This window comes from Scaptodrosophila lebanonensis, unplaced genomic scaffold, assembly GCF_003285725.1.
Source record: "Scaptodrosophila lebanonensis strain 11010-0011.00,11010-0021.00 unplaced genomic scaffold, SlebRS2 tig00001412-arrow-pilon, whole genome shotgun sequence".
In the NCBI taxonomy this organism is placed as follows: domain Eukaryota; kingdom Metazoa; phylum Arthropoda; class Insecta; order Diptera; family Drosophilidae; genus Scaptodrosophila; species Scaptodrosophila lebanonensis.
In genome coordinates, this window is record NW_022060739.1 from 8,114,539 (window position 1) to 8,175,486 (window position 60,948).

General features: G+C 39.5%; 1 protein-coding gene across 1 annotated transcript; it reads left to right on the top strand.

Moving 5' to 3' along the window:
* The first annotated feature begins 27,235 nt into the window (after positions 1–27,235).
* Positions 27,236–60,692, top strand: LOC115631305 (transcription factor hamlet). The gene is made up of 8 exons (XM_030528020.1): positions 27,236–27,330; positions 31,482–32,074; positions 38,485–38,619; positions 38,721–38,877; positions 46,551–46,659; positions 51,152–51,308; positions 57,072–58,001; positions 58,696–60,692. The coding sequence occupies exons 1-8, from the start codon at positions 27,303–27,305 to the stop codon at positions 60,013–60,015; spliced, it is 3,429 nt and encodes a 1,142-aa protein (XP_030383880.1). The 5' UTR covers positions 27,236–27,302; the 3' UTR covers positions 60,016–60,692.
* The last annotated feature ends 256 nt before the right edge of the window (positions 60,693–60,948 follow it).

The following is a 60,948-nucleotide window of genomic DNA, read 5'->3' on the forward strand; positions in this document are numbered from 1 at the left end:
CATCATCAAGAACAGCTCTCTGGGTATAGGAATACATGCTATCTAGACACGTGAAATGAGTTATCAACTGAACTCAACTCAACTCAACGTGTGGAAATCGATAGTTGAACTGTGGTCTCACCCGCATTTGTTCTGAAAACACTTTAAAATCTAATTTGATAATTAATGAGGGCCTTGAAGGAGTCAAAAATTATACATTCAGTTTTTTCATTTATCAACTTGGGAGTTGCTTTGGAAGTTCAGTTAACTATATATGAAAGCCAGTTGCCACATCTACATAAGTTATTGAAGCTCTTAAAGGGGAAACAAAACATTACATAAACTTAATTATGAGCAATTTTTAAGTGTCTGAAGTTTGAAGAAGTAAACAAAAAATTTAAATCAATATTGTTGAACTGTGGTCTCACCCACATTTGGTCTGAAAACATTTAAAATTGAGGCCTTGGAGAAGCCAGAAGTTTTACATTCAGTTTTTGAATTGACCGACTTGGGAGTTGCCTCGAAATTTCAGTTAACTACTTATATATGAAAGCTAGAAAATTTACTGAACTTGTCAGTCGCGGCATCTACATAAGTTATTAAAGCTCGTAAAGAGGAAACCAATCACTAGTTTAACCTAAACTATAAATTGTTTCAAAATTTCAGCTGACTATGTATTAAATTTCTAGAAGAGCGCGTTCAGTTCAGACGCCTACATAAGTTAATGAGAAGAAAGTTTGGGGATGTGAAACAAATTTGGAGCGTAGCGGAGATGGAAAAAGACGGGCTGCTGGAATCCCCCGCAAAAGCCTATAATCCCCTAAACAACACAAATATGTTCGCCCATATAATTATGTAAAAGGTATATAGTATTATTACATTCAACTTTTATTTTGCACTTTTCTATATTGCCGTGCTTAGTGAACCTATTCGCAACTCCATTTGCTTTTTGTTTTAGGTAAGATATTTGTTTTCTTTATATTTTGCATATTTTCCAAACTTTAGGCAACAAATTTGCAGAAACGAAATCATTCTAAGCGGTCGCCTTCGCAAATTTTTGTGATTCAATTTAAATAAAGAGCTTCATGATAGGAAAGAAGACGACCGTTTTTAACCATTTTCGTTAAACTGATAAAGATGAATGAATGTAGTATTTTTTCGTTTCAGAAGACAAAAGCGGAGCAACTCCTGGTGTGGATACATGGCGGTGGTTTGGTTTTATGTAGAAATTTTGACTAAATTGGAACAACTGTGCGACTGATATCTTTCGGAACTGATTCATCAGCATATTTTCAGACAAAATGCTTTCGACCACTGTGCTGGCTCAGCGAAAGGCTTAGTGAAAAAAATGTTCATGACTAAAACTGATTTCCATGACGCAGATCAGAAGTATTTTTGTTGTTTCTTTATTTTGTGTGTGCATTGCCTTTAACCATTTTTTTTGTTGCACGCCTTGACCACAACTGTCGTCTCGTTGTTGCTTCACTTTATCGTTTCTTAGCCATTGACGTTGTTGTTATTGTTGTTGTTGTTGTTGCTGTGATTTTTGCTCGCTATTGTCACCGCCAGTCCAATTACCGCACAGATGCTTTCTTGATTGTTTATGTACGAGTATATATGTATATACATATGTGCATGTGTATGGCCATGTATATATGTGTATGTGAGTGCCCCCAGTTCTGCTTTCAACTGCGCTCTATGGGTCATAACTTTTCAGTTAATGAAGACATAAAACTCAGCTCTGGGGCTGCCTGCTACGGCAGCTGGGTAATAAAAAAGTACTCGCACACACACACACACACGCACACACCCAAACACACAAACACACACATCAATACATACTTGTACGAAAAACACAAGTTAGGGAGCCTGCGGCCGGCCAGGCAAGTGGTCTGGGTTTTTGTTTGTTATGCTTTTGAGCGCTTTGTTTATTATTATTTTTTTGGGGGTACAAGAAAGTTGCAGTTGAGTTGAAGATACATTTTATGTATCTGTCAGAATGATAAAGAGGGGCGCGCGCATGCGGCACATAATGAGGTGAGGGGGAGTTGGGAGGGACGCGCTATATACTAGAGCGCCATTTTGCTGCTATCAGCGCACATCAATGGACCAACGACGACAACGACAGTGGCGACATTTTGGCGCACATTACGTATACGCCGCGTTGGTCAAAGCGAAAGAGCAGCACCAGCAAGTGGCAAGCGAGATAGCAACACAGAGATAGGAAGAGAGAGAGCGGTAGCGACTGCACAATGAGCAGCAGAGCAAAGCGTCGACACTGGCAGCAGCAGCAGCAGCGACGATACAGAAGATATGATAACAGCAGCGACTGCGAAGTCGGCGTTGTCGCTGTCTATGCCACGCCTTCGCCCAAAAAAGCCGACGCAGAGTATGGCACAAATTTTGGCCGACGGTAAAATACATATATTCAGATTTAGTTGCAACATTTGATTAACTTGCGTCGACATTGCGGCTAACCTTAGTCAAGGACTGGCGAACTACCAAGGACACCAAACTACGTATGACGCCATCGCCATCGCTATGGTCCTCCCTCCTACCCATCACCCTTAGCCGTCGTCTGCGGCATTGCAACAATTGGCGTTGCTTGGCCTCTTAACACACTTCATTAATCAAATGCCACAGGCTGCACATAGTTTGAGGGCGCCGCAACAAAAAAAATATGCAACAAGCCACAGTCGCATTTAAAAGAAAAACAGGTAGAAAAACAGGTAAGAAAAAGAATTAAATCAAGTCTCAGATGCTACAATTCGCCTCGTCATAGCATATGCGGCGAATTTAAAACGCAATATCTGGCACAGTGCGCGCGCTCTCTCTCTCCCTCTCACTTAAACGGGGAGAGAGTGCGGCTAAGCTCCACCTACTGAGTCAAAGCGCAGACGCACAAAGCACACCTTTACACAGACAGACAGCAACACACACACACACACACACAGACGCATTGGGAGACGCAAACTTCGCTGTCTGGCAGCAGCATTCACAGCAGTCGCTTTCATTTGTGGCTGGCAGGCAGTTCTGACCCGCCAACGATGACAAACGAATGACGCTCTGTTGTTGTAGTTGCTGCTGTTGCGGTTGTTGTTGGAGCACCGTGTGGAGAGATAATGCGATGAGATAAGAGACGACAGCAACAGAGCAGCGATGGCTACACGCCATCATGCCCGCCAGTCAGAAACGCTCGTTCGTTCGTATACTACGAATATGCATGTATATAGCGACAAAGAGGTGTGCGTGCCTGTGTGTGAGAGAGTAGCTGTGTGTGTGTGTGTGTGTGCGAGTGTGAGTAACGCAGATGAAACCGTCTGTGGGGAGCATCAGCATTGCTGACTGTCAGCCGACGGTTTTGTGCGCCGACTAGATACTGAACGAGGTAGTACCTTCATCTGCTTAAAAGGGAAATTTCTCCCGAGTACGAGTTCCTTAAAACACATTCTTTAGAAACAGCTCTAAGAAAACTTAATCGGTTTAATTGCTGCAGTGTTTCTGAGCAGCTTCTTAAAGCTTTAAATCGTTTTATGTGAAATGTTCTAAATATCCATTAAAGGTATGGTCTTATATGCAAAAAATTTGAATAAAAATTGAATTGTAAGTTCATTAAGTGTTATGTTAATATGCCCTTAGTTCTGCTACGCTTTGTACTTTAGTTCTTAAGTTCTTAAATTATTTAGCATTACAAAATCTATTAGCTAGATAGTATGTGCATGTCCATAGCATATATCTCATATCTCTTTGTTTTTGGTTAGAAGTTGGAACTTTTGACATCGATACTCACCTACTGAAATAATATTAACTATTACTATCAAATAATATTCACTTTAGTTTTATGCTATTAAAGTCTTGTAATTACTATGCCTTTTTTGTACATTGATGTTTTTCATTTTATTTTCTTTATTTTACAAAAATTACACAAGACACACATTTAAAAAAAAACCATAAAGGCTTAAAATTATAGTCAAATCTCAATAATTACTACTATAAGTAGTAAATTTATGGCATTCAAATAATAGCTACTAGTTTTCGTCATAGCAGCCTGAAGAATATTGAGAACTAGTGCCTGCAATGGTTTAATTTTCGTTTCATTAAAAATTAGAAGAACTATTCACATAAAGTCCCTATTCTCATTACTTGCTGTCTCTATTTCATTTAGTTTTTCTTTTACTGCATTCTAGCTGGGAGTCTACTCAATTTCCCCACAATTTATGATTACCTCATCTTGGAAATTGCATCTTCAGACACATACATACACATGTGTATGTATAGTATATGTTCGACTGTGTGCTCATAGCAATAATTTTCTGATTATTAAATATACGCAAAATTATATTTCTTCTATAGCTGCTGGCGTTGCCCTCGATTTGCTGCCTACAAGTATTTGCGACTTTTTCTGTCTGCTATGCAGAAAGAAAGAAAGAAAGAAAAAAAAAATTAATGAGTATTTCTTTTACTTGGGGCTCTTGGGGAAAAGGCCTTCAGCTAACTGCTGGAACGTAATGTGGCATATTTCTCTCTCTCTGCGTATGTGTGTGTGTGGTTCTTAATTAAGAAAAGCGTTTCTGGCATCAATTGAGGTTAATATGGCTTAGTTAGTTTTGGAGTAGCTTAATGTGTGTCGATTTGCCAGAGGAAGTAAAGGCTACTAGTGTGTGGAGGCCATGTTGGAGTTTCCAGGCATTTTGGATATGTGGGGTTGACAGAGGAGAATAGGCAGTGTGTTATTACATACAAGATATACAAGTAGATTAATGACTTTTATTGATAATTATTTTTGGATTCCTTTTTTTTTCAAACGTTACGGAAAAAACGTAATGAAGGAGTTTTCTAAAGCGTTGTAATGTAAGTCTTATTGTGGAAGTCAAGTATCAAGGTCTGCATTTTGAAGAGTAGCTGTTTAGAGCTAAGATAAATTTCCTTTGTGTTTGACCTAATAATATAAATACCAAGTTTGGACACTCTAGTTGTTGTACATGCTGAGATCCTTGCGCTCATACAATCGAACAGATAGGCGGCTGTAGCTTTATCTACTGGTTTTGTAATACTGATCGAAAATCTATATACACTTTGTGGGGTCTTCTATGCGTCCTGATGTTAAATTTTTTACTTTACACATGAACCTGCATTGAACCTTTTAGATTATAGAGGATAAGAGCTTTGATGTCATTGACGATGAAATTCATTTCTAATGGTTGCTATCTGAACAATATAAATAGATGATCTAGCGAAATATATCTCAATAATAAGCTATTTATTTACAAAAAAAAATTCTGAATAATTACTATATGCAGAACACGATTTACTGATTAGAAATAAATCTTCAATTATTCAATCTTCTTCTTCTAATTACATATTTATGTGGATTGGTAAGTTTTATTTATTCAAATGTCAGGTCTTGTGATCTATCTATAATATTGCTTATGGTGTCTCCACGATTTCCTGGCATACTCTTAAGCTATTCACATTTATCTATAAGATGTGCAAATAACTTGGTGTATACATTGTAAGATAAGATCAGAAATGATCTGCTTGTTTTATTAGAATCCGCTTAACGGGTCTCATTATTCTAAATATTTATAAAATATCTGCCCCAAATACAAGACTATTGTTGTTCTTAGGAATGCAATCGGCACTTGCCATTCGGATTTTCTTGTTTGATTGTTGTTTTATTTCTGGCCATCAACTTTGTTTGATGTTTTACATTGCATGCCTAATTTTGGCAATTATGCAATGATATGGCAGAAATAAATATTAAACGAGTGCCATTAACCTTGAAATGGGCAAATCCCATGCCACGATCTCCGCGCAAAATAAATTCACAACAAATTCATAGAATATTTAGTGTTTAGTGTGCAGAAGATCAAGTGCATCTATAAATAGAGCAATGGACTGCAAACCATACCCCGATTGGGGCAAATGAAAATGGCCGCTGAACTACAAAGAACTCTCGCATATAGAAATGTATTTACCTTTTAATACTTATATAAAATATTGCTTGGATTTTATTTTTTCCGTATTACGTACACCGCTTAGATAAACAATAATAAAAATTTCAATTATCAACAATGCAGAACACATTTGGATGCCATTCGGGCAATTATACGTTTCATAAAGCTGCCCGAAACTGCCAGAGTGGCAGTGGCAGCGTCAGCGCCAACTCTTCACATATTTTACGACATGGCAAAACAAATGTTCTTTTCACTTGGCTGACTTACTTTTATTATGAGTTTCACCCGCAGTGTGTGTACTCGTCTATAAGGCAAAAAAATAAAGCAATGCACTGGAATTGGAACGAAAAGTATGGCACTAGATGGGGGGCAGCAGTCTGCGTATCAGGTGGGTGGTGTTTGGTGGGTAGTGTTTGGTGGGTAGTGTTTGTTGGGAGGTGTTCGGTGGTAGGGTGCTCGACCGGCCGGCGCTAGCATGAATAATTAATGCAAGCTAAATATTGATTGTACTTGAAAAGCACAGCGTTGCAGGGATTATGCAGCCCTAGACGAGGGGTTGCGTCTCCAAAGTTGGTCAGCGACAGCGACTGACAGGCAATGTGCACAGACGACAAATGGAAAACCCAAGCAGTTAACAACCCTGGAGAGTTGCTGTTGCCTTTGGCCGCCCATTGGTCAAAATAATGGACAGAGGCCAGTAGGATTGATGGCTTGATGGGGTGAGAAGATCGTTTGGCTGTTGAGCTTTTATGATTGCTGCATAGATAGATGGTGTTGATAAGGCTGGCGCTTTAAAGTGCCGCCCGAAACAGTATATGTTGACTCAGACATATATAGAATCTGTCAAAAAATATGGGGGCTATATATGAGTGTTACCCGCTTTGAAAAATCTTCAAAATTACCCTGCAGATGATGATAATTTGCCCGCATTGCTAATATTCGAAACTAGCACTTGTTCATCAGAAATGTGTAACAAATTAATACTCTATATGTCAGGCAATACAGTTTTAAAAGCTATGTTCATCTAGGGACTTTGTCAGTTCCTAGGGAATTGGAAATTTCCGGCTTCGATTCTACTTATAACTTTGCGTTTGATTTGCTGCTCGTCTGTTGCGTCATTTAAAGCAAAATACAAGTATCAATATCCCTTGGGCTATATAAAACTCTGTTTATATTCGCGCTTTAATCAAGCGCTATGAAACGTGCTAAGTATTTGTGAGTTTCCATTGAAATGAGGCTTTTGACTGTACTCGTATTGGTATTATTCTGCTAAGAAACGTTTTCGATGGCGTTTTTATTATCCCCTTCTCTCTGTATACTATGTCTATATGTTTGAGAGCAACGATTACAGAACTTTTAAAACTGAAGAAATTTTCTAATTTTTTCAAAGTTCTTCTAATAATATGTAGATAGGCCTATGATTCTTAATAATTCATAAATTATTTAGATTTTTAACAGTATTGATAGGATAGAAAGACTATTCTTTTATATCTGTACTATATCTGTCTGTCTTTATGCTTGAGAGCAACGATTACAGAACTTTTAAAACTGAAGAAATTTTCTAATTTTTCAATGCCCAAGTTTCTTAAAGTTCTTATAATAATAATTAATTATTTTTTTATATTGTTTAACTGTTTTGATAGCTTTTTTCTATCCTTTTATATCTGTACTATGTCTGTCTGTCTTTATGTTTGAGAGCAACGATTACGGAGCTTTATAACTTGAGAAATTTTCTAATTTTTTCAATACCCAAGTTTCTTAAAGTTCTTCTAATACTATTTGAATAACCCAATACTTTAATACTTATTCAGATTTTTTAACAGTTTTGATAGCTTTTTCTGAAAGCATTATTTCCTGGTTATTGTAACTAAATCACCATTCGCTATATATTCTAGGTAAGCACATTCCGAGAGTCACAATTGTAGATCGGTTTTATAATAAATAGTTGTCTAGTACTAATAAGCAACAGTTGTGAGAAAAGTTTCTTATAAAGTACAGTTTAGCTTCAGCCTTTATTTTGTATACTTTTTCTTCAGGCAATTCTTTATTATTATTATTCTTTTTATTATCATTTTGTAGATGAGCTCTTAACTTGGGAATATCCTTGCACTTTTGCAACTACATATCTAGCACTAATGAGCAACAGTTCGTTTAGGCATCCGGCCGCCCCTTTCCTAAACATTTCTCTTTCATTTTCGCCCATTGGACGAACGGACGGACAGTCTATTGGGTGGGCAGGCTCTTAAAACTTCCTGACCATGTCTCAAGGGGTGTGAGAGTATTCGTATTCGGATTCGATGTGTTTGTGTGTCCGAGTTGCGTGACTTCATTTGCATGAATTACGTTGCGTTTTTGTGCCTCACAAGAACTATGCGCACTAGAAAACTGAAAGCCAGACTAGGCCGCTGTCGTTGCCACTATTTAGTGTCCTTTAGCACCCATACACCTACAAGCAGGCCACATTCATTCACACACACACACACACACCTACACGTGCCAGCCTTAAAATTGCGGCCACTATAAGATGTGGTGGTTGGGTTGGATTGGGTTTGATGTGGCGTGGTGTGGTGTGGTTTGGGTTTGGGGTTGGGTTTGTGGTTCTGTTGGTTCTGCTGCCTGTGCTGCTGGCTGTGTTTGGGAGCCTTCGGGCGCGCGCCATAATTGCCGCGAGTAGTCAGTCGCATTTGCGCCCGTGCGCCGTTTTTTGCTGCCGGCTAAAAGTTTGAAAATAAAAAAGAAAGAAAATAGTCGAGAAAAATGAACAACTACTACATAGACGAAATAGTCTCGTCAGTTTAGTCGTTGGCGTCCCTGCCGTCAGCGTCCTCGTCAGTCGCGTCTGAGGAGCTTCGATAGCAGGTAGTGCAGGTAGTTGTTGGCAGGTGTGCGGCCGAGAGTGCCTTAAACTTTTTATTCGCGCCGTAGTCGTCGTCGTCAGCGTCGTCAGCGTCGTCGTCGTTGCTGTTGTTCTTGTTGTTGTTTTAGACTGCCAGCCTACACTGGAGGGCTTGAGCCTTTAGTACTCTGAGTAGTGAACAACTTTATTTGCCAGACTGCCGTCGGGTTGGTTAAGCATTCGACTCGACGTCGATCGAATTGTAATTGTTGTTGTTGTTGCTTCTGCTACTGCTGCTGCCGCTGCTGCAGAGACTGCAAGTGCTTTATTTAGTTTTATCCGATATTTTTCTCAATTCCATATACACACCACAATAACTTGCGCGCGCGTCTACTTCGAGTCGACTTCAAATGGACAAATGTTTTGTGACGCGTGTGCGACAGAAAAAAAAGTGAAATAATAATAGCAAAAAATTTGAAAAACCTTTGCAAAGATTTTCAACTTTAGCCGCCTGCTTGTTAGTTGTTGGCTTGTTGGCTGGTTGGCACATTTAAAAGCTTCGTTTTTCCGTGAGTTCTGCGTATGCAAATTAAATTGCGCCTCCACATACATACTACAAGTATGTGTAGATGTGTGTGAGTGTGTGTGTTGGTGTTTGTGTTTTGATTTAAAAAGAGGTTTCTAATTGATTGTGGCAGCCACATATAGCCACATCTATACACACAGAAACAACCACAATCACCAAGGAATGTCAATGTCAATGGCATTGGCCTGCACCTGGAACTTGTAAAGGCTTTGTGGATTCTTTTGGGACTGCTTTGTGTGTTCTTAGAGTGCTTATAATGGATTTAAGCTGTGGCTAAGTCTACATTAATGACGTCACTACTAGAAATTATCATGCGATCCAAAGCAATTTCTAGAAAACTCAACCAAGGTAAGCAATACAAATGGTTGGGGCTTTCAATTAGATGTAAAAGAGTAGAGTAGAATAGAATAAAGAATAGAGATATAAAAAAAAATTAGTGTAGCATAAAGAATAAACTAGTTTATGAGTATAGCAAATAAATGTTATGTATTTAATAAGATATTATTAAAATACGTTTTTTATTTCACATTATTTTTTGAAATTGTTTTTTGATTTTTCTTTTATTATTTTCAAAGAAAGCCGAGAAAAAAAAACTATCAAAAAATAAATATTTTGGTGGAACTCTTATTAACTCATTGACAAAACTGATTAAAAAATTAACTTAATACAAAATAAAATTAACAAATAAATAAATGAATTAGTAAATAAATTCTCTTTAGCAAGCTTGTCTACATACAGTGGTGGTAATGGGTTAACAATTTGCACCTTAACTGCTCCAAGTGTTAGTTTGTGACTTTTCATCGGCTTAGAACACATCTAGTTACTTATATGATTTATCACAATATACCATTGTAACGTACATATGTCTGCAGTTGAAGATCTTCGAGTTATTTTAGATTCCAATTTTCACATCTCCACTAACGTCAGCAAAGCTAAGAAGAATTCAATGGCCCCTATACCACTAAGCTACTTTACAATTCCTAGTACGATCTGTGCTGGAATGCTGATTATATAAATTTCAGCTTATATAAATTTCAGTAGACTTCTCCCTTTTAATATGCCATCGATCCTTCCCAGTTGGACAGTGCTTGGTGTTCTGTTCCTTCACAAAATTATTGCCGGAGATATTGATTACTTTGTTTTTGTTTTTTTTTAGGTCGTATTGCCTTTAAGGTCAGCAAGAATCACTCTAGTGATTACGCCCTGCATAATCCGTTTAGTTCTTGCTTCAAACACATTGGTAAATAGACTGTAAAATATGTTTGGTTCACGATTTCCAAAAATATACTTTATCGGATTGTAACATATGTTTAATAACAAACTAATATTAAAAACGTTTTACCTTTAGTTCTAGAATTTATTATCGTCTTAGAATTTCAGTGATTTGCAAATCTTACAAACATTCATAGCCCTACTACGGGTGCCTATGAGTGTTGAAAACTCTCTAGCTCCAGCCTACATTCCACAGCTTTTAGTAAATTTTGGACACACTTGTTGCGCCAATTGTTTCAGCTAACTATGAATAAATCTCAGGCTACCCAAATCTTTTCCACTGCTGATTAGCATCGCACTCAAAAGCCCACTATATACTAGTAGTGTATGGCAGGTTCTGCTCCACATATGCTTCAATTGATTGGCTACGTTGTTAGAAACTGGCAAAGTTTTCCTATTCCGCTGAAAATGAGTTACGTTGTATTTATTTGTTGTTGTGGTTGCTCTGATAAAATGGCTTGTGCGTTCACATGGCTTTTGATGATAATGGCCAGTTTCAAAGTCGTGAGAGAAGTGACTTATTTATGTGTTTTAAGCTCGGACGGTCGCTATCGGCATCCGAACATCCGAAAGTCGTTAAGCAATTATTCACCCGTCTGCTGAAACGAAACCATTGACATTGAAAGCATTTCAAATACTGATAAAATGATGTCGAAACAGGCAGATAATTAATTGTCGCTGTAATTACACATATACATACATATTGTGGATATCAGTGTGACAAATGGGGAAACGAGCATTGGCCAGAGAAATCCGTATGCAGGGAATGGCGATTTCAAGAGCATTGGGGTCACCAGATCTTTTGTTGGCATACTTTGGCCATAAAAATGGCAGCTGTGTATTGGAAAAGATGAAAACTAATAGTTCAGGTGCAATGAAAAATAGCTTCAAGCAACAAAGTGCAGTCTGAATAATCTGAGAGTATAAGTTTAGTGAGATTTTAATACTCTATTGATATGTCCACTATCATAATCCGCAAGAGACGGCAAAGCGCAATGCATTTTCTACTTATTTTCTAGCCCTGTACCTTATCAATGGGAAAATGTGCATAGCAGGAACAATCGTTTCCTGGATGCTTTTCATATCTCTTTGTCGCCGCCTTTCCGTAGTCTTCTCAGAAATATTCAATGACGTAAGCCTGTGATATAAAAACTATATGTTCATGCGCTTCGATAGCGGATGGCCTTATTGCATTAATATAGTCGGCATAATGCTTATGTTTAACAGTTTTTTTTTCAGTTCTGATTGGAATACAGATTACTGCCCATACACCAACGGGATCTTAATTCCCAGGGCACTTGATAGGGTTCAATTGGAAGAAATTCTGTCGTCGCACGAAATTTCAGAATTATAAAATAAAATAAACAACAAAGTGTGGGCTCAACTTTTAAATACCCACAACCACAAACATTTTTCTAAATATTTGCTAAAAAATTAGTTCCTTCTAGGGTTTAGGAGAATCAGAATACAAAGTTTGGTTATTCTATCTCTCATACTTTCTGCGATTCTTGCGAATATATGGATGAACAGACGGATATAGCTATGTCGATTCGCCTAGTCTTGCTGATCAGGGATATACACATAATTCCGTTTTTAAACGATGTTGATTTAACACGGTTTGAAAATGAAAAATTGGTTGCACGACTTTATTCCATTTAGCACGATTCAAAATAACATATCAGATCAGATCAATGGTTTTTTCTGGAACCAATCTACCGTGTTAAAACAGAATTAGGTGTACTTATATACTTAGCTAGTATACCCTTTTAGCTTTTGGCTACTGGGCATAAAAGCCAGAGTGGCTGCAATAAAAATGTGAATAGAATTTCAAATATTGCAAAAGTCTGCGGGTGGCATATCAATACTTGGAAAACATTAGAAGAGATTGCGAATAACATATATACTATACTTATATACATATATTTGTATGAACATTTATGTGAAATACTCTGTGAAGTACTCTGTTTTCTGTGTAGTTTTTAAGAGTCTATTCATTCATCTATTCATCAAAGCCTATGGTCCTTGAATCTCCAGCCGAAACGATCATATATTTCACGAAGTTCTCTCTCTAGGATGCTGACAATTTTTTTTAGAACCTTTGGACCGCCGATTAGTCATTTATTCCTGGAAGCTTTTTTACTGGAATGGATGTTTCCTTCGTTTTCGAAAGGCAGGAAGTCCGACAAAATCAAGAAACATTTTTTTCTTCTATCTGCATTCTGGGTAACCAATTAGGTGCCTGATTCAAGAATCTTAACAGACTACCGTATACTATGTACAACATATGTGAGAATCAAATGAATGATTAGTAATAATAATAACTAATAATTTAGAAAAGCTTAGTACACACAAGAAAAATAGATCAGGAAAATGTGAAAGCATTGATGACAATATTTGATGACCAATATTTGTCTAATTGTTTTTTGGTCTTATTTTGATTTACACGCAGTGTAATATAACTGTTCTTTAATTGTTTTTTTTTTTTTAAGTATTTATTCAAAACAAAATCGCCGGAAGAACAGAGCCCGTTGCTTTAGTATTTAGAATTGCTTAACCGAAGAAACAAACCAATATTAAAGTTTATAATAATATTGGAGCCCCTTTTCCCCTCTTGGAGGTCGAACTTTCTTGTCAGTGCTCACATAAACTAAGCAATAAAACTTCTTTCCAAAATTTGGACTTCTAGCTTTTGCCTTTCGAGCTGTGCGTTGCTCACCAATTAGTCAGTCAGTTAGGACCAATTGTTTTATATACTTGTAAGAGATAGGCAGTGTCTGTTTGCCGAATATTTCTTCCTAATCTAATTCTCCGAGTAAGTTGGCTGATTCCTCAACATTTAAGCGCATTTAACTTTCGACTTCATTTATTTTTAACTGAAACGATGGGTGTCAACAATGTGGGCACCTAAAAATAGGTAATTGAAGTCATAACCGCAGAGCATAATGTGTGGGTAAATATCTTAATAAAAACTAAAAATGTGCAGGTTCAAGAACACACTGCTGGTGTGCAGTGCGAAGTCGGCGCGTGTCTGAGCAACCCGCACACCTCTTTAGAAATAAATAAAATAAAAGCATAGTCTATCAACAAGCTATCGCTACAAAGTCTTTTATGGACTGTGAATCGATTGAATTAGCAGCTATTAAAATATTTTCAAAAGTAGTGGGAGGGGGGCATAGAATGAAAGAAAAACAACTGCTATCATATCATTCAATTGGGCAAGCAAATGTTTTATATTTTTGGGATCATAAAACACATTATTTTTGTGGACGATAGTGTGGATGACTGTGCAACAGGTTGCATGGTGCAGAGAGTTCCTCAATAGGGCCATTTCTCAACTCAAGAACACATCAAAGCGTCATAAATACATCAAAACAATAAAAGTGTCGCAAGTTCAAAGATATACGACTTCAATGTAGATAATGAAGACGCAGACCCAGTGACAAAGGTGACAATGGGTCTAATGATAAACGCCAGATAAGCCACATACTACATGCTATACTCGTATACCCGTTGCAACTATGCTCCAATTGTAGATGCTCTATAAAATGAGATTAGGGAGAGCTTGAAAGTTCCTTTCCTCCATGCCTCCATGCACTTGAGTTTTGTTTTATGATTAGGCCGGCCAGGCAATAATTGGGTTAGCCATACAACGAGACGTACATGTATGTATTTACTGATGATATCATCTAACGCAAGCTTCCAATAATAATCAGTTTATAGAACACACTATCTTGCTAGTTGCCCCATCGCTGGCAGTGCCAAATGAAATATCATCATTCGACATCGCACATGATATTTTTATGGATTTATTGCCACCCGAATTATTCTTCCAATTTCGACAATTTATTATCGAATAGGTTTATGATTAAGTTCGAATCGATTCGATTCTATTTTTTGTTCACGTTTACTGTCCAAAACTAAGACTTCGATCGCTGGCAAGCAGATAAAAGACGGTTTCAGTTGATAGAAGAAAAGATAGCTAGCTGGCCGCCTAGACTTCGGGCATACTAAATGCGAGCACGAGTATGTAGTATATACTATATAGTACTTGTTTTATAAAGGGTCATAAAAAGTTAAACAAGCACCTTAATTTGCGGCTGGCCTTAATCGATGGGTTCCTGTCATTCATTCGTTCACCGAGTGCGCCAAAATAAGGTTCGCGGTCTGCTCAGTGCGTCGGTCAGAGTCAAGATTTGTAAAGTAAAGCCCGTAAGTGTGCTCGATTCTCGATTGTTTATCTAGCGACCTACTGGGGTTGCCTTGTTTACATCGAGTATTACGTCAAGGCGATCACCGTATATAGTATATAGTGTCTGTGTTTACTTGCGTACAGATAATTCTCTGTAGTATAGTTTTTATTTTACGTTTTACAATCGGGCTCGTTTATTTTTGTTCGAACTTCCACTGAAATGTTTGTTTATTAGCGGGCTTTCCATTATCGGCGTAACTGTCAGTATCTTGTCACTGTGCATAATTACATATAGCTCTGGGATCCATAATTATTTATAATGTCCAAGCATTATATTGTTGTTACTAATATGCTTCTGCGGCACAAATCATTAGAGTATTGTATTCCCGTTTATTTTGGGGGAGAATCGAAGTCGAATATTTGGCAAGGTCTTATATGGCAGCCTCGAGAGGTAGTATAAAGATAAGATTGTCCACATACTTTCGAAAGTACAGTGAAAGTTAAACAAAGTGCTAAAGACTTTGAAACACCCTATATGTGAGTTAGATAAGAGCTAATAATCCAATACTCGTTGCTTATTAAAGAAATACCAAAATAATGAATGTAGTTTTAAAGATAGATAAATAGAGAGTGAGAGATAGATAGATAGATAGATAGATAGATAGATAGATAGATAGATAGATAGATAGATAGATAGATAGCTCGATGTCTAGATTAGATCGCTGATAGTAGATCGCTAGCTAGATCGTAGATGTAGATCGATCGCTCAGCTAGCTAATAGTCGCTAGATCGATCGATGGACGCTCGCTCGCTCGCTCGCTGACTGCTCGCTCGCTGCTCGCTAGGTCGTCGCTGTCGCTGATCGTCGTGCTCGCCGTCGCTAGCTGCTCGCTGCTCGCTCGCTGCTCGTCTTGTCGCTCTCTGGCCGCTGCTCGCGTATGATAGATAGATAGATAGATAGATAGATAGATAGATAGATAGATAGATAGATAGATAGATAGATAGATAGATAGATAGATAGATAGATAGATAGATAGATACATAGATAGATAGATAGATAGATAGATAGATAGATAGATAGATAGATAGATAGATAGATAGTTAGATATATGGAAAGATAGATAGATAGAGATAGATAGATAGATAGATAGATAGATAGATAGATAGATAGATAGATAGATAGATAGATAGATAGATAGATAGCTCGCTCGCTCGCTCGCTCGCTCGCTCGCTCGCTCGCTGCCCTCGCTCGCTCGCTCGCTCGCTCGCTCGCTCGCTCGCTCGCTCGCTCGCTCGCTGCTCGCTCGCTCCTCGCTCGTCGCTCGCTCGCTCGCTCGCTCGCTCGCTCGCTCGCTCGCTCGCTCGCTCGACTCGCTCGCTCGCTCCTCCTCGCTCAGCCTCCCTCGCTCGCTCGCTCGCTCGCTCGCTCGCTCGCTCCGCTCGCTCGCTCGCTCTCTCGCTCGCTCGCTCGCTCGCTCGCTCGCTCGCTCGCTCGCTCGCTCGCTCGCTCGCTCGCTCGCTCGCTCGCTACGCTCGCTCGCGATCGCTCGCTCGCTCGCTCTATCGCTGGCCCGCTCGCTCGCTCGCTCCGCTCGCTCGCTAGCTCCTCGCTCGCTCGCTCGCTCGCTCGCATCGCTCGCTCGCTCGCTCCTCGCTCGCTCGCTCGCTCGCTCGCTCGCTCGCTCGCTCGCTCGCTCGCTACGCTGCTCGCTCGCTCGCTCGCTCGCTCGCTCGCTCGCTCGCTCGCTCGCTCGCTCGCTCGCTCGCTCGCTCGCTCGCTCGCTCGCTCGCTCGCTCGCTCTCTGGCCCGCTCGCTCGCTCGCTCGCTCGCTCGCTCGCTCGCTCGCTCGCTCGCTCGCTCGCTCGCTCGCTCGCTCGCTCGCTCGCTCGCTCGCTCGCTCGCTCGCTCGCTCGCTCGCTCGCTCGCTCGCTCGCTCGCTCGCTCGCTCGCTCGCTCGCTCGCTCGCTCGCTCGCTCGCTCGCTCGCTCGCTCGCTCGCTCGCTCGCTCGCTCGCTCGCTGGCCCGCTCGCTCGCTCGCTCGCTCGCTCGCTCGCTCGCTCGCTCGCTCGCTCGCTCGCTCGCTCGCTCGCTCGCTCGCTCGCTCCCTCGCTCGCTCGCTCGCTCGCTCGCTCGCTCGCTCGCTCGCTCGCTCGCTCGCTCGCTCGCTCGCTCGCTCGCTCGCTCGCTCGCTCGCTCGCTCGCTCGCTCGCTCGCTCGCTCGCTCGCTCGCTCGCTCGCTCGCTCGCTCGCTCGCTCTCTGGCCCGCTCGCTCGCTCGCTCGCTCGCTCGCTCGCTCGCTCGCTCGCTCGCTCGCTCGCTCGCTCGCTCGCTCGCTCGCTCGCTCGCTCGCTCGCTCGCTCGCTCGCTCGCTCGCTCGCTCGCTCGCTCGCTCGCTCGCTCGCTCGCTTCGCCTCGCTCGCTCGCTCGCTCGCTCGCTCGCTCGCTCGCTCGCTCGCTCGCTCGCTCGCTCGCTCGGTCGGTCGCTTGACACTTCTATCGGTAGGGCAGACAAGTAGAGAGACAGTGAAAAAGTAGAGAGGGAGAGAGATAGAGAAAGAGAGGGGGAGAGATACTGTAGCTCCATTTGTTTAACTGATCAAACTTATAGAACATTAGATCTCTTTGTCCATAGTTATTACCTCATTGAACTAATTATAATCTCCTGAGCCGAAGCCACAACATTAATAATGGGTTTTTATTTAAAAATGCTTACAAATTATCAACGGATTTTAGTGAAGGGGTTAGCTACTGGTAGTCAACAAGGTAACTAAAAGTTGACCGAATTAGGGATTTTCTCTATCAAAAAACGATGGAGCTAAATCGTTTATTCTGATTTAAAAAAGCATATTTTAATGTATGTATTGTTCTAGATTTTTTATGTTTAAAAAAAAAATACGTTCAAGTTCAGTTTTAATTAACGACGAAGGTTTCCTGAAATGATAAACCACTGATAGATGGCGAGGTAACTAAGTAAGTCATTGCCAAGATATAGGGCTCATAGAATCATTCAAAACTATGACTATGTTCCAAAATCGAATGCAAATCAAAGCTATTGTTTTTTTCAACTCTGCCAAATCGATGGCCATTTAGCTTCTGTAACTTTTTTCACAGTGTAAGCTGTTGTCAGGCTCATGTTTGTTTTTCTACTTAATTGTATTTATTTACAATTAGAAAATAGATAGTACTTCGCTCCAGATATCAAATACAGAACGCACAAGCCTGAGCTAAAGCTAAAGTAACAAAGTACATCGCACACTTCTACGAGTACACATATACACATATATATAGTATATATGTATTATGTATATGAGATCGAGGAGAATTAGCTTGGCGCTTGGCGATTGGCGACGTGCCGATAGAAGCGACTCTAGAGCGGCCCTAGCTTTTAAATCTTACCGTTGGGACAGGCGCACAATAATAATTGTTGATATCAAGGCACTTGAACTGCGTTGTTTCGTTTGGAGGCCTCAGTTTGAGTCGTTTTTTCGTTTTTGTATTTATTGTTGTTTTTTGTCACACTTATGAGTCTTGCATTTGGTGGTCTGATATTTCTAAAATGTAGTTCGGGTTTTTTTCTTTTTTATGTGGGTGCCTTCTTGGCGATGCTTTCAATTGTCGCCGACCGGCCTAAGGTTTAGTTGTCTCAGATCGGGCAACGGAAGAGCAACTGAAAGAGTGATAAATGGCAGAAAAATAGAATCACAAAATAGTGAAAAAGAAAATAAAAGTAGAGCACAGTTTCTCACGGTAATTAAAAACGAAGCAGTAAGAATTTTGCAAAAAAAAAATATAAGAAACGGAGATGCAAAGATAAAAGAAAATTACGTAGTAAAAAAAAGGGTTACACGTGAGTGACATTTTCAATTATTTTTGCAACAAATTTTCGAAGCAAAGTCGCAAAAATCGACAGAAAAAATAATCAAAATCAAGACACCTTTGAGGGTTAACCTCAAGAATGCAGCATGCAGTTCAATTAGCAGGCCAGCAACGGCAGATGATGCCGAAAGTGAAATGAAATTAAATGAGTGTATCCTCAATCCGGATGAAGGTAGAGACAACAAATGTCTGGCGCTTCCGGTGCACATTGCAAATTGCATTTCGGTATAAAGTGCGCGTAGTTTTGATTGAAGGCGCGTGCTCGCCGAGTTGCAGCTTTCCAGCCGGTTTTTTGATAGTAACCCAATACTCTGAGGTTCACGCCCCGCACTGACATCACCAGCCATCGAGGACTGCAGCGTGCATATCTCTGTCTCTAACTGAAATTTCAAACTTAACGGTCCACACTACAAGGCATTTGACCTCGTTATAATTATAGGAGGGCATGCATTGTGACCCTTCAGACTCAGACTGAGACTTCGACTACTTCAGCTTGACTTGAGTTGCGCTGCGACGCGTCATTCAAATGCGAACTCTACAAGTCGTACTCTTTTGGGGGTAAAAAGGACGACTTCCGCTCCGAACAATAGGCGAATGCTTTGCGCCTGCGCGCAGGGGCAGGCAGCATGTCAATAAGACAAAACTGTTCAGAGACGAAAGTACAATTGAAGTCGTAAGGTTTTTACAAGATCAGCAGCGGCAGATACATACAGCATATAGACGGCGCACTTGAATTGAAATATTCATGCCAAACAATGAGCAGGACGATGACGTAGCAGACGATCAGAAGGTTTTTTGAATTCTTCGAGCGGCGGAACTTTGGCAGCCCAGGCTACGTCTGTGCTCGCATGTAGGTTCGTTAAAGTCACTTTAACAGGCACACAACAAAAGCTAGTCGCTCTGCCTTATTTGCCGTACCCCATTGTCCTTGTGCGAGTCAAGGCAGCGCAGACAGTTAAAGTCAAAGATCAGCCATCCAGCAGAGTTAATTATAGACGACAGCGCATGCGCAAGAGCAGAGCGAGAACAGAGAACAGAGGCAGACGAATCAGTAGCTCTGCCATTGCTGAGGTCGTTGTTTTCAAGTTCAGTCCAAGAACAAGGAGAAGAGGAAGAATAAAAACGCCTCAGGTCATATACACATACCTATCCGATTGAGTGAGTGCAGCTTGAGAATTGGCGCGCAACTTCGAGCAATTGAGAAATCGCAGTACATACTCGTACAAGAAACAGTCAAACAACAAAGGGCATAGTTTAACTAAGAGGGGTCAATATTGATACCATTATGGTTTAGAAATTGTAGCGACATTGAGAAACAAGCGGACAATAGAGGTGTTGGATATGAAATTAATTTGAATTCAGCAAAGTGAGTAAATAGCTGAAAACCCCAGATATTTAAAACATAATGCCAAGTGGAACGAAAAAAAATGGAGTACAACTAAGCTGAAAGCGACTCAAAATTCAATTAATTTATTTAGAAAACACCAACACAGAACTTTAGTATTATGTTTAAGGGGAGTATAGAGTTTTAGTTTTTAGATAAATTCCTTTGAACTGTTTCGCTGCACTTTAAACTCTGTCTTCAGTAGTTGATAGGCAAAGAGTGAAGATGACTTCGAAAGTTAAACTAAGAAAGAAATACAGTAGAGGTGTTGGATATGAAATTAATTTGAATTCAGCAAAGTGAGTAAATAGCTGAAAACATAATGTCTAGTGGAACGAAAATGGTAACTAAGCTAAAAGTGAAACAAAATGTTATTAGTTTATTTAGAAAACACTAAGACACAACTTTAATATTATGTTGAAAGGGAGAATTTTAGAATTTAGAATTTTAGTTTCTAAATAAATTCCTTTGAACTGAACTTGCTGAAAGCTCAGCTTTAAACTTTGTCTTCATTAGTTGATAGGCATAGAGTGTAGAGGATTGCGAAAGTTAAACTAAGAGAGTGTCAATATTTACACCATCATGGCTTAGAAATTTTAGCCAATTTGAGAAACAAGTAGGCAGTAGAGGTGTCTGATTGAGAAATAATTTGAATTCAGAATAACTTACTAGCTAAGAAACCAGACATTTAAAACATAACGGCAAGTGTAAAGAAAATAATGAATTGGAAGCTGATGTGAAAGCAAAACAAAATTAATTAATTTAATTTGAAAACTCTAAGACACAAAATTTAATATTTAATATTAATATTTTAGTATTAGACTCAAGAGAGTATAGGGTTTTGGAAAACCCTTTTTGGAGTGTTTTTTAGGCTTTTTTGTTACCCTTAAGACTTTGTATTTATTACTTGATAGGTATTGATATTATTTGGACTCGTTTAGCATCATTAAAATATATTTTTGAAAGTAGTATGTTTTTTGTCTCTTGAAATTCTTTATTCAGCTCTGCATTTTCAAATTATTGTTAAAGTTCACAAAGCTATTAAACTGGCATAGTCACTTATAGCTTAACTCTTAAGACTGAAGCTAAAACGGGTCCAAAATAAAACAGAGTCTACCAGAGCCGAAAATCAATTAAGATTTGAAATACCATATCTGGAACATAGACACTAAACTAGTTGATGGCCCTTAAAAGATTATATTGCAGAACACTTTAGATGGCGGTTATTGTATAGAGAAAGTATTTTAGTTTGAGTTTCGTTTTCAGCTTTCGTATAAACTTTAGTTTTCTTTTTTTAAATATATTTAATTCTAGTATTTTTAAAAAGTTGGCTATTATCGCCAAGAACTTAATCTTCATTAAATCGGTGATAGAAAAAAGTATTGGACTCTGCCATCTGTTTCTTAAAAGCTTAGCTGTTCCAGACACGAATTGAATTAAAGTACATTAAAGAACAATAATATAAGTCAATTATTTTATTCAGCTTGTCTGTCCATTAGTTCCCCGAAACCAAGAGTGTCGCTTTTTAATCATACAAGTACTTTGACTTTGAAACTTTTGTGTGCAATCGCAAAAACTAAGTAATTAATAGACTATTTAAATTATTGGACCAATCGTTAACTATTTGTTGCTTATTATTAATGCTAAAGGCAAGCTAGCTATATTTAAGAACATTTTTAAATATATAAAATATTCTTTATTCAAAATTTAAGAGTATTAACTAAGCACAGCCTTCCTTTTCATCACATTCCTTTGCAGCTAATGATAGTAGAGTTTCGTAGTTAAACAATCACTTAATATTTATGGCTTCAAATAGTGAGTTAAAGGCGTTTCCATTCGGCGCTGTTGGCTCTTCCCTGCAACTATGACCTTCGAGGCGTGTTAGCTAATGAATTATGCGTGTATCCTTTACATAATGCAGTCAACTATTCAAATTGCAAGCAAACCAGAGCGAAATGCAAATAAAAGCCATCCTTTCTATCTATTGAGGAGAAATTATGTGACAAGGGCGCAATGTGTGCCGATTATGTTGTTTTAATTTAACGCTATTAGCAGCCCTTTTCCACACTCCGCACGCACACACAACCCTCGCCAGGAGCAACCCTTAGCGCCCTCATTCCCTCGTACCCATTAGTAATACTCATTCCCTTGCCCAAAACCCTCACCCAAATGATGACATTAACCCGCTGCGACCGCGACTCGTCCGCGTCGACGTGCGCCCAATTGACTGCTGTTTGACAAACGCAAATAGATATGTCTGACACTTTTTCGAATTCATATTTTACGACCTGGTTTTATCATACAAATTGTTGGTGTTGTTGTTGTTGTTGTCGACGATGTCGCTCATACATGTATGTAGAATTATTAGGGGGCTTTTCTTTAAGTGGCGTATTCCTCATGCAAATAAATAACAAGTTCATGAATTTATGACCCACAGACAAAGTGAATTTTCAATTTCGTGTGTGAATCGCCAGACAACGAGTATCGCTATCTGATCTTTTTTGTTTATACTCGTAATACTATTTTGATGCATGAGGCCGTAACATGCATTTGGTTTGTTGTTATTGTTGTTACTGTCTCTGAAAGTTATGTAGTTTGAGTAATTCTTTTATTTATAGGCTTCTCAGTTGCAGAATTTAACAATTTAAACTGTTTCAGAAACAATTTCAATTGAATTTAAAAACAATGTATATCTAAATAAATTGCAACTTCAGCAAAGAATTTGGGATCAGAAAGAGTTGTTCTTTTTATTCCCTTTCCAAAGCTACAGAATTTCAAATAACTTAAAGAAAGGTTATTTTCGAAAAGGTTTTTTTTTTGTGGCAGAAAACTTTGATTTATTTTTAAAGAGTTCTTATTGATTTTAATTATTTTAATTATAATGACATACTTAATACATACATACAGATTCAAATTCACAATTATAATGACACACTTGTGAACTTGAAATCTGCCTGCAAACTATTAACATATCTAACCAGTTCTAAAGTTCCTATAAAACTAAAAAAAAACGTAATAAAAAAGTAATATTCATAGAATATTTTTGAACCAAATCCATAAACATAAACATTATTTACTTATTTATATTTATTTCTATACTGAAATCAAACATTATTTACTTATTTATAGTTATTTCTATATTGAAAGAAATTAGTAATGTACGCTATAAATGTGCTGTCGATCTGTTTATCCTACTGTTAAAAGAGCTTTTCCTTAAGAGTTAAATGTAAATCTTTTGATAGTTAAATGCAAATAGAAATAAATGCTTCAAATCCAAAATAAACATGTTTCAAAAACTGATTTAGTTAAGCCGCTGTTTTGATAAAAACATTAATAAGAGTTTACTAAACAACCAATTATTCAAGATCCTTCTATTGGTTAGTAGATTCCCTATTGGTTTAAACAGGATTTTATTTCTCCGTCAAAATATAAAGACAATCGGATGGAGAGAAGCTGAGGAGTCAAAAAAAGAACAAAACTTCTTCTAATATGATTCTGAAACCAAGCCCCATGTGTCGAACACAGGAACCACAACCCAAAAAAAGTTATTCATGATTTATATTAGTGTTCTTCTTTACTTTTGGAGGTTCCTTGTATGTTCTAAAATATATTTACTTTACAAAATTCCTAGATATTATTCTTCAAATTCAATTTGGATATTAATATTTACAAAACTTTAACAAACCTTTGGCTACTTCCACTTTAATGTAAAATTTAGCGAGAATAAAAAAGCTCAAATTAAAAATCGGCTGTTGATTTGTTATTTTTAAGTTTATGAGGGCGGTTCTGTCAGCATTTTGAATACGCGTTTTATTTGGAAATGTGGGGCTTGTAATGATATCAAGAGCATTGCAAAATCTTTGGAATTAACGGAATATGCGGGCTCTTATCGACAAATGAACTGTTCATGTTTTGTGGTAAAAAGTTTGAAACGAGAGTCATTTATTTTATCTGAGCATGTGCTCAACGAGTTTTCAAATATAAAAAATAAAAAATAAAGGCACGTACTTAAATCAAATTAATTGAATTTTATTTGCTATTTAATATTAAAAATTAATGCAGATTAACATTCTTTTAAATAAAAAAAATAGAAGAATGTAAAATTAAACTTAAGGGGTTTATACTTTAATCAGAAACTCAAACTCTTAATAAGAAACTCAAGAAACTCTCTCTCTCTCTCTCTACCCCGGGCGACAAAAATATAAAATAAACCTAAAAAAAATTAATTGGCTAAGACAAAGCAGCAACAACAACAACAAATCGACTTATGGTGATAAGACTGGAAGAACAGACTCATAAGTATAAACCAGAAGGAATTATTAAATTTTATTTTGAATATACAATTTATTGAAAATATTTCCTAATTGAAATTAACATTATTATGCAAGTATTATATTTTGATTCTTTCGACATATCAGCATTCTCAATTTTCTCTCACACTTATGATTAGAAAAGAATCGGTTAGAACGGAAGCGCTCGGTTCATAATTTTGCAATTCAAAACAAGAGTTCAAAAATGAAATTAACATTATTTTACAAGTATGATACTTGTATTTTGATTCTTTCGAGAAATCAGCATTTGTAATAATTTCTCATATGATTAGACAAGAATCGGTTAGAACGGAAGCGCTGTAAGTATTTTGATTGATTCTTTCCATATGTCAGCATTCGCAATAATTTCTCATATGATTAGACAAGAATCGGAAGCTTTTGGTTCATAATTTTGCAACTCAAAGCACAAACTAAGAATAATTTTACAGAGCTCTTTAAGCTAATATCTGGCTTGACAATTAAGACTTGCTTTTAGCCAAGCAACCAAGACATCAACTGTCGTTTGCAAAACGGTTGCCAATTTCGCATTGAATAAAGAAACAAAAACAAAAAAAAACTTAAACGACAGATAGCAAGTTAATTTCAAAAACCCGCCCAAGGAACCACGTACTTCCCCAACACACACACACACACACAGTGCACACAAAGAAAGCAATTCACAGTCAGAAAACGTTGTCTTTGTTGTTGTTGCTGCTGCTGCTTTTTTTGTGGGTGCCGTCAACAGCGGAAAGCGGCCAAAAAAAGCGCAATGTCGAAAAAGGGGGGCGCCACTTGCCAGCCACAAGCCAAAAAAAAAAAAGAGGCAACAAAGTCGTCGCCGTCCTCGTCGTCGTCGTCGCTTTCAATTATTGCCGTGAGTTTCTTTTATTTTTGTGTGGCCAAGACAGTAACACACACATACACACGTATATATTATATATATGTGCTATAAAGCCATTAGCTTAATGTGCGCTTATTGCGCACGCTTTGGAGCGGCGAAAGGTGGGCGTAGGTGGGTCAGGCTGAGTGGGTGGTTGTGGTGTGGTTTGGTGTGGTAGTGGTGGTTGTTTTTATGGCAAAAGCCACCCTCACACACACACACACACACACAGCAGGCAACCACAAGGAGCAAAGTTCGCACTGTCTGACTACAGCCGCACACTCCAACCCAGCGCGGACGACCCAGAAGTTGCACCACAAACCGCAAGCAAACAAACAAACAAACAAACAAACAAACAAACAAACAAACAAGCAAACATGTCGGTTGGTCCGTTGATCCGTCTGTCGGTCGCTGGTTGGCTGCCTGGCTGCCTGGCTGGTGGTGCAAATGAGATAGCAAGCTGTGGCAGAGCAGCGCAGAGCGATGCGTATCAGGCATTTGTGTATCTGTATCTCTCGTTTTGTGTATCTGTGTATCTGTATGTGTGTGTGTGTGTGTGTGTGTGTGTGAATAATGAATGCGAAGATGTGCACGCCCTATTATCCTGGCCATGGCTCCTCCCCAAAAACTGCAGCAGCAGCAGCAGCAGTAACAACAGCAACAACAAGAACAATGACTGTCGTCTATCTGTGCGTCGTCAGCGCTCGTCTGTGTATCTCTGAGATACATAGCAGCTGCGTTCGGCTGCTGCGCTGCTGCTGTGCTGCTGTGCTGCTGCAGCGCCGTTCGCGTCGCTGCCAATTTCTGATAGGAAAATGTTGCCGAGCTAAAATAAGTGCCGAGCTGCTTGCTGCCTTATATACATATATCTCTATATACATATGTGTGTCGGGGTGTGTGTGTGTGTGTTTGTTTGTTTGTATCTCAGCCTGTTATGTGCTTATCCTTTTGTGGCTAGACAGAGCCGCGCAGCCAACAACCAGCGGCAAGTCGCCTGCAGGCTAGCTGGCTGGCATCCTGGCAGCCTCAAAACTTTTGGTTGCATTCGTATAGGAAAAACGAATATGCGCTTCGGCTATTCAAGGCATCAGTTCGGCTCTCACACTACCCGCTATGTGTGTGTGTGTATTTGTGTGTGTGTGTGTGTGTGTGTGTGAGATAATAATGCTTAGAAAACTGACACAGATTCCTTTCCACACACACATTCATTCTGCATTTGTGGCTGCCACATACATAACTGCAGGGTAGGCACAAATACTCAGACACACACACACACACACACACACACACTTGCAGTCGGAGAGGAGAGCGCAGCAGAGACGGTTGGCGTTGATTTTCATCCCCTGCTGTTTGTTGTGCGTTGGCAGATAGCATCATCATTATCAGCATCAGCTGGCGGCAGGATCATCATGATGAGGATGCCACCACCAGGGCTGCCAGCCAGCCAACCAGCTCATGCCCAAGGCAGCAGAAGCTGCAGCAGCAGCAGCAGCAGCGCTGGCAGCGACGTCAACAGCAGCAGCAACTGGCAAGCAGCCTGCCAGACCATCACTTAGCCCAGTCAGTTCGTAGCTGTGAGCTCGCAATCGCAGTCGTTGTGGCAGCCGCAGTCGCCCGCCACTCATACCACTCGTGCTTATCGCAACTTCGGAGCGCAATCACAGTCTCGGACTCGCTCTGCCCGCGTCGCGTATCCGTTGGATTCGACACTCAGTCTTGCGGAGACAACCGGCAGATAGAGACGAGACACACCGACACACAAAGAGAGCAACAAAACAAAAAGAAAGAACAAATATAACGGATTAAGGCAAATAATTAAATAGCAAAACACGCATACGCACCGAGGGCCGTTAAAACTTAATCATCGCACAGTTTTCGTGAACAAAAAAAAAAAACAGTCTTCAGTTAACGGGCCATGTCTGAACATCGCATACGAATGCACGTATTTTAAAAGCCAAATCGATTAATTGTGATATTGTTGTTACTTGTATTATAATTATTACAAGGAAAGCCATCATCGCAAGCATTTGCGATGTTATGCGATCGATTTGTTATGTCAGGTTGGTTCACCATAATGCGGAACAAAATATATATCTATATATATCTATACATACATATTATTAGTATGTTTGTGTTGTGTTCTAAACAGTGCTTGTGTCTGTACCGCGTATCTACATATATAAGTATTTTTATGGCGAATGCCACAGTTTTAAATTACAAAAGATGTTACTGAACATTTGTGAAAGTGCCGATTGAGACACATACCAGAGCAATGATGTATGCTCTGCATATCTGAGGCAATAAAGTTTTGTGTTGTGGCAAGAAACAATCCCTATTTAGTGCAAAATAACTGTGTAAATTCATATTTGCTCTTATGATGGACTCAAGGACATTAGACTGGTTTGCTTAATGTTTGAAGAATGATAAGAGATCGAAACGTGCTGAAAAGTTTTAATATTCTATAAACTCAATATATAGCTTATAAGCACTTTTGATGTTGCCAATCATTTCTATTACTAAGCATATATCCACATATTGTGAAGAGCAATTCATCGAAATCTGTACTTCATATACATTTTCACGTATTGTGGAAAGCATCTCATTGGAATTTAAGTTGAACACAAGCTGAATAGAGAGGCCAAAATAGAGAATACAAAATCCATAATAGTTAGAACTACTTCTCATTTGAATCTTTTGCTGACTAAAGAGACTGAGCTTGTAGAGTTTAAGGCAATTAGAGCCAACTGCTGCTTGGGACATAGGCAGGCGTTTCTAAACTAAACACATTAATTAAAATATTTATAAAATATGCATCGTTGTGTAAGAGGCATCTGTATAGTCCAATATGCTATCAATTTTAATTCTTAACGTTGTATTTTAACATTTCTATACTTGTAGATCCTTTTAAATCATGACTCTGGAATATAGATATAGAAAGCTTAAGTCAATATTTCAAATACAACTCTTAATCACACTGTTTTAAAAAGTTTGTCCAATTTTAGATTTCAACTCATAATGTTAGAAATAAATAGAGAAAATCTCGGCAATATTATAGTATTTATATATTTTATGCTCTTTAATAGAATATATTTTAAAAGACTTTACTTAATTGTCTGTATAATTAGAATTGGTTCATTTTTGTAACAACATACTCTGTTGTTGTCCTTTTCTTCCTCTTTTCGTCCACTTTTCTGCATTAAATTTAGTGTTCTTCCTCAAATTTAGTCACAAATACTAGATTTATTATTTATTCATTTAAGTATTTATATATTTATTGTATCTACTGTAATCTACTGTATAATCAGAGTTTGTAAAAATTGTTTACAAAAATTGTAACAAAACAGTAGTCCTTTTTTTTTCTTTTCGTCCACTTTTCTATCTTCTTCGTATCTTCTTCTTCAAATTGAGTCATTTATAATTTTTTTGTATTCCTAATGAGGTGAATATGTTTTATATAATCTATAAGGAGAGTTTGTTCATTTCTGTAACAACACAGTCATCCTTTTCATTCTTCTTTCATCCACTTTTCTCCATTACAAGTATCCTCTTTTTCAGATTTAGTCAACAAATTCTAGTTTTCTTAGTTTTTCATCTAAGTATTTATAATTTTCGTACTCTCTAATGAGGTAAACAGTTATCAGAAGGCTTTACTTAATCGACACGAGTTGGTTGATTTTTGTAAGCACAGTAGTTCTTCTTCTTTAGTCAACAAATACTGCCTACACATAGTTAGGAATTAAGTTGGTTTGTGCTATGAATAGTCTGCGAAAAGGGGACAGGTATGGCATTGGCTTTCTATTTACCAGACCTTTTCAAACTCATGCTGATGACATCAGGAAAACCCAATTGCATCCCAAAACTTTCTGCACAGGTGGGTGGGTGGATGGCTAAAAATATCTCTAAGAAATACGGGGGCTCCCGAAATCAAGTTAAAGAAAACAATAGTTAAACAGAAAATCGTTTTAAATAGAAAAACGATAGTGAGGGTCTGGTTGGCAAGCGGCGGCACTCGAGTGGGTGCGAAGATAGGCGGTTGCGGGCACTTGAAACATTTCGCTGGTCCGTGCGAAGTCCGCCAGGGGCTGATGCTGCCACAGTGCCGCCTTTGGTGAAAGCAAATAGCGTGTGCCACGCCGCCAGCACAGCTGAAAAGGAAAAAGGATGTGCGAAATACGGCAGGTTGTTGCAACGAATCCTGAAGCGAGACCGCAATTGGTTGCGGTACACGATTCGGTGTCGGTGTCGGTGTCCGAGTCCGTGGCCGTGGCCGGGTGTTTGTAGACAAGTTAGTTTATTTATTTGGCAGATACTTATCGCTTGCGTTTTGACAAGCGTTCTTGTGTTTCGATGCTTGTTTGCTGCAATATCTATTTCATTTTTATTTCGGGCCCCTTTCAGTTCCGTGTTATCTACCGGTTGTTGTACCTCGGACACTCGGCACTCGGACGCGTTGTCATTTTCTGTTTAACAGCTCAAATTACGATTTAGTTTCAAGTGTTTAAACAAGTCGCGGGCCCAACAACAAAGCAACACTAAACTAAATAAATAATCGATGCGTAATTTGTGCGATTTGTGGCGATTTGATGATTCCAACTGAAGAGTTGCGCTACTTTATGACGACTATAGTAGTAGGTGGGCTGTGTGCAAACATTCTGAATATCAATTGAATGCTCATTGAAAGACTGTTTGAAGATATGTTAGCTAAGCAGATGAAAATGTTGATTTCAGTTAAGGGGGATGTGAGATCCTATTGTACTATAAATGGATTTGTTACGTACAATGGATTTGTTACAGCTGCTTTTAAATAAGTCCAATCTTTGAAGATAGATCTAGACTCTGAAGCGCTTAGTGTGGCTGTAATGCAAATATATAATTTCAATATTTCCATGCTCAGCTTATAATTTGAAACACTTATTCGTATATTTGAGAACAAATTCTTTAATTTCCTTGCTCCTCAGGGTAGTTATATCTAAATTTTTCGCAATATTTAACAGAAGTTTGAATAATCAGCGAACATTTAAGTCCCCTTCTAATTTAAATGAATTCTTTGCAAAAGGATTCTTCTATTTAATCGTTTATGCCTGACAGTTCAGCTTTTAAGGCAAAAATTGAAGAGTAAACAAATACTAGTATTCTATTTCTATTTTATAATTAAATTTGAAATAAATACCTTATATATATTTCGAAATATTTATTTAATTCGGTTAAAACAAACTGCATATGATTGCATTTCAGAAGTAAATAGTTTGCCGTCTTTTTTAACTCATTTGCGGGCCAAATTATCTAGGATGTCATTCAACACAACCACTTTTTAGCAAATAACCGATCAGATAGGCAGCAGACAGAACAACAGATGGGTAAAAAAATATATATATTGATACAAGCTCGTTTACAGTGTATTGAATTTTACAACTCAAAATTTCGATTTAAAAGGCATTTTTTAAAAGCTCTAATGCTTTAAACATTTAACAACACTGTAACAATTTTTTTCTATCATATCGATAGCTCATTGAAAATGATTATGCTATGAAGAAAGCTAACAGAAAATAGTAATAGTAATCATTTAATTTAACGGATTAAGCGAAATCGGACACTTAGTTAAATCAACTCTTTCCCGTAATGATTAGAGCGCACCTAGAAGTCATAATAACCGGGCCAGTCGTACTCTCAGATAGGAAACAAAGCATTATCGAACTCGTCACCAGCAACAACAACAGCAGCAGCAGCAGCAGCAGCAGTAGAAAGTTTCAGAGACAAGACTTGGACTGAACAGGTCTCTGTAAGTGCGTGCTGGGATGAGTAGTGGACAGGTGTTGGTTCTGGCGATGTCAGCAATAGATAGTCGCTTGTCAATCAGCTGGCGGGTTAGTTGGCTGGAATTGCCAAATCGATGAGACTGAGACTAAGTGCGAACACGAACGATGACAACATCAACAGGCCTCGATTGTGATGCCCGATGGACAACACTAGATAATGCCAATTTTATTAGTAACATATAGGCGACGATTGTCAGCAAATGATATGACAGGCACAACTTAAGGCTTTATCTATTCTATTTATGACAACAGCACATATTGATTAGGAGTTTCCATTTTTCGGTGGTGCGACCATTCAAGTGTTGCTTCTTTTGTGGTTGGTTGCTTAGTTCGTCGAACGTCATAGTTTTTAATCGCTGATCTTAATTCTTCTTCTTATTTTCATTTGCTTGCAGTCCCTGGCGGCGACGATTACGCAGCAGCGAGCGATTTGCGACATCATCATCACCACCAGCCTCATCAGCCTCATCAGCATCATCAGCATCAGCACCAGCCTCAGCATCAGCATCAGCAGCACCTCCCGCCACACTCACATCTGCTGCAGCATCATCCACATCTGGATCTTGGCAGCGGCACGGCCCCGCCCTTTGTGCCGCCGCCCATACATCTAACAGCGAATGCTCGCAGCATGTCGCCCCACAATCCTTCAGCCACTGGCGCCACCGCCGAGGACTACGAGCGCAACTTGCCAGGATCAGCTGTAGCCAGTGCCCAACCCATGTCCTCGCCATCCTCCTCCCAGCCGGCGCCCAACCAGCCCATCACCCCACAACTGCCCAGCACGGAGCACATGGCACAGTTCTTGAAGGGACATCCGACGGCGGAGCGCTTCCTGCTGGATGTGGCGTGCCTGCGCGAACTGCTCTGTGATCTCGATGTACGTGATATGGGCGTCTATGCCAAGGGCAGCCTGCGCCGCGGCACACGATTCGGCCCGTTTCGGATGAACCCCTGCCGGGAGCCCAGCGATCGTCACTTGGCATGGGAGGTGAGTCAGAGAACTATTTACCAATTATTATCATAAGGTGCAGGCAATGTTGAAATTTATGGAGATATCCAATAGATAGCTGCTGCTTAAATGCTTCTTAGAAGAAACTAAACCTTGTTGGACTAATCGATAAAAAGAGAGAACAGCTTCTCATACCAATCGATATCAACAGGGAATAATCACTTAATTATTACGCAGAACATCAGAATAGGAAAATAGTGAGAAAGAGCGAGAACATGCTAGCTCCTTTGGTGGAGGTTGTTAAGCCCTTAAGGCATAAGAATATGATCAACCTTTCTGCTTCTGCCAGAAGATCTCGAAATTGGCGCAAAAGTTCTGCCCAACAAGGTCTACCTTTTTGCCGCTAATTACAAGTCCGGCAGCACCAGATGCTCGGGGAAACATCAAAAACTTCACATGTGTCGACACAATTTGAAATTTATATTGATTTGCTCAGACAAGCAAAAAATTTGCACACAAATTTTGTAATTTTCTTTATCAAAAACGAGTCAATACTAAACAAAATATAACTTTTTAGTGCAACATGCTTCTTTTGGAATTCATTTTAAGGGTTATTTCCAAAAAAGGAAGAGTTTGTGTGCAAATTATTTACATGTGGGGCCAGAACTGTAGTTACAAAGACAAACGGAAAATGTAGTTCTTCTGTTTTTATAGGAAATTTTTCTACGCTGCAGAACATTTCATAAGGTGTGGTCAGATGGTCAAATAATTTGCTCACAGATTTGTTACTTTTCAAAACATCATGTGTCTTTAATTAAAATAAGAATTCTATAACTAAATTAAACAAACATCTTTGGAACTACAACCGAAACGAATTAATGTGAAATTTATTTGTTTGACGCCGAAACTTAAATAATAATAATTTTCGAAAGATATAGTTTTCCTCATTTTGATGCAAATTTGCAATTTTCAGTTGTTGCTGTGCTGTGTAAATCATTGTCACAATTTAAGCTACGGTCACACATGCAAACAATTTGCATACAAATGTTTGTTATTTTATACGCATGTGTTGCCTTTGAAAAGTAATTTGCAAAAATGTTTATGGTACCATAAAATTCATTTTCCATTAAACTAACTACTTTTGTATGTCATTTTTGTAAAATCCGATTAATTTGCTTGCAAATTATTTGCCTGTCTGAACGTAGCTTTACCTTGACAACAGTTTGGAGGAAATATTGTTGTTTCTTCCGAAAACAGCAAGAAATATGTTTAAACAATTTGGCAGTTCATTTTTTCTTGAGGTATTTTCTTGATTTTGGTTTTCCTGCCTTTTTGTATGTTCAATTCAAATTCCACACTTGATCATAAGGCCCTCTTGTATATATATACTATGGCTATGCCTTATTCCGATTTAAAATTCGTGGACATGATGGTCAAAATAAACTAAATAATATCTACTAAAATATGGCACATACTTTAGTGCGGAAATGTATTTCCTCACATCAAGAGTCTTACCAAACATAAATCATAAAAAAGCACTCCATTATCATTTCTAAGTTCCGCTCAGACAACTCAGAGACCTTATGCGAGTGAGTAAGTGTGTAGATAAGTTGTGAGTCTTAGCAGCGAACGGAAACAGCAATACGAGGCCGCCACACACCATAGATATGATCAGCAATAAGATATAGCTATAAACAGTGTGTAGTTTGCAGTTATGGGCATAAGAAGACTTTGAAGCGACCATTGCTTGAGTTATTTGAGAGCTGAGCCTAGCATTGGCAAGAAGTTGTTGTCAGGCAATGTGATTGTCAGCCTAATCCTGCCAAGACACACACACATACACAGACACAGACATAGGCGCACGTGTGAACTAAAGGGACGAGCGAAGGCAGGAATAACATGTACGAGTGTGTCCTCTATTCATAACTTTATTAAAAAGAGGCGAACATTTTTGCACGGTGGCACAAACATGGCACAGTCAATGGGCAAGAAAAATATTTACGCGCCGGAGATAATCTCGAAAAGTGTTGGGTTCCACGCCACTAAAAACCAAAAACTAAAAACTGCGCGAACAAAACAGCTTCAAATTGCCTGAGGGCTGCTACAGATACAGATACGGCCAATGTATCTGTCAAAACGGAAATGTGAACGCAAAAAGTGCGCTTGATTTGAGGATCATCCAAAGGAAAAGGATCAGCGTGCCTCTGTTTCTGTATCTGCGTCTGTATCTGTATCTGTGTCTCTGTGTGTGTGTGTGGCTCGAGTGGCAAACAGCGTCTGAGGAACAACAATAATATTGTTGCAATACCTGAATGACACTCTCTATGGCTGTTTTAGGTAGCGGTATGAGGCCTCTGTCTAACAATTGTCAACAGCACTAGGCGCGATAATTTGATTGGATTGTCTGTCAGTTTGTCTGGCACGGGAGGGAAGGGAAAAAGTGTCAGTTGACGACTGAATGACTGTTTGGCTGACTGGCTGACTGACTGACAATCGATCGAAGGGTTTTTGCGCATGTGCCGCTACCACTGCCGCATCGTCCCAAACTAATTGGAATCATCAGCAGACCTCGAACTTAAGCCTCATTTAGGGTACACTTTGTGTGGACTTAGCCCTGGTGCCTGGGATTAGGCCCAACCGAACCGGAACCCACATTTGACTGACAATTGAGCGCACACATACGAGTAGCTGCTCCGGCCGGCTAATCAAATCTATTTCCAATCGTTTGATTTTCCACAGCCCGCCACCCAAAAAAAGAAAATGCGACCATTTTTTTGTGCGAAAATTGCGCAAAAATCGCTCACTACTTCTTTTTTAACGGGATTAAATTTCAAATGGAAATTCGAGCTGGGCTCGCTAAAGGAAAACCCCGTGAAAAACCATGAAATGTGCACACATGTGAAAGGCTTAACGAATAGGTTGGGAAAATGTGTGACCGATACTCGCAATTACAAACGCTGGCAATCATCATCATTTGAAGCCACTAATTAAGAATTGAATCAATAATTGAATCGCCGAATCTTCAATGTTCTAGATAGGTTGAAAATAATCTTTTTCGATGTAATCAGATCAGAACTAAAAATAAAGTAAAATAGGCTGCTCTACCTATTTTGTTAGTTAATTCATTATTTCATTTCATTGCATTTATTTATGACATGTTTTAATGCTGATCTTCATTTGTAGCCACTAGAAAAGAACTGTATCAGTGATTGAGGTACCGAATCTTCAGTATTCTAGATAGGCTTAAAATAATCATTAACGATATAATCAGAACGGAATTGGTAGAATAGTCTGTTTTATCAGTTAATTCATTATTTCGTTTCATTGCAAAGATTAACATTCATTTATGACAAGTTTTAATGATGATTTGAATTCTTTCATGTTTTAAGGCACGTTTTTCTTTTTAAAATTACTTGTGGACTATATAGCACTGATAAAAAAGAACAGTGCAATAAATACCACTGCGTTGAACGCAATGGTTTATACGATTCGTTGCGCAATAAAACTTTTCAACATAGATATTTTTTTCTTATTTGCAATTGGAGCTCAAATGGTAGGGAAAGAGAAGTACAAGCACTTCAAACACGCTGCGAAAATAGATTTGGAATGCCGAATTAATTTAAGACTAAAATCTTTCTAGAATTTCCATATACCCGTATCATGTATTAAAAAAGCCCAAATTTTTAATAAAATTCCATTATGAAGCTAATAATTATACTTTATGATTTCTTTCACGATAATGATTGAAAATATTGGCACAATTGCAATATATATAATCTTATGTCAAATTAAGAGCTTGTATCATTTGTGACCTTTGAATTAAAAGTTCAGTTTATAGTTATTTGCATTCCTTTAGTCCTTAATACTACTAGTCTATATTCAATACTGCACAGCAGACTCTTGTAAGTTTTGTTTTGCATATTAATGTAGAGAATTAATTGTGCTTATAAATAAGTATTTAATAGTTTATTGCTTAACGTGATTTGATTCTCGCTGCTCGTGATTTGTTATGCGTGAGTCGAATTTTGTAGACGCGCATCATTGGCTAGGAAGTTCAATCCATTCCCATATCTCACACACACACTCAAACCACAAATATTCGCAGCTTCCTACATACATATGCATTTATATAGATGTGTATATGTGTGCGTGTGTGTGTGTAAGTGCACTTGAATTGACTTTTTTAACATAATAATTTTATTTTTTGCTTGCATAAGCCACGGCGCGCGCACTTCAAACGTTGTTAACTTAATTTTTGGAGCGTGCAGCACATATGCTCTTCGCCTCACACTCTCCCCAAAACTCTCCACAGAGTGCAGACTCTCCCACTCAAGAGGGCGCACACACGCACACGCACACGCACTCGCAACTCACCCACCACTTAATAAAGAAGAAAAAAAAGAACAACAACTGCAAAGCGCCGTTTTTCCAAATGACTTGATAGACAAGAGCAAGCGCAAGAGGCAAGAGGCTGTGTAGACGAATGAACGTCGACAAAGACGTCGACTGCAGCAGCAGCAGCATATAGGCAAAGTCATGCAACAACAACAACAACAAAAGTTTGTGCATTTTGCCAAATGTGTGTGAGTGTGTGTGTGCAGTTTGTTTAGCGTTCAACGTCTAAGGCGCTGTTTATATTTTTTTTTGGGCAAGCCACAGTTGGCGATTTCTGTAAATTATGCGTGTTTAGCAGTGCATTGTTGTTGTTGTTGTGGTTGCTGCTGCTGCGCTGCCCGCGCTGACGTTTGTATTTGTATACAAAAACTGTCGGCGGTTTTTGCTCACTTCATTCCCATTCGTTGTTGCTGTTGTTGTTGACCTTGGCAGGGGCAGACTTGAGGGCGGCGTCTTGCTGTGCTGTTGGGCTTTGTGTTACAAATCGCCACGGCAAGTGATATTTGGGTTAATTCGAGTGCCGCGTTCGCAACAAGTAGTTTGCATTCTTCTTCTTGCGTTTTTATTGGCTGCCTTCTACGAGTTTTCTTTGTTGTTTTAAGCTAAAATTGTTGTTTTAGAGTGGCTTTGGGCGTAATATGTGCATAATTAAGGCATTTCCTCAATATACATGCTTGGTATGTAGTTGTAAAAGGCTTCCATTGAGAGACTTTTCAAAAAAACAGTGCCATCGCGATAGGTCGGATTAACATTTCTTTATCTGGATGCTTTGTTTATTCAATTTATTTCTGGAATTTCACTTTTTGTATGGTTTTGAATCCCTACTTTTGAGAAAAAGTAACACAGTTAGCTCAAATAAAATACATATTCACTTTTAAACATCGTTTTTTAAAGATTTATGAACGCGTCAATAGCTTCTCAAAGGTCTATCCTTAACACAGTTTTTAAAAATGTTTCAAAAACGATTAACACTCTGTTGATGAGCCACGTTTTACTGTACATCCGAGGAAATGTTCAAATATAAGTAGAATTTCTGATACCCTGCACACACACTTTTTCCGCTACAATGCAAACGGAGCCAAAATTTCGAATAAGTTTAAATAAGTTTTAATTAAAATTTCTCATCTGCTACCTTTTTCAAGGAGAAACTACTTTTCAGCCACGTCTGCTACCTTTTCCAAAGACGTGCAAGTATAACAGTGCAAATAGGTTTGTGTCTGAGCTGTTTGATGTGCAACTGTTATAATTAGAACAGTTATGCACGTTGCAGACACAAGATGGCGACAGCTGCTCCTTTTACGGATTGGAAAATTTTAAACAAACAACTTATTTTTGTGTTTAATTCGAAAATAGAAAATATTATTATGTGATAAAAAAAGTCAATGGATTTTTATAAAACTTCAAATATCGTAATTTGATTTCATATTTGATTTAATGATTGATGTCTGCACCAATTTTTCATACAACTATGAGAGCTATTCGATTTGTATTTAAAAACTTTTAAAAATAATTTAGAAAAAGGGTAAAAGGGGCTTAGCAACTTAGTGCGTACGTTTTCAACACACATAAGGAGGCGTGGCAGAACTCAGAAGGTATATGCAAACCAGAACAGAATAATAGTTGTGAGCATGTTTTTTTTTTAGACTTGGCTTTCATATACTCGTATATTTTAATTTTTCTCAAAGAATAAGATAGTTGTGTTATTAAAGGCCACGTTTATATGTACGTGTATGTATATATTTTTTGTCCGCCCGTCTCTCTGTGTGAACTGTAGGATCTGAGAAAGTAGAAAAGCTAGAATAAAGAAACTTGAGAAAGCAGTAATAGGTGTTTCTTCCTAGCATTCAATTTTTTGTTTAAATTCTATCTAGCGTTTGTTTTTTCCAATAATATTATAGTGGGCCAAAGATATAGCTCACTCGTAAATGTAAATTTTATCAAGTTTGTTGAATAGATAGATGCTTAATAAGATTAAAGATCAATATTTAAAGTAACAAATTTAATTTAATTTTCATTGAAAATATTTCACTTCCATCTGTTGACAATTTTTTCAGGTCGTTACTGGCTCGAGCTACAATTGCTGGCTCGAGCCCGTATCCCAGGTGGCCACATGGCTAAGAAAAATACGCGCCGCTAATGAGGATGATGGGGACGAGGCTAATATCAGAGGTTTCATAATGGGCGGCTGGGTAAGTGTGCAGGACACGCGTCCAATTTTCAATTAAAAGAAAAAAAAGAATCGAAATTAAAACTAATTTTTGTTTTTTGTTGCTGGCTTTTTAAATTGCAGCTCTGGTACGAGACGAATCGGGATATAAATGCAGGCGAGGAAATCATTTTCGATGGCCGACCCAAAACACCCTACACTATGAATGGCACTAATGCTGGCGCCTTTGCTCCAGCTGTAAGTTCATTACCCAGCGATGATCGCAGCGATCGTGATAATGGTGAGTGGGTTTATACATGCATCGATTTTACAATTGTCCGGGGCGCAAAGTTAAGTCGCAAAGTAAACATTGTCTCCCCTATATGCGATATACACACACATACTTGTATAATACAGCTGGCTCTGATAAATGCAATCAAAATGCGGCGCAAAGCAATTAACACGGCCGAGGCGCGTGACAAAGCGCATGGCACGAGCGATTGCAACATGATATCATCAGTGGCTGTGGCAGTGGCAGCATCGCTAGTGTCGGCAGCAGCAATCCCAAAGGATCAGCCAAAGATATGAACAGCAACAACTACGCTGGCGTGTGACAGCTTATGAGGGCTGTCTGCCAACCCCGACTCGACTGCCAGCCCTGCCGCACCCTTTTGTTATCTGGGCTCTGAAAAGGGTCCCCTGATTCCCTCTCCCTCTCTCTCCCTCTCTCTACATATATTTCGCTTTAAATGGGCAATTTGTGTTGCGCATGCGTCTGCGCAATCTTAGGCGACCGCACATGTTTTCATTTGTTATTAAAATGTTTGATAATTTCATTAGAGATCCATCATCAAATGCGGAAGGACATGCCGGCTGTTGATTGTTGCGCCTGCGCACAAATGACTTTTTCGCACACGCACCATTTAAGCCTAATCCGGGCGCGTCGGCCGGACTTTTCAATTCAATTTAGCATACTATATGTACATACTATATATACAAGTAGAATGCATTCAATGGGGTTGTGTTGGGCGTGTTTGATTATAAACATGTGGGATTTAGAACGTCTCATTTGACAATTTCCAAAGCCATTGTTCACGCGTCAACAGCAACCAACCAACACAAAATACAAAATACAAAAAAAAAAAACCTTTCAGTCAGCTTTTAAATTTGAATATCGAGTTTATTATGAAAGCCGACTTCTTATCTCTGCCATTTTTAATTTTCAATTAAAAGCCAAGTGGTGCCTTTTCCCATAGCCGGCGAGCATAGCGCACAGGTGTGCCGAGAACGCGACTTTTTAACGTATTTCTCGGCAAGTTTTCTCTCGAGTCACGGCCTGCTGAGCACACAAGTCGCGGACTTGGACAAGGACTTGGCATATGGCATTTGGAAGGTCCCTGTAGGAAGGATAGGTTACAACATCCACAAAATGTTGTTGTTGTTGTTGTTGGTGCGTGTGAGGGTGCAAGAAGCGTATTAAATGGGAAGTCGGCGCAATTTGAATAAACGAGGCAGGGGTGCGGGTTGAAGTCAAAGGCAAGGCGCTAGATTAGACCGTTACAATTGTGGCAGAAGGATCGAGGAGGGCAAAAGGAGAAACGAAAATGAGTAAAGGATGGAGCTGTTTATGGAAAGTAATAATATTTAAGCAGCAAATCTAGATTTGTAGAACCTTTGAAGCAAAGGAGAGTTGTTTGCTAACTACTACTATAGTTTCTTCAAGATATAGATAACTTAACGCTAGATTATACCGTTACAATTGTGGCGGAAGGATCGAGGAGGGCAAAAGGAGAAACGAAAATTAATAAAGCAAGAAACTATATGGAAAGCAATAATATTTAAACAGCAACTCTAAAACAATTATTTTAGAGCCAAAGAAAAAAACCTTTGAAGCAAAGGAGAGTTGTTTGCCAACTACTACTATAGTTTCTTGAAGATACAGATAACTTAATTGTAGCAGAAGAATTAAAGAGGACAAAGAAAATGTACAAAGCATGAAAGTAATAATATTTAAACAGAAACTCTAAAACGAATTTCGAATTTTTAAAGCAATTGAGAGTTGTTTGACAGTTACTATTTTTTTTTTTTGAAGATACAGAACACTTACTATCCGATATGATGGACCTTAACTTACAGCATTATGTCTTACAGAGAGAGTAAAAGAGCAACTTATTTATTTATTATTTTTTTTTTTTTTTTGGCATTTTTAACAATTTTGTGCAGGCTACAAATAAATTTAAAAATTTAACTCCCTTGCTTCCAATTCCACAGAGTATTTCTAAATGTAGCTAAAATTTTTTAAAAAGGTTCATAATGTTCATATTCTAAATGTGGCTACAATTTTTTAAAAATTTAACTCGTTGTTGAAGTTTTCTTTTGCAACTAAATAAATGGCAGTTTCCGATTGTAGGTTTAGTTTTCAATTTAAAACACTGCTTTTCTGTTGCCATGGATTAAAAGTTCTCAAATGTAAACCAAAAGAATGGGTATTGACTGTTTAGTTAGGTTTCAACTTAATCCTCAGCAAGTACTGCTCAGTAGTTCTAAATACAATATAGTTCTTATAAAAGCATATAGTTAGCTGCTGCTTCTCTACTCGCATAATTATATATTAATTGTGGAAGAGGGGACCTTATTGTCGCATCAATCTTTTAACAACTTCATGCTGTTGTTGGTGCTACTACCAGCTTACATGGCTATATATGATTCGTATTACCCCGAGTTCAGCTCTGAGCTCAATCCTTTCACGCCTTTCACCGGCCTCGACGTGCTCGGCCCAGCTGTCGCTCTTCGCCAGATGCCTGGGCTGGCAAGCGGATTGATTTACTTGCAGGCCGCCTGACAATTCAATGGCGGCACATTTTAGTTTCTGCCATCAGGATAGAAGCCAGACAACAACAACGGCAACAGCAACAATCTTTGACATGCCGCTGCCACTGCCACTGCCACTGCCAGTGGTAGTGCCTCTGACCCTGAACTCACGGGCCAGACACGAGGCGGGCCTTGTTGAAGTTAAACGGAAGCCAAATCTGTTGACAAATGATTGATTGAATTATTTACACCTTACAACTTGCTGCCGTTTCTGCTGCCGTTTCTGCAAAATCAAAGTTAGATCCGCCTGCTAATCGATTTGGCAGTCGGCCGAAGCCGATGCCGTAGCCAAACCAGCAGCCATAAAAAGGGTTAGGTTGCTCCAATCGCTGTTATTGGTGTCTATAAAAAATTAAATAAAAAAAACAAACGCTACAAACACTCCTAATGATGCCTAAATTGACATACGATGATCGTTTAGTAGAAGACATGGCGAGTGGCTGAGCGTTTGGCTCTTTTTCTATCGACCGACTGTCTATTATTTGGTAACGTGGCATAACACGGTGGCTCATTAATCATCCATCAGCTCTCGGGCTGGGGACAAAGTGTCAGAGTGTACTCGCACGTCTATAGTGTGACGGGCTAGTTAAGATTTTCGATTTTGGGCTTGGGCTTGGTTCTTCGGGCCAAGATAGCAGCAGCCGCGTGCGCGCTCACAAGCGTGTCTTTAATTGTTTGATTGGTAATTGAAGCATTGCAGAGTCATGCCTTAAGCGGAAAGGCGTCTCACGTTGGCCCAGACTTTTGTCTATCTGCCCAGATAGTTAGAATGCTAGAAATGTGAATAGCAGCATTGTTAGAAGTTATCTGCATCCGCAAATATTGAATGGACTTTCTGTGGAAATCGGTGGCGATAACTAAGTGAAGTGCGGCAATAAAACCCAATTGCGCGAAATTGAAAGTAAACACAACATAAAAAGCTATAGATTAATGAGAGGGCAGGAAACATAATAAATATTGAGAAAAAAGTATTATTGGTAGAACAAATAGTTGTTTTTTAGTTAAACAGACACCCCTTAAGAAGCTATTTCTGTTGTGGTTACAAGGGATTGGGGTTCGTTTTCTTAGAATCGAGTCTAGTAAGGAGACAAAAATCAAATCAAAATGCTAAACTATAAATACATAGAAGTAGAAGAACTTTTGGAAAATTTAGAAGAAGAAGCTGCACTTAATTTTTGAGTGTCTATTTGAAGAGGTCTGGAAAAAAATGTGAACAAAGTTAGTCTCCTTACCTATCTCTCCTATTTAAATTGCCAGATTCAGAAGCTAGCAAGAGAGATCTAATCTAATCCATTATACACCCTTTCCTGCTTAGCAGCCACTTATTTTTTGAGCAGAAGTCATTCTTGTCAACAAACCTGTTAATAATTGAATAATTATTGCTTTATATTAAACATCACTTTGAGTGTGGACATAGATTAGAGCAGAAGTCAGATATCTAATCAAATGTCACGACAACCACTTGAAGGGAAAAACCTCCACACCAAAGCTATGATCAGACAGAAATGAATACTATAACGAATTCAAGTATATAACCAATAAGAATTCAATACTAAAATATAGCTGTCTGTTATGACTAACTTTTTTGTCAATCACTTTTCTTAGCGAATTTGTAAAATTAAACCGATTTGTGTAGAAATTCCTTGCCTGTCCGATCGTAGCTTAAGTTTTGTGGCAAATTTGAACACCAAAATGGGAAAAGGGGCTCCAAAGCTAATATAGAAAGCTATAGTTTTTTATCCAATTGACTTAGAATATCATAGATTTGACGGCATATATAATATTTTGCATACCAACATCATGATTCAAATAATAATATTAATATAATAATATTTTGCATACCAACAGCATTTTTCAAAAAGGTTTGAAATAACTTTCTGTTGAAAATATATAGAAACTACATACAAACAAAACACAGAAATAAATCTTCAACATAAACAAAACTCACAAGCGCAGTTTGGAAAATTTGAGAAGGAAAACAAAGAATAAAAACTAGTATACCTGGGAATTAGAACATTCTTAAACTTCGCGAGAAAATATATAAAATATTCGATAGCTGACGTTTATTTCCAAAACAATTCAAGATTTTTCTTACTTCTTAACGAAACATAAAACCGTTTCAACTTATTATGTGTATAGTATGGAGCAATGAATACAGAAGATAAGGGAAATGAAAAATCTAGGTAGATATGGAAAACTCTTAGATATTCTAGATATGAAAAATTCGAACTAATGGGTTATGTACAAAGATATTAATGCAATTCGGGCAACTATAATTTTACAAGAGATACAGCAAGAGGAAACCTAGCATCGAGACTACTAGACCTTTTTAAGTAAAAAATTTAAAATAACATTTTTTGTTCAGAGCTGGGAGTCCGCGAAACAAATTCTATTGAAGGTACGTGATACGGAGAGAAGTGTTAAATTAATTAATAATGAAACTGAAGGCAACAACTTAAGAGTTTAGTGTAGTTCGACTTTGAAATTTCAGAGCCCCCTTTAATAAAAAAAAAAAATAAATAAATAAAAAAAAATGAAACACCCAACAAATCACAATCACACTTATAAACCTTAACTTAATAAGCCTAACAACATTTAGTTCCCCATTACTTTATTTAACCGAAAGTCTTTCCATAAATGTTCTACAATGTAGAGAAGTATCTTGTAAGTTATGCAGACATTCCATTGTTTCGACATCCTGGGAAGCGCATCCTTAGTCCCTATTATCCCACGCTAGGGCCCTTTTGAAAAGAAGTTGCAACCATAAATGGCAACAGCTGAAGTTCAAGTTCAGTTCAGTTGTGGCAAGAAGTTAGGCAGCTCGTGGGAATCTTTGGGCATTGAGGCCGCTGCCACTCCCCCACCCCTTTTAGAGACCATATTGCACTCGCTGAAAATTAACTTTTGACCCAAACAGACACTGCACAATTACAGGTCGCGGAACAAGGAACATATACATATGTATATATATATAGATATACATATTCATCAAGTTGGGCGCGCAGGACTCACCCCCGTGCCGCCTGCCTTGAGAGGCAACACCTGTGCCGTGCTGGGCCAGCACAATGTCGTTCCACCAAGGTGCTATATGACTTTTGAACGAAATCAGTCCAACGGAACCAGGCTAGCCAGCGTTAACCACAAACAGAGCAAAAGGGGCTCGCAACTGACCCTTACACTTGGATGTGTTTTCGTGCATAATCTTCGGTCCTTGGCCGTTGGCCGTTGGTCGTCGGTCGTGGGTCGTCGATTGTCGATTGTCGTCGTTAGTCATCCCTTAGTTTGCATTCTTGCACTATTTGCTGGCCGACAGACTAGGGTTAAGGGCTGCTGTTCACCTGTGCTCACCTGGCCGAACTTGTCTTCCCGATGGTGGTGCTGATGTAAGTGCCGGTGGTTGTGTTGGTGGTGGTGGTGGCGGTGTTGTTGTTGTTGTTGTCCACTGATGTTTCGATAGTCATTTCCCCTTGGAATTGTCATCGTCGTCAGCGTCGTCTGAGCATGTTTGCGCACCGCCCGCTCGCCGCCTCTAGGTGTACAGAGTAGGGGTGGCTTACTTTCATTTGCGACAATTATCTATTCAACGTCAAGCGGGCCGAGCTATATGAGTGCCCACGATTTAATATCGCTCGCCAGACCGCCCGCCCGCCCGTTTGCCCGTCCGCTCGCCGCTCTGCTACCAATTTTGTGTTAAGTGTTTGCGTGTTTGCATTGTGTGTGGTGCGTGTGTGTGTGTGCATTGGTCATATGTCAGTGCGTCCTGGCAAGTCCTTCCGCAGATTGTTAGCGGGTAAACAAAACATTAGCTCGGCGGCATTACGCGGCCAGAACGACACACTTGTTCCTCAAACGCGAAGCCGTGCGGTTGTCCGAAGTGCTCCCGACTATACACAGATCCTATTTAAACATCCTTCCGGTACGCCATAACCCTGAAGGAGCTTCAACAAGATCTTCTCAAATAGAATTGTGAGTAGTCATTGAAAAAAAGAGGATAACTACACAACAAACAAAGTTCAATCGCAATAAAAAAAAGCTCCCTACATTTTGTTGGGAAAAAAGAAAGAAATAAAAAAGTGAAAGCTGGATTTTTCAAAAAGATTTTCAAACATGAGGTTCCAATTGACTTCTTAAAATATCAAACAGCATTATCTGTTAAATAATGTAATAACTTTATCAAAATATTGAGTTTTGGAAACTTTTTCTGTGGCTTTTTTCCATTGAAAAGTTTATCATAATATAATTTACATTTACATAACATTATACAAATTAAAATTAAAAATGATAACAGTTATCTATCATTTTATAAAAAAAAGTTAGGCAGAACTTTTAAAAATATACAAAAATAATTAAAAATTATAAATAATATTTCTTGCACTGGCTAAGAAACTTTATTCCCAACACATAAAAGAATGCTCTTTTGTTTGAGCTTAACTAATTGACCAAATATTTGCATATTAAATATTAATTCTAAAAGAATAAAAAGTTTTTACAGCATGAAAATATGGATAGATAGATAGATCTGTCAAAATTCAGGTTCTGCAAACATGTTGATTTGTAATAATTAATTATATAATATTAATAGGGACTTGCTGAGGATTTTGATTGCATTACTGAAATTGGATTTAATTTGGAAACTGGTTTCATTTGTAGAACTATTTGCTTTTGATTCATATAATTCTGTAAAAGAAATAAGCATACAAATTCGATAAATATTATATGTTTTATTTTAAACAAATTTTAAAACATAAACGTATTATAAGATGTTTTAAATTTTTATAAAGTGCTTATCAACGCAGAATCTAGAAAAAACTGACACTCGGGCTCAGCCTTGTAGATTCAAATGTAAGTTGCTTCTTTTATCGCTTAGAGCCTTAGATTAAGGTGCTTTCCTTAGATGGATTGATTATCTACGGATTGTTAAAATATTGAGCTTAACAGGCGAAGGAAAAATTTGCCAATGAGGCAAAGATATAAAGGAAATTGTTTAGTCTATTTAAATACATAAGAGATGCAAGTACACTCCATCGAAAACTCTTCAATTGCAGAAGTAACTAACTAAGTTTAATCTCTTGATTAACCTCTGGCTTCTCTTTTGTCTTGCAGGCTCCCTCTACAGCGGCGACGATAGAAGAAACAACGATTTGTCCGACGACGAAAACAATTTCGATCTACGCTGCGAGCACTGTGATAAAGTCTTTCCGGATTTGGAAATGTAAGTGTCTATGTGTGTGTGTGTGTGTGTGTGTCGAAGAATGCGGCGCTCTTAAATTTTAGAATAGGTCCACTCCCGGTTCCAGTGCAACGCATTTATATTAAATCTCCGTTTAACTGTTCAACTGACATTAAGGCGAGCTTCGCGCCACCGCCAAGGAGAATGTCTGCAGCAAATTACTTTGGCATTTAACATTTGCAACCAACGGACAGACCGACAGACGGACAGACGGACAGACAGACGGACAGACAGACGGACACACAGATAGCCGGACAACAAACAGCTGCGTCCAACATAATCTAAATCAAATATTTTTAAACAAACCCCAAAAAAAAGGCAACCAATTAGCTTCCAACTTACCCATAGAATTGTGGGCGCAACAAAAACCGATGGCAAAGCCGTCGGCCTGGTAATGTTTGTTAGAGAGGGGAATGGAGGGGGATATAGGGGAAAACGGGGTCTTATCGTTGGCGTCATATCGCCGCCCGGCGGGCCAATGCGTTAGCGAGCGAACTGCCAATAAAAAGCGCTACAAAGTATTCCCAAATGTTGCTAAATGCTTGAACTATATGCGACTAATAATGCGCTTTTGCGGAGATCTTAATTAAAAGTTGCTGGCGATAGTGCGGTCAATAAAAGTGCCATTAAAACAGTCCGACTGACTAAATGACTAACTGACTGACTGACTGGCCTGGTCTGGCCTGGCCCCACGGTTGAAAGTGAGAGTTGAAACGGCTATGACTGAAGTACTAGTATATAGTATTTTATGATTTGCTTTGTCTCTTTATTTCTTTATGGCCAATGCAATCTGTAGGTGTTAACTGAGACTTAATATGAATCCGACTTGAATGATCAACAGTGTTTCAGTAGCGGCCACTAGACTGGCCACTAGATTCAAAACCATTAGAAATTGATTAGCTAACTGAGGAAATTTGCACAAAACTGAAGCTTAAGAATGAACTAAGTGAGGAAATTTGCACAAAAATTGAAGCTACTTTAAGAATAGAATAGAGCACGAGTTTGATGGATGGATCGCTACGAGTTTATAAAATGTTGTTTCTAGCCCTTAATTACAATTCCTTAATTAGCCCTACATTCACAACATTCTCTAGAATTTCAAAATAAACTCTATATTCTTAAACTAATCTAAGCTAACTTAAACTAAACTCAACCAATCTGGGTTCTGTATCCCCGTCATTATATTCTTGCATTAGTATACTATTTGTTGTTGAACGAACTTAAAATAATAAATTGAGTTATAGAAATAGGCTTATCAAGTATCAATGTAACTGAAAGCTGGATTTTTAAAATATTTAATATCTTAATATTCAACCTAAATGGTTAATGGTTAATGCTATAAGTTTTCGCAGAGAAGTTTGATTTAATCCTCCTAATGCTCCGACAATAGCTGATAAAATAATTCTAATCATTAATAAATTTTTGATATTTAAATAAGAAATTAATATAAGAGGGGCAATTTTTTGCCAAGTTATTAATATTAAAGCATTTATTCAAGATAGCCCTTCTATTAAATTTGGGAATCAAAAATGAAAAGGGGCTGCTCCTCTTTTTAGTAGAAGAGAAGATAATAATATATATATACATATATATATATATTTTTTTTTTCAAAGATGAAGCTTGTTAATTTTGTGTTCCAATTGACTTCTTAAAATATCACACAGGATAATTATATAGAAATAGGCTTATAGAGTAGTAAATGTAGCTTTTTTTTAATTTAAAGATATTTCTGCTCATATAGCCAGACATAAATAGTTTGCAAAGCATTCTATTGAATAATTTATTTAACGAAACAATTTCTTAATATTCTTTAAAAAACCGTTGACTAGTTTCTATTTACAATTGTTAGGTGAAGCGTTCAGCTGAGTTTTTTAATGTCTAGTTTCAATTGACGATGGGAGTGATCCTAAAACAATCTAGCTGGAAAGAAATGAAGAGTTAATTCGTGTTAGGTACACTGCCACCTGAGCTCTGAACAGATAATAAATTTTGATATAATGACTAAAACGTTTAACTATAATATAGTCAGTTGGGAAACAATACTTCCAGATGTGTAGGAAGTCAAGAAGTGTCCCATTAGCACAAAATTAAGAAACCAACAGATCACCTGTAAATTATTTAAAAACGTACAACAAAGTCCAAAATCAAGATTTCTTTGTTTTTATGAGAACTCATTCTATTGGGTTCAACGCATTTAATTAATTCATTCAGCATTTATCTCATTTCTAAATAAATATGATATAAAATGAAAAAAAAAAAAAAACAATTCTAAAATACTCGTAAAAATAATATAACATTTACAAGAAAGATCCAAATCAAGATTCTATGTTTTTAAAGAGGTCTCATTATTTTGTCTTCAAATTATTTCATTAATTCACTCATCATTTATCTCATTTCAATATAAAAATATATACAAAATGACAAAAACAATTCCAAAATACTTGCATAAATAATATAACATTTCTAAACAATATTTTTACGAGATCTCCTTAGATTGGCTTTAACTAATTTCATTGCTCGATGTCTAAGCTGTATTTTTATTTATCTTGTTTGAAAGACACGCTTAATACAACAATAATATATCCATAACTTGTTCATTTTATAATCCCAGCAATATGAGTCAAATGAGCCAAATAAAAGAAATTATTTTTTTATAATCTTTTTTAAACTAGAAATTCACAGCTTTAGTCGACGACAATTATATACACTTTCTTTTGATAGACGGGCAAATTAGGTTAAATACTCAGAGCAGTGCTCTTTTATTTCTGATTAAGCTTACAATTAGGGTTTATTTTATTTTTATACTCGTAGCCTCTATGAAAATAGATCAGAGCAAGCTGATTTTATAATAAGTAGCCACCTCAAAAAATGTATCAATTACCTAATACAGGCATTTGGTTGGCTCCTCCCTCGCTCCCTCGCCCACTCCCTCCTCTGAGTCCTTTAGACAGTCCACAATAATTAGACAGCTGTCGGGCGCAAAGCAATTACCCACCTGTCCCCACTCCCCAAGTTCCTAAATAAGTCAAGACATCATCTAATTGCCCGAAATTTGAACATTGCCATCATTAGGCGGGCAAACAACTAAATAAGGAGGACATGGGACATCGGACATGGGACATCGGAAAAGCCTCAGACCAAGGAAACTTTTTAAGTGGCCAACCAGCCAGTGGTGGTGGGGGCCGTTTAATGCAAAACTTTTGTACAATATTTACTTATGTTTTGCGTTGTAACAAATAAATGGGTAAACAGCAGCAACAACAACAACAACAACAACAGTAATAATAGTAAGAGCAACAGCAACAGCAACAACAACAACAGCAAGTAAGCAGCGAGCAACAAAAGTGCTGAGAGACACGCAAATGACATTCATTTGGTGTTTTGGGTTGTGTGTTGTTTTTGGAGTGTTGATGTGAAGTGCTCTGTGATTTTGTGTTGCAAGCAACAAATGTTATGGAAAGCGTCCACAATTTACCGTTAGCTGTTAGCTGTTCTGCGATGGGTGGGTTGGGTTGGTGGGTGGCAGTGGCAGTGGCACGTTGAACGACCAGCGACCAGCGACCCACGAGGAACGACGAACGACCGCCGCACTTATCATCGCAGTGTGATTTATTGAATTTTACATGAGGTGGCAGCGGAGGAAGCAGCTATGCGAGGCACGTCTGCGTGTCTGTCCTGTCCCGTCCTGCCTTTCTTCTTCGGGCTGATGACTGCCCGTCGGGGTCTCTCTCGCTCTCTGCCTGCTGTTCGCCTTTTTGCAACTTATCTGATGTTGAACATGCATAGTTTTTGCTGCCAATGCTGTTGCTATTGTTGCTATTGTTGTTGTTGTTGTTTGCAAACGTACGCCCACATATGAAACGCATGGTCTGCCTGCCTTTCTGCCTTCCTTCCTGCCTTCCTGCCTGCCTGGCCATGTTGTCAACTCTTCCATGTCGCTGACAACAGGCACAAAGAAGTGGAGCAGCAAACGTTGCCGCCTCTGCTGACTGCTCCACCCACGTGGGCGCGTTTGTTTGCCTTCGAGTCCCCATTGCTCGACCCCCCTCGCCCCCTCCTCCCTCCCCACCCACTGATATGCGATAAGCGATCTGCAACCCCCCCGCTCCGCCCGTTCGCCGCCACATCAAGGACACGCAACGAAGGTACTCATTGGTCAGCTGTCCCAGAGATGGCTTATCAATGCCGCATATTAAATATTGAACATCATTTGACTAATTGAGGCGCGCGCACGTCTGTCGGGGGGCGTGGCATGCTTGGGCAACAAACAAAGCGTCGCTGGGCGTGTGAATTGCCGCACATGCCTGAGATTTGTTGCCACGATTTCAAGTTCTCGCTCCAAATGTCCATATGTGAATGCTAATTTCATTTCAGCTCTTGTCCCCAGTTGATTGTCTCTCTAATAATAAATTCCTACCATATCTATAATATTGTACTATATACATATGTTTCCATTGCTCTCTACTCTTTGCAGCTTGGACTCGCATCTTGTGGACGCACATCACCTAAAACAGGGCCAATATCCCTGCGATCAGTGCCAGTTACGTTTCAGCCAACGCATCCTGGTCATCAGGCACGAAGGTATAGATCACAACACCAAACGCAAATATTCCTGTGAAAATTGCAGCAGGGTAAGTAGAAAAAAGAATGCTAACTAAAATGTTTTCAATAGAAGTAGAAAAGGCGGCACCAATTGTTTTAATTCGAATTTGTCAACGAAAGACTAAAAGAGTTAAGAGTAATGCTTTAGCAATGGAATAAGATGCCTGCAAAATAGATTCAATTGATGATTTTTTGAGGTCAGCTCAGAAGTTCATTATATTTGAATATTAGCAGAAATTTTAGATGTTTTCAAAGTTACAAATCGGTAGTCTTTAGCTGGAAGTGTCGTAAGAATCTTTAAAGTATTTAAATATCCTTCTCCAACTTCTCTTCTTTAATTTAAATATTTCACATTTTTTCTCAATATTTGTATTTGTATTTTTCTTAAGAATCCACAATTGCTTCTCTGAGTTGTTAGCTTATTTTTGTAGTTTATTCTGAATCTACAAAATAATTTGCTATTTTTTCTGTATCTTCTCAAATAATCAGTGTTTCCGAATTGTTTTTCTTCATATTTGCAATTTTGGAACTTTTTCCTAAGTTTTAAGCTTCTATCGTATAGTTTTTTAGGAGTTGGTCAAGAAATTGAACTAAGTCTTTCTGTTTGAATTTGGAAGTTTCGCTTTTCTACTTTCAATTATTCCCAGCAATCTATAAGAAACTTCAAATAAGTCCTGTATTATCGCTAATGAGGATCTTTAGTTCATATATGTACTTGTATTCCTCGTCGATAATGGAGATGTTCCGAATACGATTCTTTGAATTGTTAGCGCCTATTTATGTTCAACTTTTCTTAGGCATCTATGGAGAACTCGAAATTTTCTCCTTATCTTCTTCAACTTTATACATTCGCGGTTCTTTTGAAGTTCCATTTTATATATTTATGAATTGCTAGCTTCTGTGTTTTCTTAGTAATTGGCGTATCTTCACGATTGGAATTATTCAATCTCATCTTAACGTTTCTTTTCGTATCTTCTTAAGCTGAAATCTTCAATAGATTTATTTAAATTCATGCCACAATAATCGTTAGTGCATGTAATGGCTGCTTTTAAATGCAAAAGTGAATAAAAAAACTCAATATTTTTATCGAAAATATCAACAATTTTTAAAGCAATAGAGTGACGGACTCGATGTAGTGATGAATGCGCATTTCCAAAAAATTATAAAATGAAATAAAAACGCTTTAAACTACAAAGTCATTAATTATTGTATCATAAGTTGAAGCTGCAGCAGAAGGGTGGAGGAAGGGGAGAGGGGAGGAGGCAGTTGCGGGTGCGGCGCATATAAAAAAGACTTTTGATTTCTAGCAGATCAATAGCCGCGGGCTCTTCAACGGCTGCCGTTGCCGCTGCCGCTGTTAACTTGGCTTTTAAATTACTTAAAAGACTCTGGCGTACTTGTTACCCTACCTCCTCCCTCCCTCTCCCTCTCTCTCTCTCTCTGTCACTCTCTTTCAAGCTGTGCTGTGCTGGAGCGGCAGCTCTTCACACCCGCACGCGCGTGCTCTGTTGTTTGTTTCTTGAATTGAGTTGAGTTGAGTTGGCCGACTGCGGAGCTTTATATAAATATAAAAAAATAAAAAAAATCAGGGCGTGTACTCATCCAAAACACTTAAGCGACCATTCGACCCGCTCGTAATGAGGAAACTTTGTCTGCTGCGAGTGCCTCGTTCGTGGCCTTTGTTCATCTTCAGGGCACTGCATTTGAATGCCAAAATGAAATAAAAAACAAAATTAAAGGGCTAAGCAAGGCTTTGAGTGTATCAGTCAGTCAGTCAGGCAGCCATCCATCCAGCCATCCATCCATCTATCTATCCAGCGATTCGTTTCATGCGTCGCACTTCGTCATTGTCATCGACGTCTTCGACATCTTCCAAAGATGTTTTAATGGCATGTTGATTACAATCTTGTGGTCGCTTGCCGTTGCAGCAGCTTGCAGCTTGCAGCTCGCCGTTGTTGTTTGCAACGTATCCGAGGTGTTTCAATCACTGCGCTTTTTCTTTTGGATTTTCCCTTTTTCATTTCCAAATGAACGGTATTTCAATCGAGTGTCCCTCCATCCGTCCGTCCATTACAGTTAGTTTACTTAGCGCTCTGTAATTGTTTCGGTGGCATGTAAGTAGCACGCATTGTGGTGGCAACGGGCGCGCCGTGCAGCGACATAAACGGGAGCCACTGAAGCTAAACAAATGATGATCGATCTTTGGGGCACTTTGAGAAAACAACAACAACAACAGCAACAGCAACAGTAGGAGCTGCAGCCACAGAAACAGAAACAGAAACAGAAAAGGGCATACTTTCGCTGAGGTCCGACCGTACAACGGTCTGCAGCTGTCAGCTTTGTTGTTGTTGTTGTTGTTGTGTTAAGCAGAAAGCTTAAGCGTTTCAAAAGGGATTTGCCACGGATCTACAAGGTTTTGGACTTAGCTTAGCATGTGTAGGCCGTAGGAATTGTGAAGTGAGTGGCATGCGCCTAGCGGGTGGCGGCTTCAATTGAAATTTCTTTGGACCCTCAAATGAGGCCTGAAGATTCTTGGAGTAGCTTGAAAGAGTAGAGAGAGAGAGAGAGAGATACTCGATCCAGTTAGATTTTGAAAGATTCTCGTTAGCCATATCTTTTTCGCAGAGCTTCACGTAGTATTATGTTTGTATTGTGGAGGCTTAGCTTGAGACACATTTGTTTATTTATTGTTAATTACTTCCTAGTGCAACGAGTGTAGTTACTTATAAGTTAAAGCACTAGTCACTTTAAGAACTCTGTCGCTAAACATATGACATTTCTACAGACATTTGTTGGTATTGCATTAAGATCTTCCTAGTGCTAATGATTTCAAATAAAGGTACCATTCTGTTCCATTTTCGGAGCATGTTTACTTATCTTTTGGTATACGACGCCTTCTTCTTCCCATATCTATTCATTGCCTGTAAGCATACACTTTTCTAAAGAACATTTTCTTGCCGTATTGACAAGTCCTTTATTCGTGCTTATCTTTTAACAGCTAGTAGACTTCGGTGCTTCTCTTTAGCACACCAATTGCTTCCTTCAAATACCTCTTTCCATGCGTCATCTCTCCAGTACTTTACTCGTAAGGCCATACCTATTCTTTATCTGTAGTAAAGACGTAGTCCATAGACTTTTCTTATGAACCTTTTCTTGCCGTGTAGGCAGTCCTTTCAGTAGTAGTTTAGTGGGCCAACTAAGCCTCCTCCATCTACCCAATAATTTGGCATTCCAATTGCTTCCTTCAAATACCTCTTTCCATGCGTCATCTCCTCCCGAGTAAGGCCTCGACTTTTCTTGCCGTGTAATCAAGTCCTTTACGTGCTCATCTCTCAAGCGCAGTAGTTCAGTGGGCCAACTAATCCTCCTCTTTAGCACCACCTACCCAATAATTTGGCATTCCAATTGCTTCCTTCAAATACCTCTTTCCATGCGTCATCTCCTCCCGAGTACTCTACTCGTAAGGCCTCGTCTTTTCTTGCCGTGTAATCAAGTCCTTTACGTGCTCATCTTTCAAGCGCAGTAGTTCAGTGGGCCAACTAATCCTCCTCTTTAGCACCACCTACCCAATAATTTGGCATTCCAATTGCTTCCTTCAAATACCTCTTTCCATGCGTCATCTCCTCCCGAGTACTCTACTCGTAAGGCCTCGTCTTTTCTTGCCGTGTAATCAAGTCCTTTACGTGCTCATCTCTCAAGCGCAGTAGTTCAGTGGGCCAACTAATCCTCCTCTTTAGCACCACCTACCCAATAATTTGGCATTCCAATTGCTTCCTTCAAATACCTCTTTCCATGCGTCATCTCCTCCCGAGTACTCTACTCGTAAGGCCTCGTCTTTTCTTGCCGTGTAATCAAGTCCTTTACGTGCTCATCTCTCAAGCGCAGTAGTTCAGTGGGCCAACTAATCCTCCTCTTTAGCACCACCTACCCAATAATTTGGCATTCCAATTGCTTCCTTCAAATACCTCTTTCCATGCGTCATCTCCTCACCAGTACTCTACTCGTAAGGCCTTAGCTGACCTCCGCACAACAGCTACGTAACGCCATAGAGCTTCGCATCAAGACAATCGCATTCCACAGCAGCGAACCTTAACAGCAACCAACAACCAACAACCACCATCAACCACCACCTCTCTAAGCCAGCTAAGAGCCTCGCCCCACCGTGGCTAACGCGGCGTCGAGGCCTCAGTCTCAGCTTCAGCCTCAGCTTCAGCCTGCACTGAGGCTGACGGCATGCCAAAACACCTACACTTATCCAACCGATATAGCCGACGATGAATACGACGAAGCGCAGAGCTGTTGTTGTTGTTGTTATTGTTGTTGTTGTTGTTGCTGTAGCAACGTCCCAACCGTTGTCTTTTCGTGGCGTTTTTCGCCTTTTGGAGAGTAGTTGAATCTAATCCATTTGATGTAGTTATAGCACGAGCTATTCTTGTATGTCGTTGTCGTTGTCGCTGTCGATGTCGATGGTGCGATGGATCGCTCGTTGCTGGCTTACTTCGATCCGCTGGCAGGAGTGTGAGGGGGAGGGGGGGGGGGGACTTAACAAAGCCGCGCGCCCGCTCAACGCTCAACGGTCGGCTCATAGACAAAAAAGGCTGCTTCGATCATCGTTTGATATGAATTCGTAGCGCATTATGACAGCATGATTAGGCATAACAGTTTCGTAAAAGGCAGCCGTAGCGCTCTAGACTCTCCACACACGAGTGCTCGGTTCATATTGCGGGTGGAGGGTAAACGAAATCAAGTTTGAAGTACATTCGAGTGCCTGCTGTACAAGAAACTGTTGGCTGGCTGGACTGACTGACTGCCTGACTAGCTTTATAGAGCTATATAGCTAGCTGGCTCTATGAATGGCTACATCTGTCATTGCGTTCCAGCTATCTGGCTAGCTGGCTTGCTGGCTAGTTGGCCTAACTGTTTGTCGTTGTCGTTGTTGGCTAAAAGAGTGAGGGAAACATAGGGTATGACAATTGTAGCAATTGATGTTAATAATTGACGAAGGTGTTGCTAGTGTTGCTTTTTCTTGTGGGTGGAGGTGTTGTTGTTGTTGCTGGCTGTGCTTTTGCGTAATCTCCACAAACTCGACGGCACAATGGAGCAAATTGGCAATTATAGAGCGAAAAATAAACGCCATTTAAAATAGATGCTCAAACAAAATAAACTGCAGTCCTGAAGAATCTTAAGTCTTGTTACTACTTTGGTGAATCCCCTTTCATATATCGCTTTAAGCATCAGATTACAATCTTCAGCTAACTTTCTAAAGTACATAGAATCTTATATCTCCATAGCGACGTCTTCATTAACTCGACTGTAGCAAGACCTGTCTGTGCCATTAGGCCAATTAATTTAGGCTTCCCTTCTTCGTGAGCTGCAAGTACTCCCATTTCAGTCTAGAGTTTGTTCCACAGTCTGCACTAGCGATGGCTTCTTGTAAGCCGAACAGTTGGCCAGATCCGTTTAGTGGTCGCCGGGGCTGCCGCTACTGCCGCTGCGCACATGCAGATGATTGATTAATTTCAGTTTCGTTTCATTTGCGAGGCATTGCCCATTATGCGCTGCCCATAGACTGTAGTCTGTAGATTGTGGACTGTGTGGAACGAGAGCGGCGCGGCGCGGTGCTCAGTAGTCAAGTCGCCAAGTCGCCAAGTAGTAGCCAGAGACGGCAAAAGTCCAACAACAATTGGGCCGCAGCTGTGCGGCAAGCCGCTTTTGATTGTTTCACGCTCCCCACAACATTTTTAGCCCCGCACTCATTGTGTTCACTTGATTTTTTCCTCTGTCTTTTGCAGGTATTTTGTGACCCATCGAATTTACAGCGGCATATTCGCGCCCACCACGTCGGCGCTCGCAGTCATCCGTGCCCTGAGTGCGGCAAAACATTTGCGACCTCCTCGGGCCTCAAGCAACACCAGCACATACACTCCTCCGTGAAGCCCTTCGCCTGCGAGGTTTGCTTCAAGGCCTACACCCAGTTCTCGAATCTGTGCCGGCACAAGCGTATGCACGCGGATTGTCGCATGCAGAGCATCTGCAAGAAGTGCGGTCACAGCTTCAGCACCACCGCTTCGCTGAGCAAACACAAGAAGTTCTGCGAATCGACGGGCAACTTTCACAGCCAGCCCCGCCAACAACAGCAACAACAGCAGCAGCAGCTACAACAGCTGCAACAGGGGCGACGTGTTCATCCATCAGCCGCGAGTGGCGCCACCAACGAGCTGCAACATCCGGCGGCACAAGCAGCGACCAACGCCATGGCCACGCCACCATTTCTCGCCTATCCTTTCCCAGCGTTTCCCCCCTATTCGCTGCCCGGCATCTTTCCGGAAAGTGCACTGCAGGCCGCCAACTTCCCGCTGCACAATTGGTTGTTTCCTAAGCCCTTGGATATGGCCCATCTGCAACATCTTAACCCTCCCGCGAACTCACCGTTCCGTTCACAACTGCCTTTCGGCGCCGGTCTTCCACCGAGCATGGAAGCGGCGGCAGCAGCGGCGGCGGCTGCGTCAGCAGCGGACGTGGATGAAAAACCCAAGGTGGAGCTTAAGCGCGAATCGAAAACGGAGGCGAAGCTACTTAAGTCGGAGTCACAGCTGAACGTGTCCGATGATAATTCAAACTCCATGACCATTGACTTGAAAGTGGAGACGAAAAAGCTCAAAAAAGAAGAAGGGGAAGCAACAGATGCTAGCCAGGAGCAGCAGCAAGCTGAAGACGATCGTGTAAGTAGAGAAAAAGCTCGACTGATAAAATATCATTAATCCAATATATGACTAATATTGGAAATTATGGGAAGCGAACTAAATGTTGGGAGCATCGCTATAAGAATTTTAGAACTAATATGAGAAATAAAGCAAAAATAATCGCGGACTGTATATTTGAAAATATATAGTCTAAAGCAGAGGACTGTGTATTTGAAAATATATAGTCTAAAGTAGAAGACTGTATATTCCAAAATATATAGTCAAGCAGAATAAAAGCTTAAATAGCATTCAGTTTCGAACCCGTCGAGTCTTAATAAATTAGAAATTATACAAGAATTATAGCTTATGGCTTCAGCTATAATTCTACTCAAAGCTAAGATTTTCTAAAAATATCCCAAAATAAACGCATTTATCAATTCCTATTGATTATAGAATATTTGGTGTTAAAAGTTGCATTATTTATCGAAATTAATCTTATCATAGAATTGACATATGATGTCTTAAACTACAAGTATATTATGAAAAACTAAATGACGATGATCAAAAAACTGATAAAGGGGAAGAATTCTAGCAATCCTGACAACGAAATGATTTTGAAAATGTATTTAGAAATTAAAATCAAACTACTAGATTCCGAGTTATGTTGATGGTTGGAACTATTTCTTATGCAGCTCGTCTAATATTCGACTACTCTCTTCTCTTTTTTGAACAGAAATCCATTGATATCGTGACCACACCGCCGCATGAACAGGAGCTGAACAGTTTCTATGCAGCTGGCATGGATGCCCCCGATGACAAGCGCCAGACCACAGAGCTACCTCTCGATCTAAGCATTAGTCGCAAGCGACGCAGCAGCGCCAGCTCGCACAGCCAGCAACTGTCCATAAGTTCGCCGGAAAGCCAGCACATGGAACGTGAGGTGGCGGAAGTGAAGCTGCCCAAGCTGCCCAAATTGCAGAGCTCCGGCGAATCGTCCACATCGCATCAGTCATACAAGGGAAGCAGTCCCACTCCCACCGCCTCGCCGGGACTAACACCATCGCCCTCACCGCCCAGTATGGGTGGCGAGCTGAGTTGCATGTCGGACAGTGCATTGAATGCGTCTGCAGCGGCAGCCGCGGCCGCTGCGTTTCCAGGCCTGCACTGCCCGCCCTTTTTGCTGGAGGGCATCTGCCGCGGCTTCTCACCCAGCTCGTTTCCTTTTTTAGGCCAAATGGGCGGACGGCAAGATTTTAAGGCGGCCACTGCTATGTCGTCGCCCTCCAAGGTGCTGAATGTGCATCACTTAGCCACCAGCAACAACTCGCGCCATTTGCCGTTTCCGCCCGAGTCCAGTTTCCATGAGGCCCTGCATGCTGTCGGCCTGCGCAGCAGCGTGCTGGTCGCCGCCCAAGTAAGCTCTGCCCACGTGGGCAAAATAAAGGATCGCTACACGTGCAAATTCTGCAGCAAGGTGTTTCCCCGATCCGCCAACCTGACACGCCATCTGCGCACCCACACGGGTGAGCAGCCGTATACCTGCAAGTACTGCGATCGCGCCTTCAGCATCTCCTCGAATCTGCAGCGACATGTCCGCAACATCCACAACAAGGAGCGACCCTTCCGCTGCAGCCTCTGCGATCGCTGCTTCGGCCAGCAAACGAATCTCGATCGGCATCTGAAGAAGCACGAGGTGGATGCGACGGGCGCCTTCGGATACCACGATTCACCGTCGTCGAACGAGGCCGACAACGAGGAGGGCATGTACGACGAGATGCGTACGTTCATGAGCCAGGTCTGCAGACCTAGCCTGGGCAGGACGGATTGCGACACCGAGGAGTATGCGGACAGTGACGATCGTCTGTCCGTATCGACGCTACAATCGGCTACATTGGACTTAACGAGCATCAAGGAGGTCGCCAATGGCAATCACAACAACAACAACAATAACAACAACAACAATAGCACCAGCAGCAACAGCAACAATAATAACAACAACAACAGCAGCAGCAGAAACAGCACAACTAGCGAGTTAATTGCGGTGAGCACTTGAATGCCATTCCGCCAGAAACAGTGCTACCTGCCGCCCGGCGGCGCCACCGAAACTCACTAGCGATCGTTGTTTTTGTTGTTGTTATAGTTGCTGCTCATGTAATTTTAAGTAATTTAAATGTAATTGAATTCGCATTTGATAGCATGTTGCGAAATGTTTAGGCACTAAGCATTGTTGTTGTTGTTGAGGCTTGAAAAACAGAAGAAACCCCAAAAGAAGAATGAGAGGCGACCAGAGAGAGAGAGAGAGAGAGAGAGAGAGAGAGAGATTGAGTCTCTCTCAGAAGCAGAAATTAACGTAAACTTTACTTAACTTTACTTACATAAGTGTGCCTCCGAGAGGGAATTCAAAAATTCGTAATCATAAGTAGTTCACAGTTATCTAAATAATACATATAGAAGCCATTTTGTCTTTAGATATATATGTATGTATGTATGTATGTATTTATCAATGTACATGTGTAAAAAATTACTCGTAGTTATGCAATCAATGGAAAAAGACGGTGAATGCGAAATGTTAAAGAAGTTTCAAAACGCTCTGATATTATCACTAAAATTTCAATAATCTACCAATAACTATAAATCTACAATTTAAAGTTTAAACTTATATATACTATACATACATATACACGAAACACTTTGTAGTTATTTGTATTTGTACTTTTTATTACTATTACTCACATGCATAACATAACTATACATATACATATATATATATAATAAATCGGTTATGTGCTGTAAATTGTCTAGATAAAGCATTTGTATATATGGCAGGAATTTCTAACTACTTATTACCAACGGATGTATTACAACAACAACAATATGGAAATTTTGAGTGTGTGTGTGTATACCCCTAGGCTATGCTCTAATTTTAAATATATATTTATAGTGCTAATTATTGCAATTCTCAACAAGTTTTATAACATTTACTTAA

Bases quoted from the DNA above. Each gene is read 5' to 3' on its own strand.
- LOC115631305 (XM_030528020.1), top strand. From the start codon at position 27,303: ATGTTATGCGATCGATTTGTTATGTCAG. The intron at 38,620-38,720 runs GTAAGTGTGCAG...TTTAAATTGCAG, and splicing joins GTTTCATAATGGGCGGCTGG to CTCTGGTACGAGACGAATCG. The intron at 51,309-57,071 runs GTAAGTAGAAAA...TGTCTTTTGCAG, and splicing joins CCTGTGAAAATTGCAGCAGG to GTATTTTGTGACCCATCGAA.